Source organism: Camelus dromedarius, chromosome 29, assembly GCF_036321535.1.
Source record: "Camelus dromedarius isolate mCamDro1 chromosome 29, mCamDro1.pat, whole genome shotgun sequence".
NCBI classification, from domain to species: domain Eukaryota; kingdom Metazoa; phylum Chordata; class Mammalia; order Artiodactyla; family Camelidae; genus Camelus; species Camelus dromedarius.
The window spans coordinates 12665146-12726093 of record NC_087464.1 but is presented as its reverse complement, the minus strand read 5'-3'; the positions used below and the strand labels follow the sequence as shown (position 1 = coordinate 12726093).

At 40.4% G+C, this 60948-nt stretch overlaps 2 long non-coding RNA genes across 5 annotated transcripts; one reads left to right on the top strand and one right to left on the bottom strand.

The window, feature by feature from the left end:
• Nucleotides 1-958: 958 nt before the first annotated feature.
• LOC135319558 (uncharacterized) lies at nucleotides 959-21072 on the bottom strand. Of its 4 annotated transcripts, none has more exons than XR_010378261.1 (3): nucleotides 20839-21072; nucleotides 5016-5224; nucleotides 959-2930 (listed from the first exon to the last, which is right to left on the bottom strand). It is a non-coding gene; the product is annotated as an uncharacterized LOC135319558 (long non-coding RNA). The 4 variants fall into 4 exon arrangements; XR_010378260.1 differs by having other exon boundaries at nucleotides 5016-5210; nucleotides 20839-21070; XR_010378262.1 differs by lacking the exon at nucleotides 20839-21072 and adding an exon at nucleotides 15833-15955.
• Nucleotide 21073: 1 nt separating this feature from the next.
• LOC135319559 (uncharacterized) lies at nucleotides 21074-28354 on the top strand. Its single transcript, XR_010378264.1, has 3 exons — nucleotides 21074-21214; nucleotides 23624-23779; nucleotides 25875-28354. It is a non-coding gene; the product is annotated as an uncharacterized LOC135319559 (long non-coding RNA).
• The last annotated feature ends 32594 nt before the right edge of the window (nucleotides 28355-60948 follow it).

The following is a 60948-nucleotide window of genomic DNA, read 5'->3' as shown; positions in this document are numbered from 1 at the left end:
AAGTGTCCTCTCCTTTCTAGATTGAACTTCCTGGCAGATAACTTTCAGGATTTAATTTTGCCAAAGGTTTCAGCTGTTATTTTGCCCCAAAGGAAAGCTAAAGATGGGACAAAAATAATTCCTTCCCTCCAGGCTTAATTTCGCATCAGCATATATCACTGTTGGCATCTGAAAAGGGGCTAATTTGCAAGATAGAATTTACAAGTTAGGTACTTTAATTTTCTTTCCATTGTAAAGTTCATATGGATGAAAAATAGACCGGCAGCTGTTATAAATGTGTGGGTCAAATAGAAGCGCTTAGGAATAGAGAAGTAAAGACTCCTGTCTTACACTGTTCACTGAGAGAATGTCTTAAGAGGCTGATTTGGGAGCTGCTTGCCTAACAGTGACAAAACAGTGATGTTGGCCTCAGTATCTTAACTAGAAATTAAAAACTGAGAATTTATCTTAAGATTCTTTTTGGCTTAATCACTCTGACTACAGTATTTCCTGCTCTGCTAGAAGGTGAAAAGTTTATGAACAATTCACAGCATCTTTATGTGAAAAAGACAAGTCAAGGATTTCATTTGGCATTAATTCTAAAGAATTAAATAACAACACAACAAACTGCCACTAAGACCTAAGAACATGCATCTAAAACACAGAGCCAACTGGATAGTCAGGGAATCACAGTGTCATGGACTTTATGAGCTGAGGGGAGCTGCCAAGATCACCCAGCACAATGCCCTCATCTCACAAATGGGAAATCCAGAGAAACTGATAGATTGTGGATTGAAAACATTTAACAGGGTGTCTGCTACTTCTTGAGCAAGGAAAACAGTCTCAGGACTCTGGTTAGAGCTAGGTGGAAAAAATCATATAATAACCCCTTTGGTTCCTCCAGAATACAAAGCATTTAACTGAAACAGTAACACTATACTCAACTGTTTTTGTTTTTAAACCCATTTATTGAGTTAATGATTGACATATACAAAGCATCACATATTTAATGTACATATTTCATGATGAGTTCAGGAATAAGTGTGTACTCATGAAATCATTACCACCGTCAACATCATAAGCACGTGCATCTCCTCCCCAAATTCTTTCCATCCCCTATGATGACGGTGATGGCAATGCGTGGAAAGAACACTTAAAATAAGGTCTATCCTCTTAGCAAATTCCAAGTACAACACAGTATTGTTAGCTGTGGGTCTTGTGCTTGCCGTGTCCTGAGGATTTGGTTGTCAGGCTATATGATCTTAATAACTTTAAGCTCCCTTTATTTCCTCATTTGTAAAATGTGGATAAAATTAATGTATATCTCATTTGCCTTTTGCGAGGATTAAATGTGATACTGAATGCAATTTTCTTGGCATAGTGCTAGGTAAATAATAAGTGCTTAAGTCAGCAATATGGCGACTTAGGAGGCACTGGGGTCTGGAACAAAATGCGAGCAGTGTGGTGAGTGGCAGGGGCGAAGTGACATTCACCAGGGGTTAACAAGGACTTACACAGTAGGAGGCATTCTGGGCAAGCATTCAGTGTCAGGGCATTCCCAGTAAGTGCAACGCACATGTGTGAGAAGTCAAAGATCTCTGGCACTAGGCCAGATCTGGGAGAGGTCCTCTCCACGGCACATGGCTGGCGGCACATACAGGGGAGGCAGCAAGGTGGTTTGGCTTTCAGCTCTTTTCAAGACAGTGATTCAGGCACAAACAGCAATGTAGGAGTTCGTTACAGCATCAAGGTCCAAAGTGGGAGGGTTTAATCTTGTGTGGTTGTGGTGGAAATCCAATAATTAGAGCTGGTGCATTAGTCCATAATGATCAGTGCTTCCAAAATCCTATGGTCAACAGGACTGGTTTCAATACATTGAGGGTAGAAGAGGGTGTGGGAGTGGGAAGTAGGAAAGTAACAGGAGAGGCTGAGCTCACATCCTGGGATCAATTGCCCAGTTATGGGGAAAGGAAGACAAGCTGAGAAGGAACAGACAGGTTCTTTATCTCAAGGTAAAGAAACCCCAGCATTCTTAACACATCATAGGAACTAAGTGTTGGGATCATTCACTCTTCTTGCAGGGCAGCAACTCCGAATTATAGAACACTAACCCTGAGATAGACCCCGGAGGTCCTATGATGTAGCCCTTGCCTCTTTTTAATCAGTGTCTCCCAGAGATTTCTCCCTAAGCTACCAGTTTTAGCATCATTAAAATAGAAAATCTGCTGTCTTTAATCGAGTCTCCTAAATCAGACTCTCTGAATGCACAGGGGTGGGGAGGTTAGAAATTTGCACAGGGTGGTTAGGAACCTTTAGTTTTGTGGTTCTTAACCTGGACTGCCCATTATAATCACCTAAGGATGATGTTAAAACTGTGGCCCAATTGAACTCGAATTTCTGGGGGAGGGTCAATGCACTGGTATTCTAACACTCATTCTGTGTTGAGAACTGCGGGCATAGAGGTTGGTAAAGTGACTTTCAAAAGGGCACTCAACTGAATAGTGGTAGAGTTGGAACTAGAATGCAGTCTTTCCTAAAAAGTAAAACAAGGTCTGACCGGTCTCCAAAACGGAATGAACAAGTATCAAAATCAGAGGAATGGAAATGATGACTTGAGAAAAATGGTAGTAGGTCTAGCGTAAGGACTGGTTGGGGCATGTTGACTGCCTTTATGATCTAGCCATAACCTGGCATGCCGTGGGCTGGCTGTGTTTAATCAGGGGTGTACTGATAGAAATTGAGCCCCTGAGCATGCACTTTTCAATGAAATTGCTGCAAAAAAGCTACAGTTAAAACAATCCTTATCATTACCCAATTAGTAGCCAATGCACTGTCTTGCTGTTAACAAATCCTGAAGCCCCAGGTAACCATCCAAATCGATGAGCAGGTATATATGAAGCTGGTTGCGGAGCTGAGGTGGAGAACTGAAAAGAACAGTTCTCACTGGACTCCTGAGGAAAGAGAATGAATTAAATGTGTATTGTATCCTCCTTTTTCTGAGAGCGTGATTCTGTGTTAGGAAGGTAGATCCATCTCAACTTCAACCTTCACTAATCTCTGAATGCCTTAGCTCCAGAAGCTAAATTCCTAGCTGGCAACGGGTGAAGAATTTAACCTGGTGCACAATCTGGGGGTGATGTGTATTGCACTTACCTTGAAAGTATTTGTCTATACAAAGATGCGTACGGTAATGTTCATAGCCACTTTATTTGTAACAGCCACAAACTGGAAAATAACCCAGTGCCCATCAAAAATGAATAGATAAACAAATTGTGGTCTATCTGAACAATGAAACACCATTCAGTAATAAAAAGGAAATAAACTATGGAGACACACAACAACATGGATGAATCGCAAAGTAATTCTGCTGAGTGAAGAGAGGCAGACAAAAAAGAGTACATATTATGTGATTCCATTCATAGAAAATTCTAGAAAATACAAACAAATCTATAGTGATAGCAGATCCGTGGTTGCATGAGGATTAGGGACAGCAGGAAGAGGTGGGAGGAAGCGGTCACAAAGGGGCAGGAGGAAACTTTGGTGGATACTGAACTTTTTAATTATCTTGATATTAGTGATAGTTTTGTGTGCATCAAAACTTATCGATTGCACACTTTACATATGTGCAGGTTATTGCATGTTAAGTATATCACAATCATATCATTTTAAAAACAATTACATAATAAACTTTCTCCTTAAGTTGCTCATTGCATAGCAGTAGATAGACAGACAGGCATCATTACCATGCACCTGTCCAGTGCAGTTACGGAGGGCTTTGGCAATATGCAGAGGCAAACCAATCCAGCAATGCCTTCTGTCTGGAGGATTCAGGGAAGGCTCTAAAGAGGCACCGTTGGTGAAGCGTAGGGGCTTTAAAATGATCAGTTTCAGACAGGACTGGAGATATACTTAGAAGCCAGTTAGTCAAGGGCTTGTCTGTCACATTAGGAAGATGTAGGCCAAGGAGAGAAGCAGGGCCAATGAATACATTAACAATATTAGTCACAATTTTTTGGTGGGGGCCTGATTTTCTCAGTAAGATTTATGATTCACAATGCTAGTCATTTAAAGATCAGTGGGCCTTGATTGAATGAGTAGCCTCATTCTTTTGCCCTTTACTCTCCCGTTATCCACTGCATGTCCTAAAAAACATATGCTAACATGAGTGTGTTGGTTCCAGCTCTAATAAGGCTGGAGCGTTCACTCTTAACAATTTGTCTTTGTCCTTTTGCATCCTCTTTCTTTCCACTTACTTTCTTTGAATGTACTGAAAAACACAGTTTTTTCCTGCTTAGCGAGATACATGAAATTTTTCTCTTAAACTTGGGCTAGTGTAACATGATCAATTTGTTAAAGATCTAGGGAAGGGACTTTTGTGGCAAACTTCTCAAATCTTTATGGTGACTATTCTGTCTAATTTGCCTTCAGATGACTTTTGGGCGGGATGAATGGAAAAAGGAGAGAACATAGCAAGACGAAAAGCAGGGGAGGAGGGAGGAGCAGAATGAGGATTATGTGAAACCCCACCATTAAGTGCTTGGTAAATAATGCAAAAAAATTGCTATCAAAGCCTTTTCTTGAGTATTTATTGAAATCTATATTTTAATGCATTTGTCCTGGTTTTGTAATTGCAAAGGAGCCAGAAGAAGATTTACCCTTTTTGGTTCCCATTCTGTATTATTCTCTCCAGAGTACAAATAAATCAAATATATGGATTTTATTTTTTAAAGCCTCAGAAAGAAAATAAAATTGTTGGTATCGCATAAAAAAACAGGCTCTGACTTAATGACTTAAAATAGCTAACATTTTCTAGTCCCTTTTTTGCTTTATTTATCTCCTTTGTATTTAGCCTCCACAGAAACATACCAAGTCGTTTTTGTTAGACCTATTTAGAGATGAAGGAAATGGAGGGGTAGAGATTACCTAGATTGCTCAAAGTCAGGTAGTTAATACAGGTTTCCCCTGCTGTCTGAAGGTAGAGCGTTTCTAAGAAACCTTTCATAAGCTGAAATGGCGAGGAGTGAAGAAGCAATTACCTTGGAGCACATCTTGCTAACGGATGCACAAAATAACTCGAGATGACACACAGATGCTCACAGACGCAGTTCAAAGTTGTGGCGGCTTGATGCTGAGATGCTGGATGCAGTTCCCTGGGAAGGAACTGGCGGCGCCATTCTCGGTGCTCTGGGTGCGAACTGAGCTGCAGCTACGACGCAAAACTGCATCCACACCTACAAAACACACGCTGAACCCATGTTCGTTTTTTTTTTTTTTCGCTTCCTTTCATAAAAGGGCAAATTCTCTTCAGATTTCTTTCCATTGGTGAAAACAGGTACTATTGTAGGTCTTTTGTAAAAGTGAACTGATGTAAAGTGAACTTTTGAAACGGGACGGGGTGGGCACCTGTAATTACGATCTGCTGGCTTAGCTGACTCGAACCTACGTCTGTCGTATCCAAAGCCCATGCTCTTTCTATCGCTCTGTATTTCCTCAAGCAGGTTTTATATATTAAAGAGATATTTAAGCATAGGTGGTACGGCACTGTCACATAGTAAGCACTCAAAGAGTCTGTTTGTGGATAGAAAATTGATCTAATTCTCGGAGTATATTTTCTAACTCCTAAGTTCTTTCTTCCTACATTGAGTCAATCTTTAGAAATGAGATCTGAAGGGGAAATTTAAGGGATTTATCTTGCCTCCTCCCTTTCCTGGAAAGAGTCTGTTTGAAATAGTTTTGCTATTACTTTCAGCAGAAAACTAAAACTAATTAATGAACCAAATTAACGTTATAGAATTTAAAAGTATACCTAGAATGAAAAATTAGATTAAAATTAATAATATGACATTAATAAAATTTTACGCTATCAATATTTACTTTAAATGTAAATGGATTAATTTCTATGATTAAAATAATAAAAATTATTTTGATTTTTCATTTAACCAAAAGACATAGAATGGCTGAATGAATTAATAGACAAGACCAAACTATATGCTGCCTATAAGAGACTCACCTCAGCTTTAAAGACACACATAGCATTAAAGTGAAGGGATGGAAAAAGATATTAAATGCAAACGGAAACCAAACAAAAGCAGTGACATACTTATACAGAGAAAATAGATTTTAAGTCAAAGACTGTAATAAAAGACAAAGAAGGTCATTATATAGTGAAAAGGGATCAATTCATCAAAAAGATGTAACAATTGTAATATGACAGGCCCAAAGCTAGCATTTTCTCAATGGTGAAAGATTAAAAGCTTTTCCTCTAAGATCAGGAACAAAGCAGAGATGCTCACTCATAATATTTCTGTTCAACACAGTACTGGAAGTCCTAGCCAGGGTTATTAGGCAAGGGAAGAAGGCACTGAAATCAGAGAGGAAGAAGCAAAATTGTCTCAGTTTGCAGACAATAAGATCTTATTTATGGAAAACCCTGAAGACTCCACTAAAAACCTTTTAGAACTAATCAACAAATTCAGCTATAGCTGCAGGATACAAAATCAATATACAGAAAGCAGCTGTGTTTTACACACTAACAATGAACTATCTGAAAATAAAAGGAAGAAAACAGTCCTATTTACAATAGCATTAAAAACAAAACAAAACAAAACAAAAGCTAGGAATAAACTTACCTGTGATAAAAATGAGTGCACTGACAATTATGATATTAATAAAAGAAGCCAAAGAAGACACAAATAAATGGAAAGATATCCTGTGTTTGTGAATCAGAGGAATTAATATTGTTAAAATGCCCATACTACCCACAGTGATTGCTGATTCAATGCAGTCTCTATTAAAGTTCCAATAGCTTTTTTTTTTTTTTTTTTGACAGAAATATAAAAATCTGTCTTCAAGTTCACGGCCCTCTCACTGATTTTTATGGTGTCATACCTACATTCTTCCTAGTGGCTGGTCTCCTTCTGTGGTTTCTAATGTTTCATTATGACTCACTTTCAGTGGGGATTGTTAACTCTGTTGTAATTGAATCTAATCTTATTTGAGGAAATGTTGCTGAAAAGTGGTTCTGCATTTGCATGTGCCAGGTACTCTTCCCATTACATCATCAGTTTAATTTTGAGCTCTCAGCGCTGGTATTCAAAACTAGAGAAACTCAAATCCTTGGAAATGCAGAAAAATTCCCCTTAGAGTCTGTCCTAGAAGAGAGTTAGGCCTAGGGAGGAAGGGCAGATGGGTCACTTTGAAAGGATGCGGAGATCCATGAGATGCCACTTCTAGTTCTTTTGCATAGAGAACTGAGCAGATTAGCATCCAGCATATTAAATTCTGAAAAATCTGAAAGGAAGACAGTCTCATCCTTGCCAAAGTGAATCTTCGTTTCCAATACTGACAAGTAGCAGCTTGTACTCCAAAACACATAGAGCTGGAAAATCCATGCTCTGTTCTTAACCCTACCCAAATGTTCAAGCTGCTCTTCCTTTCATTGAAAATTGAATGCACAAGACATTCTTAAATAAGTCTAGCATCTTAGAATTACAAGTTCCAATTTCCTTCTGCAACTCATGTTGGCCTCCTGAAGGTCCATTTGGCTTCTTGGCAGTACCTCTAAGGTAGGATTAGGTGCAGCTATCTTGTGGCTCCCATAGCAAGGGACTGATGTAAAAGTTTAAAACTATGTTTTATCGATCTTCGCTTGATATTAAGAATGATAACAATAATTAACATTTTTTTAAGACTTCACATGGGCCGGTCACTATGTAACTGCTTTATATTAATTATGTCATTTAATCATTTATTTATAATGCATAATAATCATCTATCATTCATATTATAAATAATCGCACCATCATGCATAATATGTAATAACCACATGTATCACACAAGTAACGTAAACTTCGTACCTTGTGTTTGCATAGTATCTTGCAGCTTATAAGGTGCTTGTATGTTTTGAATTTTTGGTACAACTATAGGGAGTCGTAGAAGAATTACTAATATTCTGCATGATCAACAGCTGAGAGAAATATCTAATATGATGAATGACAGAATCACATTCAGACCATATTGCTAAGCAGAATGATGAGCAGGAAAATGAACAATTAGGAGTAAAAACTACACCAAAGTAAAATCTTATACTTAGGAGGGGAAAATTTCAAAATTCTTCATAATGCATTTATTCAAACCATTGTCAAGCACCTCTTTATGTTGCAGACACTCTCGTGGGCTTTGGGGGTACAGGGGTAAACAAGATGAAAAAGAAAACGTGTGGGTAAGATAGACTGTAAACAAATAAATGTGAACTCTAGTTTCCGGCAGTGATACACATCGCTGCATTAAAACAGCTGAAGCCTTAACCCCCAGTGGGGCTGTATTTGGAGACGGGGCCTTTAAGGAGGTAACCGAGGTTAAATGAGGTCATAAGGGTGAGGTCCTAATCTAATAGGATTAGGATTCTTATAACAAGAGGGAGAGAGAGTGCTTACTTTCTCTTTTCACACACACAAGTGAGGACCCAGCAGGGAAGCCACTGTCTGAAACCAGGAGGAGGGTCCTCACCGGAAACGGAATTGGCTGGCATCTTAATCTTGGACTTCCAGCCTTCAGTACGGTGAGAAAATGAATTTCTGTTGTTTAAGCCAGCTAGTCTGCGGTATTTGACTACGGCAGCCCAAGGAGACTGATACAAAAGCCTTATGTGAAAAGCATCGGGGAAGGTTTTTTCATTCGTTTCGTTTTGTTTTGTTGGCCCGCATTCAGTGCATGGGTCTGCCCTGCTGGTCTTTGTCCCCCTCCAGGGAGAGGACACGCTGAACAGGTCAAACCTCAACTGCAGACTGTGCCTCTGTGATGCTGCACTTCAAGACAATGGATACCTGGCAATATAACCATTCCAGCAGAGGAGAGGGTTCTAGAAATCACACAGGAAAAGCTTGAGGAGCCAAGGATGTCCAAAATGGAGAAAATGAAGCTGGGAGTAGACAGAAAAGCTCACCTCCAGGATTGAAAAGGTAGCACCAACATCAAGGAGAGGAATTTTTAGGCAATCAGATTTGCCCTAAACATGAAAGCTCCCTCTTGCACACTTACTTAAAACCAAAAAATTTTACCTACCTAGGAAGGAAATAACCTCCCTACCTCTTGCAGTGACCATCGCAGGATAGAAAAAATATTTGTAAATATTTTATACAAATATACAAATATACAAAAAATTTTGTAAGGTTCCCAGTTCAGTGGATTTTTTTTTCTTCCTTTGAGGGGACAGCTGTCCTTTGACACATGTGCATGGCCAGACATAAATCAGAAAAACAGACTGTTTCACGAGACTGGACACTGAGGTGTATAGCTACACAGGGATAACGATACATGTCTGAACATGTGCGTGAACTCCAAGTGCACTGCCAGGCTTCATGTCTGCGGCATCCTTTATTCAGCTGAGCAGTTTCTGATTTGGAAAGTTTGCCCCCAGGCAAACAAATATTCACATTATGGACTTTGATGTTACCCTTCATATTTGTGAAGTAATGAGTCTATTCCTTTTTCAATATTGAAATCATTTTAGGAACAGAATATAAACAAATGAACTTCCATAAGCAAAATAACATTCTTTTTATGATTATAAATGTAATGCATAATCATTGGTAGAAAGTACAGGGAAGCACATAGAATAAAAACAGTCACCCAGATTCCATCTCTAAGAGAGAATCATGGTTAAGATTTTAGTGTATTTAATGACAGTCTTTTTTTTTTTAAACTATGTATAGCCATATGTGGATTATATACATACACATATTCCTTTTTTAAATTAAAATTGGACATGTACTTTTCACAATGTATAACACATTTTGAGCAATGCCCTGTATCATCAAAGAATTTGAAAAAATGATTTTTAAAATAGCTGTGCCATATTCCATGCATGAATTTACCACAATCACAATAAATTTCAACATTTGCCCGTTGACTATTTACAGTGTTGCCAACATTTCACTCTTGTAATTACCACTATGACCAACACCCTTGTACAAATATCTTTGTATACATCTTTTATTATTTTCTTAAGATAATTGCAAAGCATGGAATTAAAGTGTCAGTGCATTTAATCTGTAAACCTCTTGGTAGGAATTGTGCCAAATTACCCTCCAGAAAGATTGTAACAGTTTACATTCCCATAATTGGTACATAAGTGCCAATTTCCAGTATTTCCATCAATTCTAATAGGTTTTTAAAAATTAATTTTGTCACTTTTGATAAGTCAAGGTGGACTTTCAGTTTTATTATAATTTCTTTCATCAGCAAAATTTAGTTTTCCTTCTATGGGGCTCTGTGACGTATTAAATTTTTTTCTGTTAAGTTTGTTCATGTTCTTTGTTAGTTTTTCTATTGGCATTTATCTTTGTCTTGTTAAGTTGTAAGGATACTTCATAATGTAAATAAATAGACACTTTGTAATGTATTTTTTGAGTTTATCATTTTCTTTCATTTTTTCAACATTATTGACTTGAAGAAGGATTTCCAGAAACTATTTGGTTAAAACCATGCATCTTTTCTTTTGTAATTATTTTCCTATTTAGTTTATTCTTCAGAAGTTTTTTTTCAACCTAAAGTTAGATAAATATTGATGTATTTTATTCTACTTATATAGCATTTTAAACCTTTTCCTCCATTGTGTCTTTTAAATATACTCTGAGGTATGAATCTAACTTATTATTTCCCACATAGTTAATTTAACTAGTTTCCCCACACTATTTACTAAATAGTCCTTTCTCGTCAACTGCCTAAGATACCACCAAAAGTGTATCAATTCATCCATTATAACTATATTTTTGTAATTATTTGAGTTTTACAGTAAGTTTTATCAATTAATCTTTTGAATGATATTTGTACAAGATTGGCAAAATGTTGATTGTTTTTGAAGCGGAGTAATGGGCACTTGAAGGTCCTCTTACTTTTCCTTTCTATTTAAAAATGTTTCTAGTAAAATGATACTATTACAGTTATAGCTGCAGGAAGTCTAAGCCTTCATACTAGAACTCCTATAGCTTCCTCAAATCCAATATTCAGTTCAGTATCACCAAAGCCTAACACAGCCATTAAAATATCATTGCCACCCCTTCAGATCAGGCAGCTCTTGTCTTCCCCAGACCTCTTGCCTATGCGCTCACGTCTCCAGCTGCCCTCACGCCCGATCTTTCTGCCATGCCCTCCTCTCTGCCCCAGGCTCCTTTCCCGCCGAGCCCAACCGTGCACCCTGGAATCTGGCCTTAGCAACTGGTCACCGGTTACCCTCCTCTGAGCTCACTCTGCTGCTTCTCACCTTGGTTCATTTGCACCCTTCTCTCTCCATTTAAAAAGTGTCTGACTTCCTTGTCTACCAGGCAAACTGGTGTGGCCCCTTCAATACTCAAAGGAGGCAGCAGCCTTAGGAAGCCTTCCTTAGGTCTGCACAACACCCCCAGCCTCAGAAAGCTGCATGCCGTCTCCTTGGGGTTCCCAGCACTGAACAGACTGCAGTGTATTTGTTTATGCAGCTAGTCTTAAAGGCATCCAAGAGTCATAGTTACTTACATAACCTCAGTGCCTAGCAAGGGTCAATGAATAGCTCATATGCAAACAAAAGGAAAATCTGCCTTCTAAACCCACATGAAAGAAACAATTATCCTAAATTGGAATTTAATTGTGGTAATTTTTCTGTCTCTCATTTCCTAAGTGTAGTTGCCCCTCCAGGTTTTGTCCTAATGAGATGCAGATTTACCATGAAACTAACAGAGCTTAATTTTTAGGGCCCCTCATAAGACACTCTCTTTTCCAGACACTAGGAGGGGCCTGGAAGCATGCTCACACTGGGCACAGAATATTGTAATATGTGCCAAATGCAGATCTCTTCCCCTCCATTTCCTCACTTGTTGGATGGTGGTAGAGTGAGCATGGGCACTTCTGGGATTCAGCTAAGGAAAATAGAGTTGAGTTAGAAATAGGGTAATTTGAATGTAATCCAGTCTATTCATATGGTTTACAGTCAGTTCTGTGTGCAGTTAAGCAATGATTGGCCAACCTGGTATGGGAAAGGCAACCCCTTCTGCCCACTCTGACTCATCTTATGCCACAAAATTGCAGGACCACACATTCTACGATGATGCGAATGTGTCCCAAGGCCCCTGATATCATAAATGTATGGTTACGGAAGAAGAAGCAGAGTTTGTAATTTAATATCAAAAGCTCACCTGTGAAAAACCCTTCTAACCATTAGATATGCGCAACATTAGTCAAACAGATATTCTTGCTATCAGAGGTATGCTTAAAATATAATATACACTATCATACTATTTTTTTTTCTTGAGAATTGAGGAAAAGAGAATTTCCCAGAATTCCTGTATTTGTAGGGCATACCCCCAGAGTGGTACTGCCACTAGTGGTGACCCCTGTGGGAAAAGTTGTGGCTTTGTGCGTGTCAATGTCTGAACTTGACCTTTCCAGAACCATGACTAGTGATGAAGCTGAGGGAAACCCTTCTAAACTATCAATAGCTAAACAAGTTTTCACCAGCCATGCTACAAAACTGAATTATCTTTCTATTCTATCAACAGAACATGATTATTATTACAAAACTGTGGTCCCATGAAAAGGTAAGCTAAGAGTGTGTAGCCAAAATTACAGGAGAAAGATATTACAGAAAGATATATCAGAAGAATTCATCCCAAAAATGTTATGCTTTTTTTTTTTTTTGGTATTTTCTTTTTCTACAAAATGGTCTCCTAAAATGTAAAGTCCCATGAGCCGTGAATCCATCTCTAGTCCTTCCCTTCTGATTTCTTCAACACTTTGTGTCTCTCCCATTGTAACACCTTCCTCATGATTCTGAAGCCTGCTCTTTTTCAGACCATTCTTTTTCGGCTTACGGGTACCAGTGGGATATCGCCTCCTGGTCATCTTCTCTCCAGTCAACTTCTCGCTTCCTTGGCTTATTAAAGACTGTAGCTTCCCAGTTTACTTTTTTAGCATCACCACTCCCCTCTCTTTCCTCAACTTCTTTTACTGCATGGCTCTTATCTAACTCATCACATCCTCTTAAATATTCTTCCCAATGTTTCTTCCACGTAACTACTTTTACATTCCTGTTGTCACCTCTGAAGTTAAAATCTCTATGGCCTTGTATGTAACTATCATAGCAGCTTCCTAAATTGGATCCCTGCCTCCTATCTTCCTGTGAATTTTATTAGGTTTTACATTGTTTATACAACTGATGCACTAAATTGTTGGGATTGAGAAAGGCCTGTTTCCTCCTATCCATTCAAATCTACTCTACAGGGTTAATTTTCCTCCACCCTTTAGGTGAAATCTCAGGAAGATCTCACAACGTATTGCCATGTACTTAGATAATTAAAAAACAAAACCTCCTGGTCACTTTTGTCACAATTGGTCTTGGTTCTGTAATTAATATTCAGTCTAATAACTGGAGCATCAATTTCATTTATATATACGGAGAGAGAGAGATCCTGTGACTGGAGGTTAGCAAATTCAAAATCTGTGGCTCAGGTCAGTAGGATGAAGACCCAGGGAGAAGTCAGTGTTGCAGCTAGAATCTGAGGGCAGTCTTGAGGTCAGATTCTCTCTCTCTTGAGGGACTTCAGTCTTATTCTCTTAAGGTCTTCAACTGATGGAATGAGACCCACCCACACTATGGAGTGTAATCTGCTTTACTGAAAGTCTACTGATTTAAATGTTAATCTCCTCTGAAAAATACCTTCACAGCAACATTTAGAACTGGTGTCTGACCAAGTATCTGGGTACTATGACCCAACCAAGTTGACACATGAAGTTAACCATCACAATAACAGAAACTTCCCTCTCTCCAAAAACCTGCAGGCTGTTCGCCTGCATTCGGAAGAGGTTGAGCTGTTGAACCTTCTCCCTGACACCCCAGGCTTCCGCTGACTTAGTATGAGGAAGGAGGGGAGACAAGGGGCAAAACTGCTTTCTTGACTAACATTTCCGGACTTGGCATGTGGTTAAAACTGGCTGCTGATTTCTTGTGATCTTTCGAGAAGATGATGGTGTCTTACATGTAATTCCCTGATGTAGCCCCCAGCTCCTGAGCTTCCAGTCATGATGGGTCATGATTCCTTCCTCGGCCCCTGAGCATCTGAGTTCAGGGAGCTGTTTCTATGCTGAAGTCAGCTTTCTTGTGTGGGATTAAGAGGACCCAGCCAGATGTCTCTCTCTGTGGCCCACATCTAGCCCACAGGCAGCACACACATCATTGTCCCAACAACCTCAGCTGACAGCTATCTTCTAAAAATAATCTTCTTCTCCCTCCTGACCCCATTATGACCACAGGGGTGGGGCACTGAGTTACAAACTTAGTTTTGGCCATTATCTTTGTAAGTCAAAGTGGTGCTTTCAGTAGAATAGTGGTTGCCAGGGGCTGAGGGGGTGGGGGAAATGGGGAGATGTTGGTCAGAGGGTACAAACTTCCAGTTACAAGATAAATAAGTTCTGGGGATCTAAAGTACAGCATCATGACTATAGTCAGCAATACTGTGTAATATACTTGAAAATTGTGAAGAGGGTAGATCTTAAATGTTCTCACCACACACACACACACACACACACACACACACACACACAAAAATGATAATTACATAAGGTGATGAAAGTGTTAAGTAACCTTATTATTGTAACCATTTTGCAGTATATACATGTGTTAAACCATCATGCTGTATACTTTAAATGTACACTATGTTATATGTCAATTATATCTCAGTGAAGCTGGAAGAAAAGGCATAGAGATTAAAAAAAGAAGTGCTCTTACACCTCACTTTGGATTATGGCATCTAATATCAGACCTCATGCCGCCAGTACAGAAAACAGTATGGAGATTCCTCAAAAGACTGAAAATAAACTTACCCTATGATCCAGCAGTCCTACTCCTGGCCACGTATCCAGAGGGAACTTCAATTCAAAAAAAACACAGGCACCCCAATGTCCAAAGCAGCACTATATACAATACCCAAGACATGGAAACAACCTAAATGTCTATCAACGAATGACTGGATAAAGAAGCTGTGGTATATTGATACAATGGAATATTACTCAGCCATAAAAAATAATAAAATAATGCCATTTGCAGCAATATGGATGGACCTGGAGATTGTCATTCTAAGTGAAGTAAGCCAGAAAGAGAAAGAAAAATACTATATAATATCACTTATGTGTAGAATCTAAAAAAAAAAAAAAGACAAATGAACTTATTTACAAAACAGAAATAGACTCACAGACATAGAAAACAAACTTATGGTTATGGGGAGAGGGGGGAAGGGGGTGGGAAGGGATAAATTGGGAAGTTGAGATTTGCAGATACTAACTATTATATATAAAATAGATGAACAACAAGTTTGTACTGTAGAGCACAGGGAACTATATTCAATATCTTGTAGTAACCTATAATGAAAAAGAATATGAAAACAAATATATATATATATATATATATATATGACTAGAGAATTATGCTGTACACCAGAAATTGACACATTGTAAACTGACTATACTTCAATCAAAAAAAATTATAAATAATATCAGACCTCAGCTGAAACAGAGACTCTAACCCTTGCTATATTTTTAAAGGCTTATAAGTATTTGGTTCATTTCACTCCCCTGCTCAAAATCCTTCAGAGGCTCCCCACTGCTGACAGAGCTGTCTCAGTTCCCTCACCTAATCGGAAATGGCTTCTAGGCATCCTCTCTCTAGTCACTTCCCTCAGACACCAGTTCTTCTCCAGTCATTCCTTCCGTTTCTACAATTCCTCCACTCTACTCATGAAAACCCTTCCCTGCAAGATGCCACCCAAGTCCCACTTCTGCTATATCCCAGAACACTGTAGATGGGGGCGATTGGGTGTATATTTACCTTTTAAGCATTTGTTCTCATTATTGTTAATCTTGCAGAGAGAGGACCTGGTTCTGTGCCTACCAGGGTTGTGACTTGGGGCAATAACTTGATGTCTCTGGACTTGGACTCCTCTCATCTGCATGAAGATGGAGATGAGGCTATCTGAATAATGCCACATGGTCATTGTGAAGATTAAATAAGCGAGTACATGCAAAGCCGGCAGCACATTTCCTGGCCTTGTGTGGCTACTGACTGCTTCTGGGGCTTCTCTTCTTATCAAGCGTTTGCATGTGGGAAAGCAAGTGGGGGGGCCCGTTTTTCCCATCCTTGCTGCAGCGAGATGGCAATGTTCTTACACATTCAAATGGGGAACAAAAATGTAGAACTGGGCAACTTTCACAGCCCAGCCCATTTTATCAGTAACTTGTGTATTCTAGCACTGTTCTGAGAATTATCTTTCTTTGTGCTTGGGGCCTCTTTCTGAGAAATGCTCTGTGGTGTGTGGTCTGAGGTCCCTGAAGCAGAGAGGAGCTATGGACAGTGACAGGGCCAGCTGCATCTTGTGACACAGGGTGGTTGCAGTAATGGAAGGCTAAGTAAAACCTGTTTGTAGGTTTCCAAGAAAAGTCCGTTCCTTCCTGTTTTGCCTTTCACTCATATTATAGCTCTTTTGCAATGAATATTTTCTGTTCTTTTGAACTAGATGGTAATCTCCCACAGATAGGATCTCTGTGTGTGGTACACCCCCGGCAGCCAACCATAGACTGGATAGTCACTCAGCAACCCAGGACTCTCCCAGTGCCAAGTTTGCGCCTACCCACATGGTAACTGACCATCACTCTTTGACCCAAGAATGAAGGTACATGGCTCATGGTATCTCCATAAGGCAGAACCCTGCATCCTTATCCCTAGGCAGTCAATATGCATCCTTCCCCAAGTCCTATTAATTTTACCTGAATATCTCTCCTGTTTATCTACCTCTCTTTCTATCATCAACACACTAGTTAAGCCACTGCCATCTCTCACCTGGGCTCCTGTGATCACCTCCTAACTGATCTCCTTATAAACGTTCTAGACCCATCTGTATGTTGTCAAACTAATTCCTCAAAAAGTTAAACATAGACTGACTATATGATCCAGAAATTCCACTTCTGAGTACATATCCAAAACAGATGAAAGCAGGAATGAGGCAGGTATTTGTATACCCATGTTCATAGCAGCATGATTCACAAGAGCCAAAAAGTGGAAGCAACCCAAGTATCCACTGATGGAGGAATAGATAAATGATACGTTATATACCTACAGTGGAATATTATTCGGCTTTAAAAGTGAAATTCTGACACACGCTACAAGGATAAGCCTTGAAGACATTACACGAAGTGAAATAAATCAATTGTAAAGAAAAACACAGTATTCCACTTACATGAGGTACCTAGAGTAGTCAAATTCATGGAGACAAAAGCAGAACAATAATTGACTGCAGCTTGGGAAAGAGGAGAATGGGGAGTTATTGTTTAATGGGTATGGAATTTCAGTTTAGGAAGATGAAAAAGTTTTGGAGACAGATGGTGGTGATGTTTGCAAAACAATGTGAATGCACTTAATGCCACTGAACTCCACACACAAAAATGGTAAAAAATTGCCATTTATATATAAAATATAATATATATACATGTGTATATGTATGTATGTGTGTGTGTATATGTATATATATATATATTCCAAAAATTTAAAAAGAACATATAAGGGTTTGTGGGAGAAAACAAATCCAATCATATTATTTAAGAAACCATCAAAGAATTATAAGTGAATTGACCAGGGCTTATGTGATCTGACCTCTGCCCAAGTCTCCAATATCCTCTTCCCCACCATACTCCTCCACCTCTGTGCTCCAGCCACTGACCGCCTTCAATTCCTCAAGGAGCCTTCCTCCCTCCTACCTTAAGTCTTCCCTCTGCTTGAAATGCTCTTCACCTAGACATATTGACTTCTTGATAAAATACTAATGGCCTGTTGCTATACAAAACTGTGACTGTGGAAAAGTCGATAACTTTGTTTCCTTGAAAAGTTTGGTCTATCAAGATATGGAGCATGTTACTGCGTCTCCTATGGGAAAGCAACTTCTAAGGTTAGACTTCTAGCTCATGATGTCTCTAGCCTCCATGCCCAACCCCCCCCCATCTCGCTTTTATGTTTCTGCTGCTTCAGTAAGTACTTCTCAAGAGATATATAATATCCGTATCTAAATATCTGATACTAAAAGATGGCTTTGAATATTTCAGAAAAAAAAAGATAATAACTGATTATCAATCAAAAAGTTGTGACAGTGTTTCCTCTTATGAGCAGTTGATGAAATAAATAAACTGCTACCAAATCTTGCCTTTTGGAAATCTATATAGCTTACGTTTAAAAATTTTTTTAAAATTATCATACAGGAAATTGACCTTTTTTGTATGTTGAATTCTCTGAGTTTCAACACAAGTATAGATTCATGTAACGACCACCACAACCAGAATAGAGAACAGTTAGAGAAGAGAAAAAAAGAAAAAAAAAACCCAGTGTATTGTCTTCAATCGCTCTGGCTCTTTTCTGCTCCCCAGACAAGAAAAGGAGGTCTTCTCTTGATGATCTTTCTGTCCACATCTGATGTGTATTTCTGGGCTTTAGGCTACCTTTGATTCCTGGCTGGATGATATTGGAGGGAAGAAAATGATAAACTCACCACTGGTCAGTGGGAGTTCAAAGTCTGATCTCCTTTCCTGATCCACCTGCTACTACCCAGGGTTAGAATCCTTAGAACCCTCCCCCTTTGCATTCTAGCCAATATTTATAGTTACTTTCAGTGGGAGAGAAGGGTTGGGGTGTTTCACTCCTTCTCTACAACCAGACCATAGCTTACATTTTAAAGATAATTTTTATTAATTAAAAAATTGATATCTATTCATTTTGGATAATATGAGAAATACGCAGATAAGGAAAAAGAAGAAAGTAAAAATGACCTATAATGCTAACATTTCAGTGTAACTTCTATTTACTTGCATTTTAAGCAAAGTTAGATCACGTCATGCACGTGGCTTTTTTTCTTTTCACGTAATGTGCCATAAACCTATTTCCATAGTAATATACATTCTTCTCCAAAATCACTTTTTAAGATTCATGGCAAGCATTCCTTCGGGTGTGCCCTAATATTTTTAAATCAACTTCTTATCATTCGACATTCCATTTACACGGCTTTTATATTGGTTGCAGCCAATGGCTAAGTAGCTGGAGAAACTGCAACAGAAGCTAAATTCTCCTAAATCCTCTTTAGTTCCCATTTGAATTTTTGAAACAAAAACATGCTATTTTACAACTCTGCTCCCCCCCACCTCCAATTAGCCAAATCTATGCTCCAGAAAGAGGACCACACTTTAAATGCAATGGCCAGGATTCTTAGAGAACAGAGTAAGGAGCCATGCTGCAAAAATAGCACCCCACATCTAAGCACAGAGGGAACCCCATCTGGGGTTAGATGCCTGCAAGAGCAGCCAACAGTGTAGTGTCCTTAAAAATAAGTGCATCACCGTTATTTTTGTGTGTGTCTGCGCCTCAGCCCCTGCCACCCATGATAAAGCCTGTGCCTGCTCCGCAGTGATAAGACGCGGTGAGGAAGTGCTTGCAGATGGCTGTGGTTTAAAAACAAAACAAAACAAAACCAAACCCAAAGAACTCTTTAAGTCTTCCTTTCACCCTTATTAAAATTTGGACTCTACCTCAAAAACAAATCGTGACCGTTTTGTAAGCCCCCCTCCCAGGCTGCCTGAAGTATAGCTTATTATTTCACTCCGTCTTGATAAATGGGAATATGTATATTAAAACCTTCAGCACACATGTAGGAAGCCCTGGGCCAAGCCTGCCTGTCCTGCTGACTCTATTAGAGAACTGGCTGGCGGTTGGCTACTTACAATGATAATGCAAGGTAAGGTGAAAAAACACGCACCCACACATATGCACACACACAAGTATGTATCTAAATGTGTGTATAGGTATATGTGTGTGTGTGTTCATAGAACAGCAACTTCATCTGTGATATTCCATCAGACCTGCAACTTGAAATTCTCGAAGGTGTTTTAAGGCTTATTGAAAGCCCCATGGATGCATTGTGGAATAATGGATGATATCTTAGGCATAAAACAATGGGGGAAAATAAAGCATTTTATATTAAGAACTGAGGACCTCACAAAAAATGTGAAACACTCTACAAAACAAGTTTCTTCTTCTATAAAACAAATTTCTATAGCAAAAGGAACTATAGTCAATATATTGTAATAGCCTTTAATGGAAAAGAATATGAAAATGAATATATGTATGTATATGCATGACTGGGACATGGTGCTGTACACCAGAAACTGACACGTTGTAACTGACGGTACTTCAATTAAAAAAAAAACACTCTATGAGGTTAATCCATACAAAATCTGACATGTCCTGGAAATAAACAGGCCTGGAGGTGAGGTCTGATAGTAATAAAAATGATTATCATAATACCAGACATTTAAGGAGCATTTACTTTGTGCTCTGTGCTAACCACTTCCTCTTTTATGCCTTTAACAGCTTAAAATAAACCTTATTATTTTTCTAGTAAGGAAACAGAGCTTTGGAAGAATTCAATAACCTGCCCAAACTCCAGTCATTGTTAATTTCTGAGCGCAGGATTTGAACCTGGGTCTCCCTGACCCCAGGGTCTTGTTTTTAACCACCTGTTTCCTTTTCCTTGTCTTCCCTATTCCAAACCCAGAACATCCTCAGCCTCTGTGTTCCTTTGCTCTCATCCCAGTTTTGGTTTCTGGATTCCATTTCAGTTATGCCTTACTTGGGGCAGTGGGGAGATCTTTTACAGACTGACAACTTTTTAAAGAGATCTTTCTGTATTTTTCCTCCTTTTTACTTATAGATATTGAAACAGTTTCAACAAGTAAAGCAACTCTGCCTATGTGATAAGAATAAAGGAAAATTTTTTTCCTGACAATGGTTTACATCTTTACCTCTTCTCTGGGCAATGGAGAGACTCCTGCTTTGGCCCCAGAGCTCCTGTCCATCTGTGTCTGCCTGGAGGGATGGTGAGCCTTGCAGCCTGGTCCTTGGGCTTTGCTTGGGCTTAATCAGAGCAATGGAGAAATAAACACAAAGCTGGAAATGTTAAGGTGGGAGTGGCTTTGGAAGGAACGGAAAATTACTTGTGGGAAAACAAAAAGAATAAATGTGGGAGGAAAGCTGAGGGGGCAGGGTGGAGAGGAATAGAGAAACATGTGCGCTGGGAGGAGGGGTCTTCAGGGAGCTTGGGAAAAGAGGTGGAGAAAGTTTGGAGTTAATGATAGAAGAGGCAAAGATGCGAAGAAGGAGGCAAGGGGCAGCTGGAGAGTGAGTAGCATTGCTGTGCTTATTCATTGGGTCTCCTTTCAGATTTTTCCAAAGATGGAGGAAATGTCTGGCAGTGTCTTCATTATTTTTTATGGCTGGTCTATGTTTCTGCAAAAGGGACCCTAGGCTAGGACTGAGCTTGCACGGGCCCCCGTTACAAATGTACAGTACAAACTTCTTCTTAAATGTGTGCTTTAGTTTATACAGTTGTTTAGTTTGTATTATCTGAGATTCAGTTTTATCTATTTTTTATTGGATTCTAAAATCTTGGTTGTCAGCATACAGTTTCCCACTGGGAGCCCTGTAGTTTTAATGGACAGATTTCCGTGTAAGCCGAGGAGAGACGGCGTGTGTGAAATGAATAAATCCTGCTGTGATCAAAAGTTTTTGTTTTGATGCAATTCTCTTGAAAATAGAATGGTTGTCTTAAAAGATTTATAGAACCCCTTTGGTGTACAGTATCTTTAAAATTAATACAATTAAGCAGCTATGTTGAAGTGAGTAGTTATCACTTCCAACAGAAATGTCAACCCCCCTAGGACGACAGGCTAATTGTTGAGCATCTGCCATGTGCTAGGCATCAGGGTCCATGCCTGGAATACAATGATAAACTGGCGATACAATCTCTGCTCTCAGGCGCACAATCTGGTAGGAAAATGAGCATGTAATGACACGCAGGCAGCTCAGCTTACTCAGTCCTAAAATAAATCGATTAATGTACATAGTACAGTTTATCCTGTTTATCCTATGATGGTGGTTCCACTCCTAATAAACTCCACAGCTGTAACATTTCTAACAAGGATTTTGGTGGGAAAAAAAAAAGAAGTTGGCAGAGAGTTTCAGACTTTCAAATAGAAATTACTTTCCCCGAAGGTATGTCTGTAAGAAAGGAGTTCTCATAGCCCAACTAAAGAGTTTAAAACCTAAACACCAACCAGCAAGTCCAAGTTTTGCATATTTATAGTTAACAGAATAAACTGAAATGGGCCTTAAATAAAAACTCCCCCAGACTGGCCCTTTCTTGCCCAACTGCCTTGTACTTCAGCATCGCCCTCAGATGGCTGATCCTGCAGGGGACCAGAGGCAGCCTATTCCTGGTGTAACTGAGCACAGTCTGTCTTCACTCTCCATAAATACGGAAGTAATAAATTGTCAACCAATACCTAAATTCAAGCCTGAGTTTAAATATTCCCTCCGTGGTGAAGCTACCTGTGACCTCCCCCAGGCAAGCAAGCTCCTCCTTCTGCTGTGTTCCCACTGCACCTGCTGGATCTGCGGTACAGCACTGACACCATAACACACAGGGTTTTACAGACCTGAGTGTTAGTCTGCTTGAACTGCAAGAACAAAATGCCATAGACTAGGTGGCTTAATGAGCAGACGTTTATTTCTCCCAATTCTGGAGGCAGGAAGTCCAAGATCACGATGCATGGCTGGATTCTGGTGAGGAAACTCTTCCTGGCTTATAGATGGTGTCTGTCCTCACATGGTGGAGAGGAAGACAGCTCTGATCACTCTTCCTTTTCTTAGAAAGCATGTCTTATAAAGACACTAATCTCTCCACCTTCATAACCATAACCTCATCTCAACCTAGTTACCTCCCAAAGTCCCCACCTTCAAATACCACCATTTTGGGGCTTAGGGCTTCAATTCAGTCCATAACAACTTGTTTCCACTGCTATCCCGCCAATGCTTTATATGCCATGGATGTTTCCCACTCATCTCGGAACCCTAAGCGTCTATGCTGAGATATTGCCCAAATAATATTTGAATATTTACGTAAATATGACCTCAAAGCTCCTTACACATCTTCAAGTAGATATGATCTCACTTACATAAGTGTTCAAGTAAATATTGCCTTATCTACCCTACAAATCAAATGTTGTGAGAAAAATTAAAGAAAGAAATATTAAGATTTTGATCTGATTAAGATGGAAAATGTTTTGGTTTTATTTTTGTTGTTGTTGTGCAAGTGAAATGCTTAAAAAGCCCATTTCTGCAGACCTAACTTCTACAATTCTCCTAAGAACCTTGACATCTGAAAAACATATTTTTTTATTGAGTTATAGTCATTTTACAATGTTGTGTCAAATTCCAGCGTAGAGCACAATTTTTCAGTTATACATGAACATAAATATATTCATTGTCACATATTTTTTTGCTGTGAGCTACCATAAGATCTTGTATATATTTCCCTGTGCTATACAGTATAATCTTGTTTATCTATTTTACAATTTTGAAATCCCAGTCTATCCCTTACCACCCCCTCCCCCCTTGGCAACCACAAGTTTGTATTCTATGTCTATGAGTCTGTTTCTGTTTTGTATTTACGTTTTTTTTTCTTTAGATTCCACATATGAGCGATCTCATATGGTATTTTTCTTTCTCTTTCTGGCTGACTTCACTTAGAATGGCATTCTCCAGGATCATGCATTTTATGAGCGCCGTCTGACAAAGTCCCCAGAACATCTGCTGGTGACGTCACCTTTAATCACAGCTTTGGAGACTGAAGCACAGAGAGGCCAAGTCAGTGGCCCAGGAGACACAGAGGGATTTAACCGACAGGTGGAGATTAGAAGTTATAATTCTAAGTATTTAATCCTCTCTTCTGTTCCTTGGCTTTCTATAGGTTTCAGATAGCTAAGAACAGTTCGGAGAAGGTGACAGAGTTAGAACAGTAAGGAGAGGAAGTTTAAGCTCCTTTGCTGTCATCTTCTGGTCGACAATCCCCCAGTGAATGATCAACAGAGAGGAGTGGCTAGCAGGTAACAGACCAGCAGCTCTGCCCCAGCTTCCAGTTAAACACTGACTGGTGCAGGGCTGGGGGCTGGTGCCCTGGGACACGGAGAGTGTAAGCAACTGGGCAGGGGAGGAAAATAATTAATTAAAAGGAACACTGCTAGGAATTCTGGGCTGCAGGTGAAGTGAAAACGAATGTGCTAGGAAACTGAAGCGAGTCAGGTGACTGCAACCAATTCTAGAATAAGAATCAGTGAACCAATTTTAGCACAGATCTTTCAAATACAAGCAACAGCCTCCCAGAAGGCCAGATCGTGAGAGGGTCTCCGATGGATGTGAACAAGATGGGGTTTGGAGCCTCTGAACACCCCAATCAATGAGCATCTGGGTAAGACGGGACTCAGCCAGCAGGCTACTTGCTTTTTGAAGAGTTATAATCAATTTTTACATCTCCGTTGACTCCCTGCTCCCAAAAGGCATCCTGATGCATTATTCATTTATCCTGACCGTGGCCTGGCCACATAGGTATCACCACTCTTGTTTAATGAGGAAACTGAGTGAGAGAGGCTGAATGATTTGAGTAAGGGATCCCACGTAGAAGAGCTCAGTGCTGAACACAGGCTCTCAGTCCTGTGGATGGGACGTAGCACAGGGATGTGCGAAGTCTTAATGTGCTGAGCTATGCAAGATGCTATTACATTTGGCTCACTCGAAACAAGAGAGGGCTGGGGCTGAGGCTCACTAAACCTTCCATTCAAATTATAACCTGATGTGTGCTGGTCACTGCGCAAGATGCTGGGATACAAGGATGAACCGGACAGACGTGATCCCTGCCCTGGTGGATCAGCATGGCATTCACAATACAAAGGGATACAGTGAGCTGAAAGGCTGCTGGCACAGGACTGCCCACCTCCTTGAAATTCCAGAAGAATGGAGGAATTTGTTCTGAAGCTGCCGAGGAATGGCCGCAGTTCTGAACTAGCAAGAAGGCAGGCTCTCAGGAGCTGGCCAGGGAAGCCCCCTGAAAGGAAGGACTGTTCCCCTCCATCCCCTGCAGCGCACTCAATCTACCCAGAACATGCGGTGTAGGGGAGGCGCCCCATAGCTTTTTGCCACAAAAAGCTGACACCTGCTGTGGCAAATCGTTTTGCCTTGACTGCTGAGCGATGATGAGTGGTGAGCGATGATCCCACGGTTTGCAGGCAGCCCATCTGGCTTCATGACAGGGGCTGCACTCTCATTTCAGAATTTCAGGATGAAATCGCAAAGCTGTCTCCATGTTGCACCTTCTCAAACATCACCAGATAGCGACATTTTCATGGCCAGAAAGCAGTGCCAATATTCTTATTGATATTTTTCTTAGTTGTAAGAAAAGGTATGAAAAAATATATTTGCAAATGAGAATTCTCAGCCTAGGTGTCTCTTGTCTAGGAGTGAAAATCGGAGTGGGCCTTGGAACTTAGACTGGGCTGCAGCTTCCATTCTTGGATGATGAGACCTGGAATGATGAGGTTGAGAGAGAAGATTTTTAGGCACAGTTTTTTTTTAAAACTAGTAACCCTTTGGGGGAGGGTATAGCTCAGTGGTAGAGTGCATGCTTAGCATGCATGAGGTCCTGGGTTCAATCTCCAGTACCTCCATTAAAATAAATAGATAAATAAATACCTAATTCTCCACCCCCCCCCCCAATAAAATAAAATAAAACAAGAACCTCTCTGGATCATATGACCCTGGCTCCATGGACATATCCTTTGGGGGGAAATTACTCTGTGTGTGTGTATGTGTGTGTGTGTGTGTGTGTGTGTGTGTGTAACAAAAGAGCCACCCAACAGAAAGTGCAAATCTACCTTGACATGGAGCTACCATAGTTGAACTTGACTTTGAAGGAGAGTGCAATTTTCTCTTTTATTCCCACAACCAGAGAATGCAGTGGCAGACCAGCAATGCAGAGGAGGTCCTCATCACTGACGACTTTACCTTCAGTGGTTAAGGATTGCACTGTACCTGCTTCTGGGCCCTCAACGTTCTGCATGTGCCTGGGCCCGGTCACCAGAGATGAGTAGTCCTTAGACTTTAGCATGCGGTGCAGCAGCGTCACCTGGAGGGCTGGATGAGATACAGATTGCTGGGCTCCACGGGGGAGATTCTGACTCATTAGGTCTAGGGTGCGGTCTGGGAATTTGCATTCTGAGCTAGGTTCCAGGAAGCGGTGATGCTGCTGGTCAGGGGACTGCCTGCACATTGAGAAGCGCAACTTAGACTGTTAATCAGAGGACAAGAATGGCTTGGAAGTGGCTGGATTACCTGTTTCCAGACAACCATTAATTGACAGTGACAGCAGCCAAGGCTGAAAATCAAGCAACTCTTGCTCTGTTAGGGCAGGATGCTTGGTTACATCTTCTTCTACTACTTCTTCATCTTTTGACTTTTAATAACAACATATTGTGCATTTGATAATATAAGTAAAAGTAAACTGTATGAAAACAGCAGTAAAATTACTGGATGGGGAGAAATGGAAATATACTGTCATAAGGTTGGAATATGATGGATAAAGTGATATAATATTATTTGAAGGTAGATTGTGAGTCAGTTTTCATTCTACAAACCCCAAAGCAGCCTCTAAAATAACATAATAGTTATAATTAATAATTCATCATTGGAGGTAAAATAAATTATAAAAATACTCAATAAAAATAGAACAAAAGGGAGAAAGGGTAAAAAGAACAGATGGAACCAGTAGAACAAAATACCACAATTGTATATTTGAGCTTATCCATATCATTATTCATATCAAATGTAAGTGGTCGCAACCCTCCAATTAAAAGGCAGAGATTGTCTTTCTGAATAAAAAGCAAGACCCAACTATAGGCCACTTCTAAGAAAGTCACTTTAAGTAAAGAGATAGCATGCTTAAAAAGTAAAAGGATGGGAAAAGATTTACCATGGTATACAATGTACCGTGGCGATATTAAGGAAGACAAAGAAGGTATCAGAGCAATGCTAGCAACAAAAAGTACCTACATAATGATTTAAAAAAAAGTGAATTTATAGAGAGTACATAGCAATCCGAAGCCTTTAAGCACCCAATAACAGAACTTCAAAATATGTGAAGTAAAATCTGACAGTACTTTAAGGAGAAGTAGACAATTTCTACAGTTATAAATCTATTACTATAATCATGTATAAAGAGTAATTATGTGATTTTAAATCAAATACAGTTTAAATCATGTAAGAGTGATCTAAACATCACCCTAGTAGTAACTGATAGAAAATTTAGGAAGAAAGTTAGTAAGGATGTAAAAGGCATTATCATACCAACCAAATTGAACTAACTGACTTTTACAGTGCACTGCGCCCAACAGGAGCAGAGTACACATTCTTTTCCAAGTACACATAGAAGACTTACCAAGATGAACAGTATTTTGGGCCATAAACAGGTTCTAATAAATTTAAAGGGACTCTAACTCATACAAAGTATACTCTCTGGCAACAATGGAATAATGACAGAAATATATCCGGAATAGCACACTTCTTAGCAGCTCATATACCAAAGAAGAGATCAAAAGGGAATTTAGAAAATAACCAAATGAAAATGAAAACATAACATAATAAACTTTGTGGGAAGCAAGGACTAGAGCACCGGGATGAACATTTATAACACTGAATGCTGAGAACTTCTTAATTCAATGACCTCAGGTTAATGTTCCAAGTGTGCTTGGAAATTACATGTATTCTGTATTTGTTGGGAGCCGTGTTTCACAAACGTCCATGCAGTTCTTGCTGTTCAAGTTTTCTCTGTGCTTACAGATTTTTTTTCCCTATTGCTTTTATTACTTTATTTAAGAAATCTTTTCCCACCACAAGGCCATGAAAATTTCTGGAAGTTTTATAATCATGTTTTTGGAATTTGATCTATGCTCTGTCTGGGGTTGATTTGCTTTGAATTTATTTTTATTGAAGTATAGTTGATTTACAGTATTATGTCAGTATCAGATGTACAGCATAGCGGTGATTCAGTATTTTTACAGATTATATGCCATTAAAAGTTATTACAAGATAATGGGTATCATGCAGTGTGCTATACAAAATATCCTTGTTGCTTATCTGCTTCATACATGGTAGCTTGTATCTCTTAATCACATATCCTTATCTAGCTCCTCCCCACGTCCCTCTCCTCGCTGGTAACCACAAGTTTCTTTTCTGTATCTGAGTCTGTTTCTGTTTTGCTGTATGCATTCATTTGTTTTATTTTTTCAGATTTCACATGTAAGTGATATCATACAGTCTTTGATTTATTTTGAGTTAATTTCTGTAAAAGTGTGAGGAGCCAAAGTTCATATTTTGCACACAAATGTCCACTTGCCCTTGCCTCATTTATTAAAAAAAACTATCCTTTCTCCACTGAATTGCCTTTTGTACTTTTGTCAAAAATCAGTTGACAAGGTCTCTGGTGTCAGGTCAGATAGGACAGAAATGGAAGGATAGCTAAAAAGAACATTTCTCCAATCTTACAGTAAGAAAAAGCTGGGGAAACTGAAAATTAGCAATTTTTCTTGAAATTGTCAAGAAGCCATACACCTTGAGATTGCAAAGTAGGCAAATAAATTGAATTCTGGGGAGATACAGGTGCCTGCAGAGAGATACAGGACCTGAGCAAAGGTTATCTGGGGAACATTAAGCCAGATGCTACATAAACTGATAGGGAGATTAAACTAGATAATTTTAACAAACTGCTAAGGACTGTGTGGGCTAGAGTAAGCGTATGTAGCCCTTGGGGGCAACAGATATAGAAGAGTTTGCACCCTTCTGCAGACCTTTCCTCCAGGAACTCGTGGGGAATTATAAGACTGACTCCAGTGGAAGCTCCCCATCACCTCCCCAACAGTGGTGCTTGCTAGAGGAGAGAAACAGCAGTGCCCACTGTGAAATCCGCCCAGACCCATTCCTTCACCTCCCCTATAGAACAAAAGGCTTAATCTGCACAGTAAATTTACTGAGACTTGTAACCAGGGCTCTGGTGGAATCTCATTGCAGTGTGGGGTGGGGGCAAGATAGAAGCAGTCACCAAAACTCTTCCCAGACCCATTTCTCTACCCCCATTCAGAGAAAAAGCCCTAATCGGCAGTGGGTAGGGGCAGGGTGTTAAAACTGTAGTGTGAGGTTACTGATGGATACCAACTGCAGTTGAGAAGAGGAACAAGGGGCAAAACAAAGCTCTTCCCCTGGAGGAAGGGCAGAAACTCTTGTGGAGACCACACCTCTGAGAACTAGATTCTCAGCACCTCCCCAAGTCAATACTTACCCCTCACACTGCATGGCTGCCATGCTACCCAGCCTCATGTGAAACATAACAAGGGAATTCATCTGTACAGTTGCAATTATCTTTGGGGAGCAGTACAAAAAAAGACTCAGAGCCAATCAGAGAGACAAAAATAAAATATCATTGGAAGAATTGCAAGTCTCTGGTGCTCATTATCAGCAAAACTCCCTCTCTGGTAACCATAGCAGCAACAAACTTCAAACTTCAAACTTCAAACACAGTTCAACTCCCAACTAGAATAATACACTCCCCATATTAAAAGCTTGGCAGGAGGAAATGCGTGCTTATCTCCAGTCATAAAAAGCACTTATCTTGGTATCTATTGTCATATATAATATATCCGGCTTTCAACAAAAATTTACGAAGCATACCAAAGGGCAAGAAAAAAATGCAGTCTAACAAGGGAAATCGTCATTAGAATGAGACTCAGGTATAATGCAGATAAGGGGATTAATAAACAGGAAATTTAAAATAACTATAATTAATATGTTAAAGGCTTTAATAGAGAGATAGACATTATGCAAGATCAGATGGGTAATTTCTGTGGTGATATTAAAGCTTCAAGGAAAAATCAATTAAATGCTAGAAATAAAAAACACAGTAACAGAAGTAATTTACAGCTTAAGAAAGAATCAGTGAATTAAACAGATCACTAGAAACTACTCCAACTGAAATGCCAAGAGAAAAAGTAGAAAAAAGAAAAGGAAAAAGCATTAAGGAGTTGCAGAACAACACCAAACTTTCTAACATACATATATTTGAAATGTCAGAAGGGGGAAAAAAAAAAGAATGGGCAGAAGAAATATTTGGAGAAATAATGTCTAAGAATTTTCCAAAGTTAGTGGCAAACACCAAACCAGAGATCCGGGAATCTCAGAGAACACCAAACAGGTGAGAATTACAGCAGACTTCTCATTAGAGACCATGCAAGCCAGAGGCAATGGAGGGATATCTTTAAAGGTTTGAAATAAAACAACTGTCACACAGAATTCTACATCCAGCAGAAATATCCTTCAAATATATAGAAGGAATAAGTACTTCCTTGAACAAAAAAGAAAATTATGGGGATTGAATGTCAGCATACCTACTCTCCGGGAAACATTAAAGGCAGTAATTCAAGCAGAAAGAAATTGCTACAGATCAGAAACTTGGATGTGCATAAATGACATAAAAGAAGATATTTTATTGTATCTTAATTGATACAAAAATAACTGTTTAAAGAAATAAGAATAAAATGTATTATATGTTTATAGCATATGTAAAAGTAAAATGAATGACAACAGGGGTACAAGGAATGGGAGTGAGGAATTGGAGATACAATGTTATAAAATCTTCTACTACATATGAAGCAGCACTGTGTTATTTGAAGGTGAATTTAGATCATTGAAAACTGTATATTGTACACTGTAAACCCTACAGACACCACTAAAAATGTTAATAAAAAAGAGATAAAAATTGGCATCAATTGTCTATACTTGCATGGCCCTATTTTTGGGCAGTTCTTTTCCACTGATCTATGTGTCCTTACATGTTGAGTCTTCCAATACATGAACACATTATTTTCTATCTTCCTTCATTTATTTCATCAGTGTTTTGTGGTTTTTATTATTTAGCTCCTGAGCATATTTCGTTAGATTTAAATCTAAGTATTTCATCTGGGGAGAGAATGCTATTATGAATGGGATTGCCTTTTAAATTTCAAGATCCAATTGTTAATGTCTGTTATCTAGAGGCATGGTTGACTTTTGTAATTATTCAACCTTGTTAAACTAAGTTATTAGTTCTAGGAGCGTTTTGGTAGATTCTTTGGGAGGACAGTCATGTCTTCTGTGAATAGTCAGACTTTTATATCTTCCTCTCTAATCTGTATTCCATTTCTTATTCTTGCCTTTTCACACTGGCTTGGACTTTGAGGATGATGCTGAATGGTTCTCTTGCCTTCTTGGCAGTTTGTGAGCTCTAGACAGAACACAGAGAAAAGGCACCTCCCTAGGCATGGCATGCAGTTGGGAAGAACCCCTCTCCCATGAGCAGTCTGTGCATTTCTCCAGCCTAAGTCTAGGACCTAAGCCAAGAGGAAGCACTTTCCTTTTTTCTTTCCATCACATTTCCTTCAACAGACCTCTGGTCTGGAGACCAGGGTCCTTGTACAGCTCCTCCACCAGCCTGCATTTCCCTTTGTTGATTCAACCACAAGATCATTTTCAGATGCTGTTTGGAATTTATGTCTATAATAATGCCAATCAAGGAACCTAAAGAAATTGGGTGAAAAGAAAGTAGTAATTTAATAATTTTTCTTGTTATTCTCAGCTTGATGCCAATGCAATGACTACTTATAGAAGTCTCTGGTTGAAAGCGTCTGCCTGTCTTTTTCTAACAATCTGAACCAGATCGCTCAAAGTTGGTGGGAAATACATAAAACTTTTCAACAATTCTCTTGCTTCCCCCATTCAGATAAATAAACAGAATATATGGCATTTCCACCCAAGGCAGCAGGACAAGACATCCCATTTCATGCTTCAGCAATCTGACTAAGGAAACAAATATAGATTTTTCTTCCAAATGTCTTCAGGTTATAAGGCAAGTTGATTAAGGCCTCCCTTTAAGCTCCAGCAGAGTAATAAAGGGATGATCAAGTGTGCCTACTCTTAAGAGAAAGAGGTTATGTCTAATATTGACTTTCCTAATCAGTTTGACATAAAGCATATTTCTCACAGATGTGGCATTCCAACCTATCTTGTGTGCAGGAGAGATGAAAGCCATATGGACTTCAGTTTCCTGTTAGCGGAGAATAAATTAAATCATGTTCTGTCTCCTCTTTATCACTCCTTTGTGGATTCAATTTCCATGTAGACATGTCCAATATTATTTTTTAGGGAGGAGTTGATAAATTGCTTTTTTCCCTTTATTATACAGATATGATTCTTGCTTTTCCTCCCCACCTCCAACCCCCCAGAGCCAATGAAATAATACAAAGGACAAAAAAAAAAAAAAAAAAAAAAAAAAGAGAGAGAGAGAGAGAAGATAGTTACGGGTTGTGATATTAGTTTGACCCTTGTGAGGTTGCAGAAGAGCTGATCATAAATCCTGGTGGTTCACGGATCAGAACTATTCCTAGAAATTCCCCCAGTGTAGTGATGTTCTTGACAAAGAGACTTATTTTCCCAGATTTTGAATAGAATATCATCTTAGCTAAGGTCAATCTACCTGCTGTAATAAATAAAATCCAATGTCTCAGTGGCTTACCACAAAGAGAAGTTTTTGGTTTCACTTGTAAATTTCACCCAGTGATGGGGAATGAGGATGAGATGGGGTGAGGTTGAGTGGAGTAGTTTCTGCTTCCTGAAGTCACGTAGGAATCCAGACTGATGAGGGCACTGTCATTTTCACCTTTTACTTTCCAAGCTGCTTGGGTATTCCCTTCCAGCCTGGGGAGGAGGAGAGAGGAGAGGAGAGGAGAGAGGAGAGGAGAGGAGAGAGAGAGAGACAAAGAGAGAGAGAGGAGGAGGGAGGGATGAAGGGAGAGAGAGAACGAGAGAGAGTCGCAGGGTTTTCTTTATGGGCCAGGCCTGGAAGTGGGGTATATATCTGCACCCATTTTATTGGTCAAACACTGCTGTGTGCCTTGAAGAGCTGAGAAATATCTTGAAGCCATGGGCCCAGGAAGAAAGGGCTAGCTAGCCTCCAGTTTCTTTAGATGATTAGAATTTTCATTGGAGGCCATTTTTGAATTTGAGAGCCAGATAATCATGATTAAATGATAATGTTTGTAGCATATATTTTATCTTTCATGAATATTTTTGCTGGCTGTATCTTGTAGTCATATTTTTAATCATATAAATTAAAGGTATTTTAACTTGATACCAGGTCTTTCCCACCAGACTGCCCTATTTCTGTGCTTGTAATTTGGATTAATTCTTCCAGTCGGATGGACTGTGCCCTGAAGTCAATTTGTTTTCCAGGCCAAGTATATGAGTGTGTTTTCTAAGCCGTTAAATTCCTGAGATGTTTCTTCTGTTGTCTTGACAACTTGATGGTATCCATTTTTGCAAAACAGGGATGGCAACTGACTCTCATATATGGGCAATCTAAAGCATGCATTAATTCCACTTTTCTTGAACTGACAAAAATAAAGAAATTTCCATACTTCCTCCTCTGTGTCCAACTGATAATAATAATAATATTGATAATTGATCGCAATTATGTTTCAGAAAGATTGTGAGCCGTGTACAGGCAGCACAAGGTGAGGGAAAGAGTAGTTTTCCAAAAATGTTGGATATTTTAACTCACTGTCACCCTCCCTCCCTTGGAAACCAAATCAAAATGCACAGATAAATCAACTACGTCATAAGAAATTCAGATCAATTGCTAAGTAATTAATGAGAACATCTAATTATTTTGATGATCATAGTGACCAAACCAGCTAACTCTGATACAACCCAATTAGTATCACAAATCCGATGCAATAGAAACAGTAACAAAAGCCTGGTTCAAGATAACGCAGAGCTGTCACGGGGTGGCTTCAGGTTTACTTCCGTTATATGCTTAAGAACACTGACAAACAGACTTCCGAAGTTTCATTGGAAAACCTGCAGTAATAAGGACCCTTCTGGCTCTGAGCCCCAGTGATCACTGAATAATGTTGATTTTCTCTCCTATAAGGCTTCAGTTTCCTACTTAGATGTCATTCCCTGCTTCCACTGCAATTTATGGGTACTTTTAATTCCAAACATGTGAAATCTTTAATCTTAAGGAGACACGTGTTATGTATTTGTTTCAGTGCACCTCGGGGAGCAAAGCCAACGTGCACTGAAGATTCAGTTAGCAGGAGTGAGGACAGTGATTAAAGAGCTAGACTTGTCAGTCGGATTCATCTGGTCTCTTTTCATTTCATTTCTTGGGGACTAAATGTAGCTTGAAATAAAGTTTTGTTTTAAATTAGTGTTCAGTGCTACCCAGCCAAGAGTGTTTTTTTCGTTTTTCAAATGTGTTCCCTTTTGTTCACAGAGAAATTCATGATCAGCTTTCCACTATATGCAAACTTCTCAAGTCATTTTGAAAGAATTGCTTCGCTGGAATGTAGACAGGAGATCTGTTATATCTGATCTATAAGATCACCTTTCACCTTGTCACTTTAAAATCACACACCAGTGACGTGTGGACTGGAAACTTCTCAATTAGTTGACAACATCAAGGACTTGAGAGGCATCACATAACCTAGATTTCTGGCTTCAAGCGGCAAAGGTTGAGTTATATCTGTCCCTTTTTCACGGGACACGTATTCTCCAATTTGCATGGTTTCCACCTGATAAGTGTCACTCATTTATGTGGCCTGCTTGGTACCTAGAGGCATCTCTTGCTCTGAAGCTTTTCATTGTGCAAATCTTCATGACTGCCCACAGCAAGATGGAGGTGAGGGGCAGAGAACAGAATGGGACTTGCCCACCCAGATTTGGACAGAGGCCGGGGACATTACTCGAAGGGGCAGCAATGTAGGTAAGACCGAAATCTAAGGCACATCACTGGTCATCTGTCAAGAGGAGGGGCAGCAAAAATGATGTGGCAGGGCTCCAGCAGGTAAGGAAGATGCTGAGAAGGGGAATTGTGCTGAGGAATCATCTGAGAGGGTTTTTAAGGAGTAGCAAGGAACTTTCCTGCAAGAAACGGGTTCAGGGCCTCATTTCCCTGGGAGGGTAGAAGGAGTGAAGCAGAAACCCAGTGCTGAGAACGGAGGCTCACAACAACCAAAACGTAGGACCCTGGGTCTTTCAGGAAAGCAACGAGGCAGCTCAGTGGTTAACGCCAGGACCACCAGAAATGCTGAATTTCAGTGATTAGCAGGCTGAGGCTGTTGGTGCCTTCTCTAACTCAAGAATGGGGCCAGAACCGGAGCTGAATACAGCCAAAAGACAGGAGGCGTCCTTAAAGCTGACTTTGAGGACGTGGGGAAATAGACGCAGGGCGATCCCGCAGGCGCTGGGACTCCCCGTGCGGCTGAAAGGAGGTGGAGACTTCTTGATCTCATCCTTCAATTAGATTAAAGTAATTCATCATTTGCCACTGCAGCTCTTCTGTTTAGTTAGCACGAAGTCTGCAAATTGTATTATTTTTCAGTAGACTCAAGGTGGAAATCTCGGCAAACATGTTATTGCAAGAATACAAGAATATGAAAACATCTGACTAGCTCACCAGTGTGTCCTCAGCCTGTGTTAGCGGAACCTGCACTGAGCGAGCACTCTTCTGTGTAAATGGGTATCGGAACTGGAAGCCCACAGTCCTTGCCCCAGCCCACAACTTGGTCCTCCCCGGGAGAGAGTTGGCCCTTTGTCTTTTGAACATCTGAGGGTTAACTAGCCAGGAATAGGGTTGCTGCTTCGGCAGAGGGAGAGGTTAAACGAGGGATAATAAACATGCCACTCTTGGCTGTTACACCTCTGATGGGCACCCCTAATTGATTACAGCACCCTTTCCCGCTGAGCTGGGAGGAGGCCTCGGAATCTCTCCCAATACCGTGCTCCAGGAGCCCGTCAATTAGGGTTGACACTGGAAATGAAATGCATCTGCCCTTCTTTGATTAGGTTTTTCCTGCCAAGTGGCTATGGGTGAAGCCACTGGTTGGGGTAGAGCATCCATGTCCAGGATGAAAGCAGGCTCGTTGCCCGCCAGGGAACCTTATAACAGAATACATTTTTAAAGATATTAATTTGTATTTATCCCTCCTTTTCTCCCCACTTCTTCTACACGGATAGGCAAAATTCTTTCTAATTCTTCGCCTGTGGGATGACTGCTGGGCAAAGAGGGTATGGGCAAGAGCACCTCTGTCTTTTGTAAAAGCTCAAGCTGAACGAAATGATTCTTTGCTATGTGTTCCGAAAAGAAAGGAGGAAGGAGTAACTTAGCTCCATTTGAGGGATAGTCCTGCAGAAATGCGGGTAGAAGGGTAATACAAACAAACAAGCTGTATCAATCAAGGCCCCAGCAGGAACGAGATGATGCTCTCAAATTAGGAGAGGGGAAGCCAACAGGAAGAGGGACGTACCCTGAGTCTATTAACAGCAGAGCTCTGTTGCCAACTGGCCCAGAGGAATGAAGGCGGGGGAAGTGGTTGCAGAGCAGGAAGGAGAGGGCAGTGTAGAGAGATCTGGACAAAGGCAGTGACCATGGTGGAGGGACAAACTAGCCTTAGGAAGCCATGAGGGGAGGGAGCCAGGAAGGTAAATGGCCCCACTTCACCCCCTCTTCTCCCGCCTCGCTCTTGCTGGGGCTCCCTATGGCCAAAACAGGTCCGAAACCGAAGGGCAAGGGAGCCTGTTGTTGCTTGTGCAGGTCAGTTGTTTATATAGGTCAGCAGGTTGCAGGGCGGAAAAGGGTGAGGCAGGAATCCAAAGAGCAAATGGAATTCATCTGTCACTACCCAAACCACTTCCTTTTAACATTCCCTCTTGCCTTCACCTGGATGAAGAGATTTCATATTGATCAGGAGGGACAAGTGAAGTCCTGTCTGCTACCATATCATCAAGGGATGCAGTAAATTCAGCTGTACTTCCACCTGAAACCTAAAACATTGGCCACTGTAAGCGTTCTAATGTAAGATACTAGAGGGAAATGGGGGAATCAAAATAAGTAACAAATGCAGCCCCTAGTTTGCTAGTTGTTTTGTGGTCCAGTTTGGGAATCCTATATGTGTCGTCTTCTACCGCCTTTTCTCCTTACTCGTGCCAGTTGAGTGGAATTCTCTACTTGAGGTGACTCAAACCTCAATCTCTTTAGCATCTCTTTATGTTTCTTTTCCTCTTATTTTGTTGTCACAGTATTCCACTAAAGAGACCTATTGGGCAAGGGAATCCTAAGAGGCACTGCAGTGCATCTCCTGGATGTGGACACAGACTTCCTCACCCCTGATAAGTGGCAGTGGCTCAGTTTCCCTGGTAACAAGTATAATTTACAAACTGAACGGTGCAGTCTTGCTATTCTCTGATCACGAGAAGCTCAGATGGTCAGCTTCTAATTAATTGCCACCATGCCTGCATTTCCTGGAGGAAGCATTCTTTCCTTGGCCACCAGAATCTCCAACCTACGAAGCCTAAGTTCTCAGGAACAGAGAGAGAAAAAAAAAATTTGTTAGTTGTTAGGTGTAAAAGTGAGAGGGTCACTTCCACCTGTTGATTCTCAGACCCATGCATCCTGGCCATGGAGGAGATAGTACCACGTTTGGGCCATTTATGTAAGACACCTACCACATCCTGTAGGACAGCATCCCAACCTTTGAAAGCTGTTGTCTTCCAGTTAGCACTAGAACAGAGCCCTCAGCAGGGCATTCCACTATCCTATTGAGTAAGCTGCTTCTGAATGCTAGTGCACGTAAGAAGACGGTGTAGCCTGTTTTCCATCACTGCACTTCTTTTGCTGTAAAATATGTTCTCCTGGTGGAGGCAATGTTGTATGATCACCTATGGCAATGAGTAACTGGTTATGCCAACCCACAAATGGTACTGGTATGGTTTTAAGGAATATCTGGTGAATGTGTCAGGAAAATATCCCAAAATACAGCGTGTGTGACCTCCAAAATCTACACTGTGTCTCTTTCTTTATAGTAATGGCTCAGGTTTCAGCAGAGAGGAATTCCAACATATCATAGAACAAAAGTTTTCTAGAAACTTTATCACCATGGCAGGGTCCTAAAATTTCCTGAAGTTTATCTCCTACTTTTTACGTTTGTATGTTTTACTAAGGCATCTAGAGTGCTTGACACTTTTTGCTCACCAGATCCAGGTAGCGTCATCTGATCTATATAACAAACCACCATGATGCTTTGTGATATACTGGAATGAAAAAGTTTCCTCTGGGTCATACTAAGGAAGAGAATGAGAGAATTTAGACAAGCCATGAGACGATACAGAAAAGTTTTACACCACCAAGAAATAATACCAAAAAGCTAAATTGTTGCCCCTGCTATATAAATACAAACTCTTTTTGTCTGGTGGGGGAATAAAGCATTTGCCAGATCGTTAACTGCACACCATGTAGCTGTATGAATTTGTTCTTGTCAAGAGACCGCATCTGAAACTATTGCTTTGATTGGACTTATTACCAGAATAAGCTTGTAATAATCTGCTGTCATCTCCACAACCAATGCATCTTGCTTTTGCACCAGTGGTATGGACAAATTAAAAGATTTACGGTAAGAATCAGCACTTTTTAAATCTCTCAGGTCTTCAATGGCTGCACTAATCTCTTAATCTCTGCCTCTCCCCCAGGGATGAATTTCCGCTTTTGGTTTGCTATCTTTGCAGAAGAGGCAGACCCAGGAGTCTCCGTTTGGTCCTTCCTACTATACTGGCCCTCACCCTACAGGTCAGAAAACCAGCAGGGACAGTGTATCAGTTACTGAGTAATCTATTTCCATTATTCATTCTGAGCCTCCAGTTCCAATAGGATTGAACTAAGACTTCATCTAACAGTTGGTGTCTATGAACCCTTACCTTGAATGGTAGACCACCATATCATTCATGTCTCTGAGGATGAGCACAAGTTCAGGACCAATTTTTTAATAATCTCTGGAAGGCTTTATATTTCCCTTTCTCTGTTCACAGTAATTCTGTTAAATGGCCGTGGGTTCATCTGGGAAGAAACTGGTAAAAAGCCATGAATCCCTACCAACGTGACATGTTACGTTTCTTTTCACCAGACGTCAAAATTTTCCACCTATATATGTCAAGCATCATCTCTTTCATTTCTTGAGATTCCATAATCAATACACGATTACTGCATATCCTTGAGGATCAAAACACTCTGATTCCAAGATAGTATCACTCATGTGCTATATTAAAATGTTTAAGGAATACATAGTGCCAATCATATATAAGTCCTTCCAGAGAAATGAGAAAGAGTGTGGACTCTCCAATTCATATTATAAAGCTAGAATAACTTTAATTCTAAAAATAAAAAAGGTCAGTTTGATAAAGGAAAATCATAGGCCAATGTTATCATGGATATGTTTGCAAAATCCCTAAATGAAGTATTAATAAACCAAATCTAGCAATATATAACTAGATTAATATTTTATGACTAAGTTGAAATTATCCTAAGATTAAAGTTTGTTTTGCTATTTGAAAAATCAATAAATGTAATATGCTATAACTGAACACAAAGAAAACCACATGATTATTCCAATACACAAAGAAAACGTACTTTATAAAATTCAAAATCTGTTCATGATAAAGCATAGATATGTGAAAATAAAACTAAAAATATTTTGAGCTAAATGGCTTATCCTAATGAACTTAATGAGAAATGTATAATTTGTTCAATGATTTGTGTCAGGTCAACGGGACATCTGTTTAAAAAGTGAATCTTTATCTCCACCTTTCACCATACAATACAGTTGTTTGAGATGGAGCATAGATTGTGACCTAAAGCAATTAAGCTTGTAGAAGCAAATAGTGGAAAATATTTTCATGATATGGGCAGAGGCAAAGATTTTTTTTACACAGGACACCAAATGTCCCAATCATAAAAGAAAATATTTATGAACCAGACTTTATTTTCAGAAGACACCACTAATGGAGTGAAATGGCAATCACCAAGAGGAAATATTATAACACATGAATCCAAAATAGGACCGATATCCAGAATATTTTTTAAAAACTTCCATAAATCAAATTTATAAAGACTCTACAAATGGGTAAAATACTCGAACAGCGTTTCACAAAATAGAATATCCAAATGCCCACCCCAAATTATCTGTGATTAGAAAAAAGTGGAAATTAAAACTTCAATGTGATGCTGCCACACCCCAACTAAATAGGCTAATTTTTAAAATTTGATATTCAGTTCGGTGAGGATGTAAAACAACTAGAACCCTCACACTACCAGTGGGAGTGTTCAACTGGTACAACCACTTTATAAAACTGTCTCCTGGCATTTAGCGAAGATAAACACATGCCTCCTTTATGACCCAGCAACCCTACTCCTGGGTGGATAGCAACAGAAATGAATGCTTGTGTTTTATGGTTTTGACTTTGAAACCATTAAGATGTTCTACATTGCTATACATAAAAAGAGGAAGAATAGTCACAATCTCTGGAATTATGAAGCAAAATTAAACACATAAACATAATTGTATATGAAGTTGACAGCGTAACAACACAGAAAAATTAGTACTGATGGTTTCTAAACATGGTCATTTGAGTAATTCGATTATACAGCTCTAATAAAACAATCCTAAGAACAAAAGAAACCACTAAGAAATCTTAAACTACCTTTGGTAATAATATTGGTATTAGCATTTTGGAAATATTAGATAGATATTTAAGAATAAAATAGGTAATTAATGCAGTTAGGGGGAAAGAGTCAGAGTAAGGCAAAAGACATGCAGAATTTAAAAAGTTAAGTAAATGCTATAATCTTTTATTTAACTGGAAGTATCAATATGAACTCAGGATTTTTTCTCTTTCTATAAAAACATGTGTTTCCTGGGTATACTTATGATGGAAGATCTAGCAGTAATAACAACTCAGTAGCAATTGGGACATTACCACCCAGACTGTTGCCTAAATGCTATTTTTCACCAAAAGGAGTCAAGGTCTCTTGGAAAAATAGCTCATTTCCTGTCTGGGGAAGAAATTTTACAAGAGCCAGGTATACTTCCTTATGCAACAGAAACTAGTGAGATTATAGCAGAAAGCCACAGGAGCCAACTTGAATGGGGTCCCAATGGCCAAAAGTGGCACAAATTAAGCATCAAAAGAATAATGACCTCAGTGGATTAAAATGTATCAATTATGTAAGAATTCATAAAAATACTCCCTTAATTGGTTACCTCTGGATGTTGCTAGGATACCAAGTCATTGTTCTAAAAGTCAGCAAATAAAAGTAAGAAATCAAGTATTTATCTTGCCTTCTTGTACAAATTATATTTCAGAGTAATGAAATAGTTGGTGAGAGAATATCCTTTATAGGTGAATTCCAGCTAATAAATGCAGAGGGAATAATAGAATTAGAATTCATTATTTTGCAACTCATAATAAAACAGTATTTGTAGTTAACACTCATCACTGGCTGCTAAAGCCTCGAGATGAAAAATCAATAGTGAATTTCATAACCGATGGATTAGGCTGGCAAAACCAGACCCAGACATTACGGACGTCCTGATAGAAGGCAATAAGAAGTTCAGATCGCCAACTATGAGGTGGTTTTGCAAAGAAAAAGAAAAAGCTGAATTTCATCAAACTTCTAACTACCATTTTACAGGAATGATAAATGATAAGCGTTACATGAAACCAAAAAGATGCAAATGGTCCGAATCATAAAACAGAGAACTCTTTAAGATGAATAATATGATTTCTTCAACAAGTTCTTGGCACTAAAAAGAGAAGAGGATCCTTAAAAGATACTCACCAACTTCATGTAAGGTATGCAGTCTATGGACTCTGGTTTTTCAGAATCTAGGCATGAAAAGACATAGCTAAGGCTCTATTAGATGCTTTTAAGGATTTATAATGAATTTTTATAAGTAATAATAATAATATAGTCCTAATACATAAAAAAAGAAAAAAGTCAGTCTTTGTTAATTATACACACTGGGGAAAAAAAAGAATGGTGAAATATGATGCCTGAGATTTTCCTGAAAATATTCCATGTCTTGGCCCAGGTCCTCAGAAGCAGACCCTGAGGTGAGGCTACGTGCGCAGGAGATGCAGTTGGGAAGTGCACCTGGGAGAGGCTGGTAGTGGGGGTGGGTGAGGGAGCAGGAGAGAGAAGGAGGAGTCAACAAGGGTGTGATTTTAAGTGAAGGCTCGTGGAAGGAAGCTTCAACTCTCTGGGGAACTCTGCAGTGTAAGTTATGCCTCAGAGCTGCCTTGTCCTGAAACAAGTGAGCTGGCGGTCACACTTCCCATCCATCTGTTTTTGGCTAAGGATCACTCGGGAAGACGTAACCCCCCAGTACTCCCAAGCAAAGGAGCTCCGAAGCCCAAGGACAGGCATTTGCGAGAAGAATCCCATGTGCAGGTCATTGGAGATAAAAGTGCACTAAAGAGGGGTACACAGTGATGGCAAAGGATCTGAGAGCATCTGGGTGAAGCACCAACAGTGCTTATTAAGGTCATTTTCCAGTAGGGAAAGGAGACTGTGTGGTGATGGAGGAAGAAACAAGATGCACATAATGTTGAGACATGTTGGAGCAAGATGTGGATGCTAGACATTTTCCACAAAAACTTGGAAAAGTAAGCAACCGTGACTATCTCACCTGTTAAATACACTGTGTGATATAAGCAATTCTAATCTAGAAGAGATTCATTGGATCCGAAAGTTTGTTTCCAATTCAGTTGTTGAGAACTTGGAAAGGATTTACCTGTGGAAACAATGTCATATGGTGGTTAGTTCCTAGGATAACCCACAAAGGACACTTTTGCCCATAATTGGGAGGAACACCATATGCTCATGATGAAACATAGTAGAAAACACCACAGAGACAACACAAGTAATTAAATCGCACCATACTTCTGAGAAAGAAACTGCCTTTGCTTTGTCTGTGATGCAGCTAGGGAAAGCAGCTGTTCCGAGAGCCCCTTTGGTTTCAGTTTATTCTCTGCCGTAGGGCCACGTTACAATTTAAGCATCGGGTGAGACATGGTTGGTGGTATGTGTTCGGAAGGGTGTTGGCTTTTTAATAACCAAAGGGTCGCCATTGCTGCTGCAGTTCCCGGTGGTGTCACATTCGACATTCAAAGCCCAGATTCCCTAACACAGAGTGTTCTCCCCTCCCCTCCCCCAAATCAAGGTGAGAGTTTCCGTTAGACGGTAAAGTAGGAGGGGAGACTCCCACGAAGTGAAGCTTTTCCTTCCAACACACTGTGGTACCCGAGCATGACGATTTGGTAAAATGATTTTTCACACAACCCAGTCTCTTATGAATCCATCTTTGATCTGTCGTGCAAACTCCTTCCCAGGTCTCCCCGCAGTGGTGAGCCGGCTCCACCGTGAGTTTCTCTGCCTCCAGTTGCATTGACCTCCTTCTCATGTGGGTTTCCTCATTGCACCCTTATCATGAGGGAAGGTTCCAGTGCCAAGGTGCACACCCAGTTTACCCCATCAAACAAACAAACAAACCAACAAACAAAAAATGGTCCCCCTTGGTCAGCTCCAAATATGCTTTTAGACAATTTACTTCTGGCCATTTAGAATTTCAAAACATTTTGTAAGTCTTCCGTCTCTCCCCTGTCCCACAGATTCTCACGAACCTGGATGCTCTTTCATGAATGCACTGTGACTCATACCACTGCTGTTTGTTAACTTTGATGGATTTTTCTACTCCAGTAAATATTTCTCATCGGAGCAGTACGGCACACTCAATCATGCACACTATTTAATTCAGTGCTCGTAATAACATTCAGCCCCTCATATAGATGAGGTTCGGGATGATGGGCACTTCCCCAAAGTCACAACGCTGGTAAAATGTAGAGCCAGGAGATATACCAGTGTGTCTGACTCCACTATCCATTTTCTTTTCTATTCTACCACAAAAAGAGCTGGGGACACGTGGCATGGTCCCTGCTTCCTTCTGATCATCTTCCAGCTTTCCCTTGGAAAAGCTGCTGCAGTTTTACCAAGAACTAGGATGATTTTCTTGCCACTAAAAGAAGCATAACAGCCCTGTGTGATATGCGCTATTGCGATTCCTATTTTAAAGGTAAGGACAGAAGCCAGTTACTTATTTGCTCCAAGTCACATGGCAGAGCTGGCTTTTGAATATAAGGTGTATGACTCTAGGGTCTTAACCAGTTTGCAGTCACGAGGACTCACAAGGACTGAGGGTTTAGCTCAACGGCAAGGCAACAACAAGCCAGGGTGGTCCCACCAGTAGGTCCAGACCACTTCTAGTCCAGGCACTGCTTTTGGGAAAGACTGTATTTTCCAAAGATAGTGGCAACAGAATTTCCCATCTGATGTGCTCTTCTTCAAATATGACCTGGGCACTCCTATTGAGGGCTGGGGTCTGTCTCCTCTCCCTTGGACCCATGCAGATCTTTGCAACTGTGTCCACTGTGACTTGAAGTTCCCACCAGCTGGGCCCTATTCTGCTGGCACTTGGTGGCCAATGCAGCCGCAGAGAATACTTCTTTGTGTTCTGATGCTTGGAAATGCCAGAGCTTAAGGTCTCCATGCTGTTGGAATAAATGGCAGATGTTAAAGGGCTAGTTCTACTTAGACAAACGCTCGTGGCTTTGGCTGGCTCTTATTAAAATGTATGAGATAGCTCTCTGTCAACCATGGGCATCTGTGATCTATTCCAGAGCACCTATCAAAGGAGCCAGCCAACCTTGAAGGACTATTCCACCCTATCCCAGAGGAAAGCACGGACCAGTAACTGGACAGCCTTAAACCCAGGCCCCCCTGACAAAGCATTGGCTCAAGTTGTAATTTTCTCAACAGCAAATACTTCAGAAGAAAACAGAAGGCAAGGGGAGAGGTCATTTTGAAGAATATTTCTTCTAACTTGATGGTAAGAAACCATGTGTAGAGGAAAAAATATTTTGAAAATAGAGTCACCTGTTGCCACTGTTTATTCCAATTCTGGGGTAAAGGGCATCTGCTTGGATTTTTTTTAAAGGGAGGGGGCAGGGAACGAAACCCTTGTTGCCATAGGAATAAGAATTCTCTTCCAACCAGAGGAGTATGAATTCAAGTGAAAAATTGGAATCAGGAGAAGGTGAACTATTGTGAAAGAACAATTATCTATTGTCCTGCAAAAACCGACAGCCAGACAGGAAAAATAAATGCTAAATGCTATGCAGAGTATGGAACTGTGACTTTCTCTATGCATTTCACTTGCTTTTTAGGTAACAACTGGGACTCGTTGGATGATATGGTTTAAAGAATCACTTCAATATTAATTCAAAATTAATATTTAAATTGCTCTTGACCTGTTTCACTCATGTTGCAGAAATGACTGCGGATCTGACAGGCACGTAAAAGCTGTGCTGAAGGCCTGTGGTTTTTTGAAAGACTGTAAGTGAATGCTTTCAGATTTTTAAAATTTCTTTGAAACAGCGGATAAAGAGAGTTGGATTGTGAGATTTGGAGTCAGACAAGCTTACAGTTGAATCCCGGCTTCACCGTAAATTGTCTAAAATAACCTCAGGCCCATTCTTTTACCCTTCTGTACAAAATGAGGACTGCAGTTCCCCCTTCCCAAGGTTAAATCACTTAGTGTATTTTAAAACTCAAAACAACGCCTGGCGCCTAGTAGGAGACCACTGACTGGCGGGTTTTATGTCTGTTATAAGCAATCGCATGCAATTTGGTTCAGTTGACGGGGCTCCTCACTCTTTCAATTCAATTCAAATCACATATTCAGGGATCAGGTCACCCAGATTTGGATTTTGTGGGGTATCAGACAGGATTAGGTTTGATGGCATGTGACAGATACCCCAAATAATAGTAGCTTAAAACAAGATAGAAGGTTTTTTTTTAGCTTTTTTTTATTGATTTGTAATCATTTTACAATGTTGTATCAAATTCCAGTGTAGAGCACAGTTTTTCAGTTATACATGAATATATATATTCATTGTCACATTTTTTTCTCCGTGGGCTATTTTTTCTCCCGTGTAGAATAATTCCCAGGACACGCAGTGCAGAGCTGGGACTGGCTGCGGGGACCTAGGCTTCCTGCCGCTGGAGGTTCTGTGTGTGAGGGAGGGCCGGAGCACAGCTGGCCATCTGTGCTGTGTGTGGGTTCTCTGTCGCATCTTCCTCCGAGGCCCCAGTTATAAAATGTCATGCTATGTTGTCTCTCCCAATGGAAGGAAAGGTAGAAACACCAAAACTGGCCACAGTAACTCAAATGCTTTTGCTTCTCTGTTTTAATTTAACCAGGGTTCTAAGTAAGTGTGCATTCCAGCAACAACAAATAGAATTTATCAGCATTGCACCAAATGCATCAAGTATTGCCAACATTGATATCATATGTACTTAGAGGTACACACAACGTGAGTGTTTTCCACTCTTTTACTTTTTTAATGGAAGTATGAGGGATTGAACCCAAGACCTTGCATGTGCTCTGTCACTGAGCTATACCCACCACCCCTGTATTTTCCACTCTTATTTGAGGTTTTGGTTCTTCACAAGAACAAAGAAAGATTGGGACTGGTTCTATAAGGTCTTTTCCAGCAGTAACCTTCCCTGAATCCAGGCAGCCAAACGACCTCTAGGATGCCTCGAGAGTCCTTAGTCCTGTTGACTGTCTGACTCTGAATGTGGTCACTCTGCTTAGTGAGTCACTTGAAAAAGTACAAAAACTTAAGGTCATGGAGTCTGAATCTCTAAGGAATTACGGTCACCTGTATATAGAGGCCACTTTACAGAATAATCCTTTTCTGTTCCTCCTGTCTCCTGAGGGGGGAACCAGGGAGGACCTTCCACACTGGTAAGACGGACACGTGCCGTAACAACAAATCAGCTGCTAAGCAAGTGTTGGAAGTGGGAAGGATGGATCCAGGATTTTATGATTGCCTAATAAAAACCAACTATTTTTACCCTGTGAGTTAGGTATTATTTGTTATCTCTACCTTGAAGGGGAGGAAATGAGGTTCAACGAGGCTCAGTAATGTTCACATAATTACACCACCCATGAGATGTGACACCATGATCTGAACCTAGCTCTTCTTGCCTCCAAGACCTGTGCAATTTCATATACATACACACACACACACACACAAACACACACACACATATATAAAAGCATTCATATATATATATAAGCATTCTGTGAAAAATGAATAAAACATCGTCATGGAATGAGTTCAAAAAGCAAGCGCCGTGAAAAAGCAGAATATAATATTTTATTTATAATACAGACATACTTGTGTGAAAAATTCAGCAAGAGGCCTGGGAATAAATAAACCATATTCTTAACAGGGGTTGCCTCTTGGTGGTGGGGTTAGGCAGTAGTTTGCTAGAGCTGGCTAGTAAGAGTCTATTGTTAAATATTCAGGAGTTCTGAGAGCTGGTTGTTAACCTACTGGTGGCTTCAAAATGGCCACGATGGATGTCTTTACAACATGAAAATTGACAGAGACTGTAAATTACAGCTTTATATCCCCCCTCCAGAAAGCCAGTTTACCAACACAATACTCACTGATCACATCTTCCATGCTTTTATGTTTTGTGTTTTGTATTAAACCGTTTCTGCAATAACAAATTATCATATAAAAGGAAAAATGAATATGGTAAAGTCAGTAAAGGATAAAATGTAACTAAACTAAAACCAGTAGCTTCCAGAAAACCTGTAGGTGATCTGGACGTGGCTTTCCGTCACCCTTGCTGATATCTTTGAACTCAGAGCTCGCTGTGGGTTCAAAGGAGAGGTCAAGTCCCAAATGTTTTCTGCAGGTGCGGTGCCCCTCTCAGCTCTGCCTTGCTCACTAGAGAGGGTGTGTGAACAGCGTCACTGCAGTAGAACAACCGTGTGTAATGGGCTGCGGGTCACACAACACGCTTTCCCAAATAGTTCTTGTTGGAAACTGACACAGCCTTTGGTCATAGGTGGTCTTCCAGTATCCTGTGTGGTTTGGAATTTCTTTTTTCACTTTGCTTTATTCTGTAAATCTGACTCCAGCTAGGAAAATAAACGCTTAATTTAAAAGGATCTGTAAGACCAGTGACCTCCTCCACCTGTACGTGGAAGATACACAGTGAAGAGGCTGAATCCCTCGCCGGAGCACCGAAGAGGCTCACAAAGGCTGCTCCTCCCCAGCCCCCAACCCCTACGTACAAAGTTATGCTTGGCAAGTGCATACTGCACATGCTATGGAGCACATGAAAAAAGAACCGCGCTCAGCAAAGTACTCCATCCACCTGCCACAGTCTTGACATTGATATTCTTGTGTGCACATGGCAAATGTGGTTGTAGCTTTGGTAGGGGTGAGCCAAGGCTGTAACAAGACACCGATTGCAACTGTGGAGTAACATGATAAGGAGGAGTGCAGATAAAGCAGGCAGCTTTCAATCCGAAGTCTAGAAGAGCACACAGGGACTTTTTTTAGTCTGTTGCCTGCCTGGTACGCTGAGTCACAGCCCTAACTTCTGTCGTTGGGGAAGGTTGTTTGTATCGAATGATCCTGCACCCAGGGAGGCAGAGCAGCCCCATTTGTCCTGGCCACTTTGCTCCTGTTGAGTCATCACTGAAAATAAAGATTCAAAAGGCTTATTATTGCTTCTGCCCATCCTCTGGGGATGAATGTAAACTAGATACTTACATGCATTGCCTCTGTTTCTTCTTCCGTCTGATTCTGATTAAAATCGTGGTGAAAATGTCCACGGCCTAATTTGGAATCTGCAGAGCATAAGAATGTTTGTGTCAAGTCAAATTAACCAATATTTATAGAATAACAACACTCTGTTAGGCACTTTGATACAAACCTCTATTTATTGAAATTCCTCTTAGTGATTCTAGTCTTAGCAATTTCACTTCCTCAGCTAACTCACTCATCCAGAAAAGTATAAGTCATTGACTTGGGTAACTTAAAAAAATAACGTAAGTATAAATAGTTAGATATTGATCCTATGTATCTGATGTTATGCTCTGTGCTTTACAGTCATTATCATTTAATTCCTACTGCCCAAAGAGTAGTTATTATTCTCTTATTTTCTAAATGAAGAGAGACTCTGAGAAGTCAGGCAGCTGGATAACCTATGCTATGCCCCTCTGCCAGTCATTCATTGTCGCAGTTCACCAAAGCCACACTCTATTGCCCTGTCATGGTGTCTCCCCTCAGTAACATCTCTGTCAAGATTTTTTGGACCCACTTCTTTCAATATTATTTTTAAAATAAATTTGCAAATGTTATCATTCTTAGAGAGAGACTGGAAATGCCGAGACTCCTGGAGAAAGGAGCAATTCATGAAACACTCAGTCCAGCACACGGTAAACATCAGAGAAGAGAAATGCTCCACCTGTCGCTTCCACCCCTAACAAACAAAAACGTATTCCAAACATTAGCTTTGTCCTTTCTGTTAAACACGTATGTTATGGCGAATTCTTCATGTACAACGTTCTTCTCCAGTATACAGGTCGATAAATACTGTCGTTTTGGAATTTATCAGAGGATGATTTGTTGAGACGTTAATCCAGCTCAGCAGAGTCTCCTGAACAATCCCTGATGTCGACAGACTCTCATTATTTTTTTAAAAAATTTCACCATCAAAAGTGTGTAGCAAATGCGGCACATTTATTATGCTCTTTCTCTCTCTGTGTGGAAGGTTAATCACATAGTGAGTCTGAAGCCTCCATTTCCCTTATTCCTTTCAACTTTACGAGTTATTACATTGGCCTTCGAGGTTTAAATCAACATATATCAGTTGGAATTACAACCCGAATTCCATTTGAGCTTTCCGACTGCATGAGCTTTCTGCTGAAATCACTGACAAACATGACCTCCAGAAGAGATGTAAAGAGCTCTCTAGGAAAGTTGGTCCAGTGACTTTTAAAAATAAAACATCTTCAAATTTAAATTCAGCAACCGTAGCATTTATAGTTGTACCTATTAGGGAAACACATCTACTGAATATTTTCTTACGTTCCAAACATTCTCAAGCTCTCTCATGCATGTCATTTTCACTTACAGGTATGATATATTATCACATCCCATTTTTCAAAAAGGAAAACTGAGAGGCAGAGCTAGAATATGAAATAAGGATTTCCTTGCCTTAAAATTCATGGTCTTTCCTCCACCCTATGGTGTAAAGCAGGGTCAGCAAACTATTGGCCCGTGGCCCGCCACTCGTTTTTCAAATAAAGTTTTCTTGGAACATGGCCATACTTATTTATGAGTTGTCTGTGGCTTTTTTGCACTACAGTGAGAGTTGAGGAGTTGTGACAGAGATCATATATCCCGTAAAAACTAAAATATTTACTATCTGGCCATTTATAGAAAAATTTTTATTGATCTCTTTTGTAAAGAGTTGTTATATATTCCAGAATACACAGTGATGAAGAAACATGATTCCTCCTGTCTAACAACTCAAATTCCAGTTGAAGAGACCAATAAACACCTAAGTAATTCTGTAATTGATTTATTCCACCTCAACAGTTTGGGCTTCAAAATAAGGAAACTTTTTTTATTCTTTTAATTAAATGACTTGAGCCCTGTATCGCTTTGATGAAAATACCATTTTTTCAAACTCTAACGTTCCCTTTCCTTCTGTGAATCCCAAGGCTCCCAGGGCCCCCACAGTCCAGTGCATCAATCCTAAATACAATTACTTTGTAGAAAGAAATTCAGGGAAGCTGATCAGTGCCTCATGTGCTCCACTCTCCCACTGCCATTGGGACAGTTGCAGTCTTATGATGTCACTGCTGCAATGCAGTTGTCTGGTCTGCATGACCAGTGTGAAAGGGGCACATTCTCCCACAAAACCTGGTGCCTTTTTCTGTAATAATTGCTACTCTTTGGTCTGCAAATCACTCTGAATTAAGGGCCTTCCTCTGTATTGGCTGTAATTCCGCTAGAACAAGGACTCTTCTTTCTTTGATTCTTGACATTGTCCAAGGACATTCAGTGCTGGATTAGCTCACTCCAAGGTCACCTGTCTCAGTTTAAGTCCTGTGCCGTGGGCTACTCGGCTACTTGGCTACTCAGTCTGGGGCATCATGACTGCAGTCTTCTAAACTCTGAGACACTGCTCCACTCTGCCCTGCTCACAGTGAGGCTTGTCATCTCATCTTGCAGATTCTTCTCAAAGAGTTTTGAGTGCCCTGATTTCCACTTTCTGGGTTTAGTGGTAGAAAACCTGCCTTTCCCTCCAGTCTCCTAAGAGCAATGAATCATTTCTTTGAGTCCTTTGATTTGGCTAAAATCAAGGGATTCTCAGCCAATTTATTATAGCACCCCTAATTATGATGCTGTTGGATGGGAGCAGAGTTCATCTGTCCAGTCACTTTATGCTTACCAGGGATTCCCAAATCAGACATGTGACCTGATACCTTTAAAAATATATACATTTAGACTTCATTTTTTTAAGAGCAGTTTTAGGTTTAAAGAAAAACTGAGCTGAAGGTACAGAGATTTCCTGTATCCCCTCTACCCCTATCTATGCAAATAGCTTCTCCCATAATCAACCTCCTCCACCAGCATGGTACACCTGTAGTAACTGGTGAGCCTACACTGACACACTGCTATCACCTGAAGTCCATAGTTAGCATTAGGGTTCACTCTTAATGTTGTGCATTCTGTGGGTTTGGACACATATAAAAAAACTTGGGCCCATCATTATGGTATCGTATAGAATATTTTTGCTAACCTAAAGATCATCTATGCACCACCTATTCATCCCTTCTTCCTCCCTAACTCCTGGCAACCACTGATCCTTTCCCTGTCTCCATTGTTTTACTTTGTTCAAAATGCCATATAGTTGGACTCATACAGTATTTGGCCTTTTCAGATTGCCTTCTTTTAGCTAATAATGTGCATTTAAGTTCCGTTCATATTCTTTCATGGTTTAAGGTGCTAATTTCTCTTCAGCACTGAATAATATTCCATTGTCTAAATGTGTTATGGAACAAAGGGCTCACTGCCTGAGGCAAATAGAAGCCAGTCCTGGAGCACCGGCTTTTGAGAAAAGAAAAGGCTTTATTGCTAGATCTTTGGGCAAGGAGATAGGAGGCATGGCTCGAATCTGTGCTTCTCTGATCTGGGGTTCTGTCAAACTTTAATGAGTTACGGGAGGAGGGTTGGTATGCGGAAGCATTGGCAAGGCAGGTTTCAGCTTTGGAACTTGGCTGTTTATGGTAAGGGGCTTCAGCAACAGATCTTCCTGGACAGTGGTCCCTTTGCTTCTGAAAGGGTTCTGCATTCAGGTTCCAGTCAGGTAACATCATGTACCAGTCCTTTGTTTCCATGAGTGGGAGTGAAACTTTCGTTCCAGGTATTGTTTGAGGTCAAAATCTCCTCTGTGCATGCTTCAGCTGCATGACTTTGGTTTTGTTCTGCTCTGTCTGAAAAACAACCCAGTATCTTGTTAGAAACAGGATAGGACCAGTTTGGGGCTGGTTCTGTGGTTACAGCTGAACCACTGTTTATTTACTTGTTTATCCATCCACTTCCTGAAGGATATCTAGGCTGCATCCAGGTTTTGGCAATTATGAATAAGATGGCTATAAACACGTTCATGTGGGTTCTTGTGTTTATATAAATTTCAACTCCTTTGGGTAAATACCAAGGAGTATGACTGTTGGATTTTCTGGTAAGGTAAGAGTATGTTTAGTTTTGTATTTGGTACCTTTTCGAAGCTCTTGTTTTCAGGTGAAGCCATCACACTTGCGTATCACCATTAAAGAGCACTGAGATGAAGCAAACTGAAAACTTTTTGGATTTGCCTTTTCCTTTGAGAAGTTTACACCAGGAAAGATTTCCCAGACCTTCAATTTGCTCTCATTCCTCAAAGCAGAGACCAGTGGACTATTTCACTCTGCTCAAGTGCCAAGCAGATAACCATTTTGAGTCATTCACAGTGAATACTACCTGTTTATTTTTATTCTCAGTTAAAAAATATTTCCCTATGACACAATGCCCTTAGCTAAATATTGTTTGGTTGAATATTTCCCTTGAAGGTCCCTTTGAAGGGGACAGGGTATGTAGTCCAGGATACGCACATCCCAGCTACCTGGAACACTTCACACAGTAGTAGAACCTCAGAGTCTTTCCATGATCAGAGTCAACGCCAAAAGGAAACTGATTAATTATTGAGGAACATTTATTATCTCAGTAGGCCTTAGACTTTTATTTGCTTTAGGGTCAAATCAACAACCACAAATATGTACCCAAGGTTTCAGCTCTCAGGTTAGAAAGTCAAGAAGGTTTCCCACACTTGGCTAGTGGTATCTGCTTTGTATTATTTCCACGTCAGTTTTCCACTTTAGACAGTTATTCTGCTGGGTGATTTAAGACCTAGTCTCATACTTGAAGTGATGTCCTGAAACCTCATGTATCCCCTCCCCTACTACAACCTCCCAAATACCACATTCATTATTGGTTCTTTCTCTCCTGAGATGAGCAGCATGGTCATGGCGTTCTCTGTTAGATCTGAGATGATTTTCCTGCCCCGCTTGGGTGGGGCAAAAAGCAAGAGGCAGAGTAAAGGCTCCAGCCCTGGTAGAAAGTTTTAACTTTGAGTTAATTTAAAGCCTGAACTGACTGAATAATTATCCCAAAGAGACAGTCTGAAATTAGAAGGGACTGAGTCACCTTCAGTGGAAATTTCAGAAATACTCCAAAGAAGGGCTAGAGGTAGCAATCTTATTGGAAGAGAGAAGTGGGGAACTATGAAGTCTGATTTACATAGCACTTCTGTTGATACTTTTTAAGTGCCAAGATTAAGAAATGCTCAACCTCGGTTGAAATGGTAGCTCCAAAGGTAAGGTGGTGTAGTAAGCATTACCAGCACTTACAAAAAAATGACTGATTGTCCTTTTCTTTGAGATGTATATTCCTATAAAGTTTTTTATGTGGCATCTGAGTTGTTTTGGGCAATGAAATACAAGCAAAAATGATGTATATCACTTCTGTGTAGAAGAATTTATGGGCTATATCACAATTCTCCAAGCTCTCCTCTTTCACTATGGCAAACCTTGAAGATTTATGTCAAGATGCTGAAGTCATAAAATGATGGAGATTTTATCACCCTGGGGTTGTGAGTGACTACAACAGATCCACATCAGACATGCATCATGAGTGGGAAATAAGCCTTTGTCATTTTAAGCCATTGAGATTTGGGGGTTGTTTGTTACTAAAGTTAGCATATCCTGATGAATAAGGGAGTTGAGTTATAGAAAAATAAAGTTCTATTTTTGCACATCTAATTTTATGTTTGTAAATTTCAAACCTGCTACATGCTCGTTTGACATATATGAGTTTGACTATAGTTGCTCAGCAAGGAAAAGAACAAGTTTAAAAAGTGCGGCTGATTAATCCTGGTATCTTTCAAGGAACACACATTGCATCCAACCTGCGATGTAAACCTGCTGCTTTCTGTGGGTCTCGGCTCCCCTGTGTTGCACATAGTGAAGAATCTTCACACGGAGGGATGCTAGTCTTTAAAGATATGCATTTTTCATACAACGTAACCCAAACACAAACAAATGACTTCATCTAGAGTTTTATAAAAAAAAAAAAAAAAAAAACTCTTCCCACGTTGAAGCGAAATATAGGCTGTGCCCTGGTTCTCAGGCTCGAGTGAGGAAACGCAGCTTAGAGATGGAATATCAAGTCACGAGCAGGCAGACTTCTGCTGGAGGAATTGAGGGGCCTCTGGGACCAACTATAGGTTTGAATGCAGACACAGTGTTGGTGGGGTCAGCAAATGGTGTATCAGGAGCTCAACCAAACAGCCCACCAGAGTCGCCGAGCACCTGCCCACATGTGATACCTGAAGACCCCCAAAGGACTCAGGGGTTGGCACACTGGACCTGACCACCTCATTTCTCTCTGGTATTCCCAGAGCAAACTAAAAGTTCAAGATTGTGTCAATTAAAGGGTTTCGGAAAAGTGGAATGCTTTGCCACAAACCTCCTGACATACTCGCCGAAACTTAGAAAGTCTTTCATTCACTTTAATAGGGCCAGTTGGTAACAGTAATGGTTTTGGAAGGCAACTGCCCATCTATTTTTTTTTTTTTTGTAATACCCCATGCCTAACAGATTTAATTAAAGTCAACAGAATTTACTTACATGATAAGGGGTAATTTCAGAGCCCTTTTCCCCAAGTAGTTCATCAGAAACACAGTTCTAAGAAAAACACAATTATATCATTCAAAAATAAGATAACAAGATAGAGCTATGACAATAACACTTCAAGACAGTTCATGTCCAAAGTCACTTTTTAAAAATTAACATCAGGAAGGGAAAAAAGACTCTCAGGTATCTCAGATTAACCTTTCAAATTGTTAGAACTCTGGAGAAAAGAAAGATAATGCCCTTGTCTTTTTTTTTAATTATCATAGCCTTTTGATAATATACACTTCTTAAATCCATCACTGAAAAGTTTACTCCTTAGCAGGAAGTCCCAGACATTTTGCTTTGAAATGTCTAATAGAATTTGGTAATTCAAAGATGTCTGGGTTTTACCTGTTCTTTTTTTTTTTTTCTTAATCCAGCTCAGTGGGGAAGCATTTGGACAATGGAACACCAAAATCATTCTGTAATTTGGTAGATTCTAAGGAGGTCTCATCAATGATCACTCTCAGGCACCATGGTGTTCCTAGCTCTCGTTGCTTTATCTGATGCCATTTGCCCCGATGGCACATTTTTTTTCCCTGCCATTTTCCTGGCTCTGGGAGTTGACAAAATAAAGGCTTTCTGGATTAAATTTAAGTCCACTTGGGAGAGCTTCAAGATGTGAAGTTTAGAGAGGCAGCTTTTGGCTCTTTTTCTATGCCCTGCAGTCCCTGCACACAGGTCGTGGAGGGGAGGGTCACCCCGAAACTTTGGCTCTGGGTAAGCATTTTAAAACCCTGAAGTGAGTTTCTAGCAACACAAACACCCTTTGCATCTTTTCTGAATCAAAGCATCCAGCTGCTCATCCCTTCTCTTTAAGGGCTTCCATCTTGACACTTAGATAATGAAGAAAAAGTAACACACCCCAAATTATAGTAAAGGTTTGTAATGGAAATGGCTTTAAGGGATTCTTCTAAAATGTATCTGAAAAGAAGCGGTGAGTTCAAGAAAGGTAGAAAGAATGGATCTTGTTAACTGAGCATCTTCCGTGTTCTAGAAGTGAAGCCGTCTTATTCCTAAGTTAGTGTCTGTGATAGAACCATAAACTCTGAAGTCCCAGACAAGTTGAGACCTGTGCAGGAAACTTGGTGTGTTTCTTCCTAACTCAGATCAATCAATTCATACCAACAATCATTCGTATCAACAATCAGTTCATATCAACAACCCAAGTTCTTAGGGAATATTTCAGCCAGAACAGCTGTTGCTTATGTATTTATTTCTGGTGCACAAAGGGAGGCTATAAAACCACACTATCATTTTTTTTCTTAACAAACAAACCAGAACATATACTTCAAAATGGGTGGTGTTGCCTGTGAAAGAATTCTTATCAGATACTGGATGTAAGTTCCAGAGATGCTGACAGGGCTCAGACTAGTATTGGAGCCATGGATGTGCTCTTGAGAATTGCCTCCAGAGTTTATGTGTCATTTTAGAATTTTCTTAGTGTGTGCAGATGGTCTGTTGTGAAGGAGCCATGTAGCAAGCAGTCAAAAGTTAAACAGTCCCTATTATTGTGAGTTAGAAGGATGAAGTGAAGCCCCCGCTGAGGGGCAGGACAGAGCTTGACCAGGACAGACATTTGTAGCTAGAGTTCAAGGTGTCTGGAGACCAAATACGCTGATTCAGGAAGAAGGACTAACAACAAATGAGAGAGGGAGAGAAGACAGTAACACTGGGTAATAAATAAAGCACCGTGTCAGTCTGAGTCATCTGAGAAGCAGTTTGAGATGAGATGAATATATAAAACTTTCAAGAGTGGAAATGGCCATGTGAGAGAAAATGGGGAGATTCCAGGAGCTGGAATGGTCATCTGATTTCAATGCAAGGTTCCTAGTTGGCCAGGCAGTCTAAGGGAGGTTTGGAGAACTTACTGGGAACCCTTGAGCCAAAGCTGGCCATCGTGGTGGTGGTGGACGGGTCTCACCTCTCCCAGGTATGTTATCTTTGCCTTGCTCTGCGACTGGCTGGGAGCAGCCAGTGGAGGAGGTTTATCTCCATGCAGAGCACAGGGGTGGTCCATTACCCTCCAGGGTAAATACGCTTGTTGGAAGTTGTAAGGTGCATTTTCATGGTTTCCAAAATCCCCGAGATTAACTCTGAGAAGGAAGGATTAAAGTCAGAAATTGTGATGCCTAGAGAGCCTCCTGAGTCAGGACTGGGCTGGGAAGCCGAAGTGATCACTGGCTCACTGTTGGTGTGCGAGGTGGGGGACCCCAGGTGTGGGGGTAGCACCAGCACTGGGCAATTAAGACAAAGGACACTGCAGGTGAGACACTCCAGTGCAGCTGCCCACCATCTGAGCCCAGCTCCAGGCCAGTGCCTTTCTGCTTCCCAGGGGAGGTCTGGAAGCATCTGACAGATGCTCAAGCTGTACCGAGTTGGTTTTGATTGTGAAAAATGAGATGTGATCTTCAAAGGAGGCTCTTTTCTGGTGTGACTGGTACCTGGCTTGAAAGGTAATGTTCCAGTTCCAAAAATAGTTTGATCAATGGCAGCATTGTTGGAATAACAGTTTATTTTCCCAAAGGGAGTACTTAGAAGGGAACAGTGCTTGTTTGCGTATAAGTTCTAGAGGCTTTGTTCCAAAATAGTACTTATTATTACTCGATTAGCAATATATTACTTTTTAGGAGTGGTTCACAACTGCTTTTGTCTTTTCACCCATTTAACATGCCCTACATACTCCCATCAATAAAATCTTTTACCACTTCTGATGAGTCTCAGGAGATGGCTGGGGAAACAGGCAAAAGCAACCCCTGTTCCCCATCTATGCTCATTAGCTGTCAATCTTCATCCTCTAGAATGTATAAACTCGAAGAAAACAAGGACCCTATTTGCTCGTTTACTGCTGTCGTTTGCACCAAATATTAGGCAGTAATTATTTGTTCAATGATCACTGAATTTAAGCGTACGATATTCGTATATTAGGGAGTTGTTAAGATGAGAGCTTAAGATCCTTCCAAATTCTGATATCCAGTGATCTATAGTTTTCTGTGTATTTGCCATCTACGTTTTTTTTTTCTCTTTTCTTACAAATAGTCCTTATTTTTCAAAAACAATTCTTTGAGAAAGCCGAGTAGCACGCTCCCATTTTAGGGATCAGAAAGTCAAGGACCACAGGGAGAAAGCATTGGCTCTTGGTGCTGCGCACTTGCTTTGTGGCGTGCTGTTAATAATGTCTTTTTTCTGGTGTGCCCCAGCTTTCACACTAGCGGGTTCTCCTTGAGGGCGGGGTCACGCTTTGTTCTCTCTGCATCCCCTGCACCTGATGTAACCTCCACCACCCAGCAGACATACTCCATTGCCCAAAGCTGACAAGGCTCTGAGGAACTGCTTCGTGTGAACGCTGTTGTTTGGTCTTCTGTGTGATATAGTCCCTCTAAGTTTCAGAAAAATAAATATTAAAAAAAAAACCCTATTCCTTCAAACACAGTGTTGTGTCTGTTCCTGTTTTGCTGCTCTAATTCCTGAACTATCCATCTCCCAGATATTTTTTGAGCTTCCCACTACCTCCCCTGGGCTGTGACATACCAGATGAGAAAGAGCTGGACTTGAACTCTCACACTCTAGAGCAGAGCTTTTGGCTCCTGGCCTCCAGCACTGAAAGACTAAATATGCTCATTTCCAGGCGTGCTTTTCTTCCCCCATCACTGGAGCACTATGCCGCCCCCCACCCCCCCCAGTGCGCTCAGCCTGCAGTCACCATAAATGATGGCCTTGGAGTTCAGTCACTGCCAAGAAGAAGAGTCATAAAGAAACCACTTCCGGGAGTCAAGTGTGCATCGCTGACATCAGTGTTTGTCAGGTGCCAACAGCTCCCCATGAGGCTCCTGAGCCAGAAATAAAAGCAATTGCGGTAATGATGGTGGTAGCAGTATCAACGCCCATCATCACAACAAAATTACAAAGTCAGGATGGCCATGCTCAGATCTGGGCTCTGACACCACATGTGCTCTTTTCGTATGCGGTCCCAAACTCCAGGCCTCAGATGTCCTGAGAAGATTCTATTTTGTTGGGCTCTTAGGGCAGCAGACAGGAGTCATGTTGTCTTCGGGGTCCCCGTGGTGGAATATGACCTCAGAATTGTTAACAGTGAGCATTCTGGCAAGTACCTGATATTCTGGTCCAACCCGCACACAGAAAACACTCCATACAAATTATTGACTGTGAAGTCTGAAGATTCTGCAGATGTCAATTGATGGGATGTTCAGATATTTATATGATGTCTTGGAACATAATTTTTTCTTTTCTCAGTATGAGTCTGCTTTAAAGGTAGTACAAGAAGAATGAACTAGCATTTGAAAAGAGGAGGCAGTCTGCCTCCTGGAAGTCACTGAAGATGTGTAATAGAAACCAAGTTTGCTTCCCAGTCTGCTCTCCACCAAGATTACTGTATCTGATTCTGATATCGGGCTAGCGTAAAGGCGGGAGGCAATCTACACAGCTTTCCATTTAAACAGTCATGAACGTGGCATTGGCCATATTAGCAGCCTTTTTTTGCACCTCTGGAAACTCAAAATCGATGTGTGTATAGAGCCATCAGGCATTAGGAGTGCAGAAGATCTTACAAATAAGCTTCCTATTCATCACAAAAACCTATAACACCACCGAAATGCTCATCTATATTCAATGAGCAGGTCTTTCAAAATGAGTTTTCTTGGATACCATTACGGCAGTGCAACTGATATCCTTTGAGGCAGACATTCCAATTCTGGGCAGAAAATATTTCCTTACAGAGTCTGTCTTGGCCTTCTTGAGAAGTAACAGTGTTGATCCAGGTTCTACAATTGACAAGCTAGTCCTTGTCCTTTTCAAGGATAAGAAGTTACCTGCATGCCTCGCCGAGTAACTTCTCTGATCTAAATGAAACTGACTTCTTTCATTATTACTTACATGGTGTGGGTTTCAGTTCTTCTCACCAAACTGGCCATATTTTTCTGGATACAGTCCAGACTTTCGGTGTCCTTCTCCAAACAAGACATCAGAAGCAGACTCAGCTTGAACACAGAGCTGAAGGGAGACCCAGAAGTAGCCCTTTGGACAGCTGGTGGGATCTCACTCTTAGGATCTCATAACTGGAATTTTATACCTTTTGATTAGCAACTCTTCATGTCCCCTCCTCTCAGCCCATCTTATTCCTTGCTTCTATGAATCTATTTTAATTGATTATTTTTTATATAATCAATGTGTATTTAGATTAAATTACATATGTACTAATTTCTTTGCATGTCATTTCTTCTTGCAGCTCAGATACTTGTTCTAGGATTTTCTTCTTGAAATACACGCTTTTGAAGTTTATTTAGTATAGTGTTTATTGGTAACTCTTTCGGTTTTTCTTTTTCTGAAAATGTCTTTCTTTCATCCTCGTTCTTGAATGATTTTTTTTAGGTTGATTGTTCCTCTCAGCACATTGAAGACACTGTCCCACTGAATTCTGGCCTAGAGTTTGGCTACTTTAGACACCTCATTTAAGTGGACTCATGTGGTATATGCCCTTTTGTAACTGGCTTATTTCACTTGGCGTAATGGCCTCAAAGATCATCCATGTTGTCAGGTTTTTCATGGTTTCCTTTCTTTTGAGGGTAAGTGGATTGCAAAAACAAACAAACAAAAAACTCCCAAATGAAAAGCACAATAGAGGAACATGCTATGTGGATCTTTTAAATATCAGAATGTGTCCTGGGAAGTCTAGACTTCACCTTCTCTTGCACATTTGGAAGCTCTGTCAACCTTGGGCTCACACAACCACACGCCAGCTCTTGGCTGGAGTTGAACTGAGATGGCCTCAATCAGACAGGACAAGAGCTTGTGAGTTTGCCACAGTCTCCACCAGTCCCTATAAGACGTCAGCTGGCTTTCAACATTCATGTTACCTACCTGGTCCCGTAAGCACTGCAAATTTTT